The 72,089-nt window shown below is 34.2% G+C and overlaps 1 protein-coding gene across 1 annotated transcript; it reads left to right on the top strand.

Annotated features, from left to right (window-relative positions):
* Positions 1 to 11,504: 11,504 nt before the first annotated feature.
* Positions 11,505 to 59,858, top strand: LOC149550647 (uncharacterized). Its single transcript, XM_089794496.1, has 3 exons — positions 11,505 to 11,879; positions 12,333 to 12,770; positions 59,769 to 59,858. The coding sequence occupies exons 1-3, from the start codon at positions 11,505 to 11,507 to the stop codon at positions 59,856 to 59,858; spliced, it is 903 nt and encodes a 300-aa protein (XP_089650622.1).
* The last annotated feature ends 12,231 nt before the right edge of the window (positions 59,859 to 72,089 follow it).

Below are 72,089 nucleotides of genomic sequence, written 5' to 3' on the forward strand. Positions count from 1 at the left end.
AACCTTCTCATACCCCTCTTCTATCACTCAGAAGGGTAAGTCTTCATTCTTCAAGCTTTTCTCTCAAGAGCTCTTTCTTTGCTGATAGTCCCTAGTCGGGCATTGCCGAGCTCGCTTAAGGGTTGGTCAAAGAGTTCTTTAAACTCACTTTGAGGGCCCTTTCTTGCATAATATAATACATTAGTGTCTGTAGCCTTGAAATCTAGAAGAACATGGAAGTTCTATGGTGGAGACAAGACTTATAGCCCTTTTGTGATAAACAACTCCGAAACTAGTAGTAGATAGGTATCTTTGAAGGAATTTACAAAACCTTTCAAAACTTGGTCACAAACTATAACTAGTGCATGGTAAATATAGAGGCTCCAAGTATCTAATGTTTTTTAGCTATTACAAAGAAATTTCATATATCTATTTCTTGACCTCATTCAATCCATGTCTCCTGGCTTAAGGCTCTACTTTCATGGCATTAATATCCTTAAAAGGGTATTATGCCAGTGCTTTAAGATAATGGGATGCATATCCCATGTTCATCTATGACAAACTTAAAGTAGAGTGCACAACAATAGAAGCACAATACAAGTCCAATACCTAATCAACACATCAAAAATGTTTCAAGGTTTGAACTTATGGCTTTTTTTTCTTTATAAGTATCTACCCCTCCTAGGAATCACAGAAAAAGGTTTCAAATCTTACCACCCACAAGTAAGACACAAAGCAACTTGATCAAAAATTGAGCAATAAGGAAAAACTCCCTTAAATAGGGAAAAAAGGGGATTTTATGGTTCTAGACCTTACAACTTCCAATAAAGGCTTGGATCCACTTAGTTTCTACCCAATTAAGCCAAATCAACCACTGGTTGCACTCCCAACAACTGACAATCCAATTTGCAAGAATAGACCTAGAATCCTATTAGGTTTCCAAACACTAATTTTTGCCAATAAGTTTAAAACTCTCCAAAATACCTAGGGAAAAATTATAGTTTCAAGTACTCTTTTCCAAGTTCTCATAGACTTCAAAGTTGCAGAGACCAATTCTACTCTAGCATATCATTACCATAACCAAGTACACAGACCTAATTAGCTAGTTTAGGCTTGGTTTTCAAGGCAAGTGGTTAAGAATGGGTGAATAGGATCAAATATCCACTCCTAGGATGTTCTAATAGCTTAAACAAGGGCACTCTGTTTGATCATCAAGTCTTCAAACTCTCTCCATCAATTTCATTAGTCTAATTTCTTCAAAATTGGGTCAAATACATGAGGATATTTGAAATAGGGCTCACTCCAAAAAATCACAAACTTCAACTCCTACTTCAAAGCTGCAAAAATCCTGTAGTATAAACCCTTAAATTTCTCCATGCCTATGGAGAAGGAATTCCACTGGTGGATTAACAAGTTAGGGTCATTTAAGTGCCCAAACCCTGAAATCAAGGGTTTCTAAGACCAACAGACTAATAAATTCAATAACTTTTACAAGAGAATAGGTAAAGACTTCAAACCAAAGACAAAATATCCTAGATAGATAGTATCAACTTTTCAGTACATAAAGTTCATTTTGCAAGCCTTAAGTTCCATACTATACTTGCAAAATCAGGAAAATACATTGAAACACAACAGTTTTTATTGATTTGAAAGCAATATAAAAATTTGATCTTCTCCACTGATCCACCTTCAAATTTCTTGAGCCTATATATGCCATTTTCAACTACTTTGACCAACCACCTAATAATTTGGACCATTGGGTTGCTCAAACAAAAAGTTGCTTAGCAAAATTGCAAAAGTTGCTTAACAACTTTTTGCAATTTTTGTGCTATAGCAAGAAATATTGAAAAGTTTGCAAGAAATTGTTGTAAATTGGATTTTATTGATTCATACAACCTTATTAGGTTCCCAAATGTCTAGACACACCCTAAAAACATAAAATGAAAGAAAAATCACCCGTTAGGACCAAATGATGCCCAAGGTTTATAGTCATACCAAAGGGTCCTATGTCCTTTCCAAGATGGATGGGTCATAGGGAGATCATTAGATCTAACCCTAGACCTAATTACAAAATATAAATGAAAAATAATTAGGTGCTTTGCACCAAAACTACTTTCCTAAACTTTTTGTTCTTTAACTTCTTGAATTTGACGCTTTGTCTACTATACAAATCATCTTTCACATCACCAACAAGACAACCATGAACTTCATTGTTTTCATATATTTTGGAATCCCTTTGCTCATTTAGGCTATGAATTTTGGAGCAACTATTGTGATTTTATTTAACACTACTATTGCCATAATGTTATAACTGTCGCATTCTCCAAAGGGAAAACCTCACTATTTCAATGTCTTATCCTTAATGCTATGACAATTGCACAACTTTGGACCTCTAGATTTGTTAGGTCCTTATTCATTTGATCACCTTTCATCATAACAATATAATAATATATTGATATAGTGTAGCCTCAAAATTACCATATATCACTAGTGCACTGACATGTATGCAAAAATATTTGAAAGCCTTTGTTGAATTCTCAATTCATGCTAGGTGAAACTTGTAAATTTATTCTAATAGAGTTCAACATTGAAAAAATAGGAGTAGACAATAAGTTTCCTCAAACTACCAACCTACCACCACCTAAATGGCATTTGGAGCTCCTCTTCATAGCTTTAGAACTGTGGTTGTTCCTTTTTCATTATCCCTTTACGAATTAACTCACAACTTTACAACTCATTGTAGTATTTGATTGTGAGTCATCTTGCATGTACAGAACTAGGTGTTTTGTTAAAAGATCCTTGAAACATTTTAATTTATTACTCCTACTATAAATAGTACTAAATTTCTTCTATTCTATTACACATGATTACTAGATTTATTAAGATTTTTGTCTCTCTATGTCCATTATTTTTTTAATTCACTATCATATGATCCATTAAATTAGTTCTTAAATGCCTCTACCATAAAGGTTCTCCATGATTTTTACCATATGAATATAATCTATGTGATATAGTAGTAAACTAGCTTTTAAGAAGTTTTTCATCATACTTTAATCAATCATTGATCTCAATTGGACACCTCTATTCCATTTGCACATAACTACTACATAGGCTTCTCACATGTACTTTTTCACTTGTTTGGACCAAGCACTATTTTTGTGCTTAGTTGAAAGAAAAGTCAGAATGATTTTAAAGATTGTCATGATCACTTGACATTCTTTTACTTATTCCATCTACATAGGGAATGATTCCACTTTCTTTAACCCTACCACAAAGCCCTAGAAAAGAACATGAATATTAAGTTTAATATCATGTCATTGTTTTCATGGAAATTAGCATTTTGATAAAGATTTAAGAGTTTTTTTAGAGATATTGATAGTTATACTACTACAAAGGTTTAAAAAGTTGTTCATCATACTCACTATTATTGCCTTAAATATTTTCCTTTGATCTCATTCCTTCATAATGCATTTACCTTATGCATTGAGTATCATTAGCATTTTTTTGACAATTATAGTAGCCTTTTATATGAAACCCTTCATGAATATCATCTCCCTTAGTCTATGACGTACATCCCAACCAATCATTACTTGGAATGTAACACTTTCCATAATCTTTCTTAGGGACATTTTGGTTTGGCATGCTCGAGAATGTTCGAGTACTCAATAGGATGGGACAAGGTTGGGGATAGGGTTTACCTAGCCACCCAGAGCTAACATAATGGATAGTTTGATCCCATGATGAAAGGTGAGAGAGATTTCGCAGTTGGAAACTTTGTACTAGCCAACACTACAAGTTTCAACATCACTCGATATGGTATCGCAAAATCAAAATAGAGTAAGATCTCCAAAAATTGAGAGAGGTTATTGTAGGTCTCCACAAGATAGTCCTATAGGAACTAGAATCACATCCATACCTCAAATGAGCTCTGAGATATGCCCCATCAAAGATCATTACCCTATGACATTTAATGACCCTTAGGGACATTTCAATTCGGTGTGCCCGAGAACATTCAAGCACTCAATAAGATATGACAAGGTTGGGGATAGGGTTCACCCAACCACCTAAACCTAAAAGAATATATAGTTTGATCCCGCGATAAAAGGTGAGAGTGATTTGGCAGTTGGCAACTTTGTACTGACCAACACTACAAGTCCTAGCATCACCTGAGATTGCATCATAAAATTAAAATAGAGTAAGATCTCCAAAAAGTGAGAGAGTTTATTATAGGTCTTCACAACACAGTCCTATAGGAACTAGAATCACATCCATACCTCACACAAGCTTTGAGATATGCCCTGTCAAATATTGTTTCCCTATGGCATTTAGTGACCCTTAGGGACATTTTGGTTTGGCATGCCCGAGAATGTTTGAGTGCTCAAAAAAATGGGATGAGGTTGGGGATAGGGTTTACCCAGCCATCTGGAGCTAACAGAATAGACAGTTTGATCCCACGACGAAAGGTGAGAGAGATTTTGTAGTTGGCAACTTTGTACTGGCCAACACTACAAGTTTCAACATCACCCAAGATGGTGTTGCAAAATCAAAATGGAGTAAAATCTCCAAAAGATGAGAGAGGTTATTGTAGGTTTCTGTAACACGGTCCTATAAGAACTAGAATCACATCTATACCTCGCACGAGCTCTAAGATATGCCCTGTCAAAGATCATTGCACTATGGCATTTAGTGATCCTTAGGGATGTTTCGATTCGACATGCCTGAGAACATTTGAGCACTCAAAAGGATGGGATGAGATTGGAGATAGGGTTTACCTAGCCACCTGGAGCTAACAAAATAGATAGTTTGATCCCATGATGAAAGGTGAGTAGGATTTAGCAGTTGGAAACTTTATATTGGCCAACACTACAAGTTTTAACATCACCCAAGATGGCGTCGCAAAATAAAAATGGAGTAAGATCTCCAAAAAGTGAGAGAGGTTATTGTAGGTCTCTACAACATGGTCTTATAGGAACTAGAATCACATCCATACCTCACACAAGCTCTGAGATATGCCTTGTCAAAGATCACTACCCTAAAGCATTTAGTGACCCTTAAGGACATTTTGGTTTGGCATGCCCGAGAACATTTGAGCTTTCAACAAGATAGGATGAGGTTGGGGATTTTGTTTACCCTTCCACTTGGAGCTAATGGAATAGACTATTCAATCCCATGATGAAAAGTGAATGAGATTTTTCAGTTGGAAACTTTGTACTGGTCAACACTACAAGTTTTAGCATCCCCGAGATAGCGTTGCAAAATCAAAATGGAGTAAAATCTCCAAAAAGTGAGAGAGATTATTGTAGGTCTCCACAACATGGTCATATAGGAACTAGAATCACATTTGTACCTCACACGAGCTTTGAGATATGCCTCGTCAAAGATCCCTGCCCTATGACATTTAGTGACCCTTAGGGACGTTTTGGTTTGGTGTGACTGAGAATGTTTGAACACTCAATAGGATAGGACAAGGTTGGGGATAGGGTTTACCTGGCCACTTAGAGCTAATAGAATAGACATTTTGATCCCATGATGAAAGGTGAGAGAGATTTGGCAGTTAGGAACTTTGTACTGGCCAACACTACAAGTTTCAACATCACCCAAGATGGTGACACAAAATCAAAGAAAAGTAAGATCTCCAAAAAGTGAGAGAGGTTATTGTAGGTCTTTGCAACATAGTCCTATTGGAACTAGAACTCCATCCATACCTCACATGAGCTTTGGGATATGCTCCATCAAAGATCATTTACCCTTCCACTTGGAGTAGGAAACACATCATTGCCCTCAGGATGATGAGCAACCTGATTGTGTGAAGTCATATCTATACAACATTTGATGGATCTAATTTATATAAAATTTGTAAATTGTATAAAATACATACATATAACATATACACATGTCTCTCTAAGTCTAGTACACACAATTTTTTATTTAAATTAAAAGATATATGTAATCATGTACATCGCATGTCTAGATATTTTGTAACATACATATCAATAAAATTTATATGATCACATGCATGAGAGTTAGAGTTAGACTTAAAGCAAACTTGAGTTTTCAGAACTTTAGGAATTAAATATTAGTACCTAGGTTTGACTTAAAGGGTTTAGTTGAGTTAGATCTAGGGTAATGATTACAGTTTCATTTAGATTAAAGGGTTTTATTAGGGTTTGATTTCTATAGTTAAATAGTTAGTTTATGGTTCAATGAGTTAGATTAGGGTTTGATGAGGATTTCATTTAGATTAAAAAGGGTTTGAGTTTTTAGTTCTAGATTGCATTAGAGTTTGATTAAAGAAATTAGGGCTTGAGTTTTCAATTACCTGAAATCTTACATTAGAGTTTGAGTTAGATTAAAGGGTGTCATTTCTAGATCTAAGAGTTTGAGTTTTTAGTTAGGATTTTAACATTAGATCTAGTTTGAGAACTTAGATTAGGGTTTGAGTTTGAAGTTAGGATATAATAAATTAGGGTTTTAAAATGATTTAGATTAAGATTTGAGTTCTAGATCATTAAAAGGTTTGGTTAGGGTTAAGGTTATACAAATTAATTAAGGTTTGAGTTAGGGTTTGATTTAGATTAGGGTTTGAGTTAGATTACCTGGTTTGGTTAGGGTTTGATTTAGATCTAGGGAACTACAATTCTAGAAATTAGGGTTTGTTTAAAAGATTACCTGGTTCATGCTTGAACTTTATAAAAATTAGGTTTTGATTTTTCAGTTAGGAGGTCTCTAAAAGTTTTCTTTTCTTTTTTTAAATTCCTTTTTAGCTACTTTAGTTTTTTTCTCAGGTTTTCTCGTTATTGATCTTTAATATCTATTTGAAATACAAAATATGAAATTTGTAGGGCTATCCTAGGTTATTTATATAAAATACATGCAAGTAAGCATAGACTAGCCTACTTAAATGAAAAATAATTAGTGATTGATAATTTAGAAAAATGTACTTGCTACTTTGCAAATGAAAATTAAAGATGAATATACTTATATAAATTTGGAATGACACAAAATTCAAAATATATTAGAATAAAATAGACATGATGCCAAAATGTCATTTTCCTTAGATTGTATACAACTCTATCAAAGGATGCAATCAAAGGTCTAGGACACTATTTTGATAATAAACTAATTTTTAAAGTGTAGATTTAACCCCACACACATTGAAATAATACTCTCTTATTCACATATTGTGCCTTTATATTTTTATTTTACTATTTCCTTTGAATAAGGTAAAATAGGCTTTGAAGGGGGCTTAACACCCTATACAAATAGATTTTGATTATGCTAACTATAACATGATGAGGTAGTCTTGGTAGGCTTCACTGCCAAGGTGGTTACTCCTTAGAAATACAATAAGGCTCACAACTAAAAAAGTGTAGAACTAACATAAAGTAAAATTATAAAAAATATACAATTATAGTTTGTTGTTGTCTATACCTCCTCAAATATACTATTTGAATAAGTTGACACTTACATCACACATACATGTCTTACAAACATGGTACCATAATCATAAGCATAATATGCATCTATGAAATCATTCACCACTACTATACTTTGGGTATTGACCATTTGTTTCTTTTCTTGTGGATTCTCCTTTTGATTTCTATATTCTCTTTCCTTATGACTGGAATTATGATGATTAAAGGATTGAGTATTGAAAAGAAAATCATCTTGTATTTAGTTCTCTTGTGGCCAAAATTATTGCATATTTAACAAAAACATCTCAAAGTAAAATAAGAAAAATTAGTCTCATCAATATTTGGTGTGTTAGGTACCTTTCCCCAAAATGAATCACAAAAAAAAAAAAAAATCTTGCTTCAAGAATTGGTGGTCGTAGATGTGTTTGGTATGATCCTAAGATAGGCATTTTGAAAAAGTTATTTTTGAACAAGCCTACCAAAATGTAATTTACACCATGTGCATATTCCAACAAATTACATATTTGAAAACTAGACTCTGAGCACTACATTTTCTACTAGTGAAGTTTTTAAAGATTCAATCTTGATGTGATTCAATTTTGGACATGAAAGCTGGACTCCGAGCACTACATTTTCTACTACTAAAGTTTTTTAAAATTCAATCTTAATGCATATAGTTTTTTATAACCTCATTTTAGTTAAGTTATTGGTATTAAAAATAGAGTTTGTCTGCCATATTTTCTAAGATTGTACATATTAAAAGATCTCATACATATCATGGTTATGTGTCAATGCTAGCTTTCCTTTGTTAGTTTCTTGATAAAACTATATGATAAAATTTATTAGTATAGTATTAAATTCATTGACTATCTTCTAAAAGGAGTTGTACCTCAATTCAAAGTGAAACTAATTACTATTTTATCCAACTAATGGTTACTTAATTATTCTTTTAAAAGGATTGCAGAGTAAAATCCAGATATTATTGTTGATGAAAAGTTAATTAAAAAGAAAATAGAAATAACAAAAGTCGATTTACTATGGAAAATATTGCCTACTTATCAATTAAGAGCTTACGGGGATTTCTAGTAAATGGTTCATAACGAACAACACTTGCTTAATATTTTGCAAATAAGGTTGAAATATAGTGGTTTTAACCATGGAAAAAACTTTGTAGTTAAGAGATCTTATGTTGGAGTAGTACTAGGATGGGTGACCTCTTAGTGCTTCTCTTTTGTGAGCATCACCCAAATGCAATGAGTTATAAGTATTCATTCTCATGAGAGATGGGTTCATTTGAACCACTACTCATGAAATATGGCTCAATCTATTTGATACAAAAAAATAGACATATGAATCCTTATAGAAATATCACAATTTTACTTTCTCTCGAAAATATTTCCTACTTATCAATTAGTAAGCTTAAGGAGCTTTCTAATAAATGGTTTATAAGGTATGACACCCACTAAAAGTTTTATGAATGGAGTTACATCCAACGGGGGTTTAACCATAGAGGATTTTGTGTAGCTAAGCACACCCAAGTTGGAGTATTACTCTAGGATAGGTGAGTTTTAAAGAAGTCTTGTTCTACACCTCTTGGAGGATCACCTAGATGAAATGAGGGATAAGTTTTCCATCCATTCTCATGGGAGATGGATTCGTGTGAACCACAACCCATGAGATATGGTTCAATGAGTTTGACTATAAAAATACACAGTTGGATCTTATCAATATTTGACTTATTGTGGAAAATATACTCTACTTATGAATTGATAAGCTTAAGATAATTTCTAGTGACTGGTTCATAAGGAACATCACTTTCTAAAGATTTTGCATGTGGGGTTGCAAGTAGAGTAGGTTTAACCATGACATAAACTCCATAGTTAAGCACACTTAAGATGGAGTAGTATTAGGATGGGTGACCTCACGAGAAGTCTCAATGCTTAACCACTATGAGTGTCGACTAGATGCAATAAGTGCTAAGTGTCTTATCCCTTCTCATGAGAGATAGGTTCATCTAAACCACTACTCATGAAACATGGGTCAATGAGTTTGACTAAAAAAAAAAAACAATTGAACCTTGATAGCAATATCATAACCTTTAATGTTGATTTCCTTTTAAAATAATTTTATTTACCTTTAGATCAATTTAATTTAATCTTATACCTTCTTAGAATTAATAATCTTCATTGCAAACATATTCTTTTTTTCTTTCCATTGTCTTCTCATCATGCCTTATGACAAGAGACATTCCATTTATGTAGAAAGACAATTATCTAAGTGAAACATCCTTTGATAATTAATCACAATAAGCTTACCATCAACCTTTAACACATCTTTAAAATCAGCGACAATCTTCTAACAATCTCGTCCATACATCAGCAATAATATGCTTAGATAATAAAACCTTCTTGTCATAACTTTGCCATCAACAATATTTTTGTCATTTTTGTCTTTGTTTTTTTGACATCAATTACATCAATCTCCAGAGTATGTCTTCTTTAAGATGTTAGATTAGTCATTCTATGTATTTGTTGGGGAGAATATTTCTTGGAATTGAATAGACTCTTCAACATTTTCTTAATAGTAGTAGTCTTTACCAAGATCAATAGACATTAGAAGATCAAAAGCTTCATTTTGTAACATGTAGATCAAGTCTATAACTAGATATTTGAACTAAAACAATATAATATTGACTTGTAGATTCAAATGTACTTATTTGACTTGATCTCAAAATTTTAATATTATAATAAATTAATTTGTAGCATCTATAACATCATTTTCCCTTTTCTAAAATTGAATTGTCACATTTATTTTCCGTTTTTACAATTTACCCATTTATCCTAATCCAAAATAATTGTTTTTTGTAAAATTGAAATTGGCGCGAGTGCTTTATTTTCCACTAATATATTCGAAACTTTGTTTGGTTGATGTTCGAACTTGTTTAGATCTATTTTCCACCCATGACCGTTGAGCAAATTTGAGTCTATATTGCGCTACCGGCCACAATGTATTAATCACGGGGCCCCTAGAACTACAGCATTGAATTATCTGCGAGAGAGAGAAGAAACATTCTAGGCTTGTTGGATTACCACATAGTAATTGACATCGCTTACATTTTTGTGTTAAATCATGAAATTTTGACTTGAATTCGATGGTATATTATTGTAAAATCCGATGAAATAGAATGTGAATTGAATAAGTGTAGAGAAACATGAAGATAGAACAAGGGACGTGATTCCACCAAGGGAGGTTTCACGATCAAATCCCTCCGGGTACTGTCGGAGTTCCCCTTTGAAGTTTTAAATCCATACATCCGTCACATTCGGAGGCGACGCAAGAAGATAGCTGTATTCATCTGACAGATCTGCCCAGCGTTTGGCAACGGAAGGAGATGCATAATCACAGCATTCATCAAAAATAGAAAGATGGAGAGAATAATAATCATAGTGAGAATATAAGAATATGAAATATATAGTGTAGATGCAAAGCAGTCAATTAGAATCGAAAAACACTTGGCCGATACACTGCGCACCTCAGATTTGAATAATCATGCCGACAGAACTATTTTTAGGTGGGATTTCCATCGATTGGGCCACTAAATGTCCCATCTTAGATTAGCCAAATCTGTTTCTGCCTTGCTTTTATTTCTGCCAGAGAGATAATTGCTATCCAAATACATTGTAGTAGGTGGGAGTATTGATGTGAGTGTGGATACACAGCATGCATCCTATCAGATGTGGAGAAAGAAATATAATTTAAGCTGCCATTCGAGATCGTTTTTAACGTTTACTTATCTCAAAAGGGTATGTACCAGGTTGTCAAGTTACGATATACATCCAAGTTTTCTACCTAAAATCTTTATAACGTTTTTCAGGGATCTATTTCTCATCTTCCTGTTACTTGCTGGTTTTACAAAGATAAATCAAGAGCTTAAGCAATCGGTGCATTGCAGTCGACGTGAGGCGATCTCGATGTGCTTGAGCCAAAGTGGTTTAGTGGGCTACTAAAGAATGTCATTGTTTTTCTTCATGCTTTTTGTTTGATCCAAAGTTTTGCCTCTAGAGCTGTGTTTTGGATTTGAGGGCCGCTTTTCTAAAGAGGGTTTGACGTATGGATTGCCGGAACAAGGAGGAGATGGAGTTTGGGCTGAGGAGGAAAAGAAGAATATCACTGGATTTGTTCAGTGGTAGTTCATTCGAGACTGTTCTTCCTAGTAGCTGTAACAGTGATCCAGCGGGGGGATTGAAAGAAATGGACCTTATCAGGTGTCTAATGAAGAGTAGCGGCAGTTGTAAGGAGGACAATCATTTGGTGAGTTCAAGTTGCAGCAGTGGTGTGACTGTGGATTGCACGCTGTCTCTGGGGCTGCCCCGCACTGTGCCATCTCCAGATGAACAACACGCCATGGACGTTTTGAAGGAAAAGACCATGCAAGCCAGCTTCAACGTCATGCAAATAGTCAAGTCTAAGCTTCTTTCACACAAGGTAAAACCCATTTCATTTGACTCTTATTATTATTATGTTTGGTTCTCCTGAAATCAGGTACAAATGCTTCTAGGAAATATCAGACGTCACATATGCTTGGAATTAAATAACTTTCAACAAGGTTATCTAGACATTTTTTCATAACAGCTTTTCAGTTATAGATATTTTTAATATAAAATAACAGACCTGATACTTTTCAACACTTATAAAATCTTCAGAAATCATAGGTTCGATTAAGTTCAAACACTGTTACCATATTCTTTTAAAAAAATAAAAATTTAAATTGCTGCATCTTAAAATACAAAAACGAATAATAATAAAACTGCGCATGGCAGTGATGGTGAATTGCTTGGCGGGGAGGTTCATGCACCACTCTTTACAGATAGAGTAGATACCATAACCATTAAATAGTTTTGTCTGATCATTTTGATTGTTTTCATGTTTTTACAACAGATAACAAATTCTGAATTGGAAGCTTCATACAACATAATTGCTCCACTTAGTGGATTATACAATGTGTCATCATCAATGAACAACCATGTCTATAGATCCCAACCGTACAATGCTGCAACCACTTCTAATCCCACAACTTGTTTTCCTATAACTCATTCATGTTCGAAATTTGTGGATTCCAATGATATTCTGGCATTTAAAAACCATGCAACAAGTTTGGGATCTGAAATGCTACTGCCTGCAAGAGCCAATAAGACATCGTCTAATAGTAACCCTAGTACAAATAATAATAATAATAATAATAATAATGGCAGCTCTATAAGAATGGTACAGCAGAAGCAACGAAGAAATACTAGTTCAGTTGATGCAGCAAGAATGTGTTCTACATGTCATACGACTACTACACCTTTGTGGAGGAATGGTCCTAAGGGTGCCAAGGTAAATTTTATAATGCACATTTTTTTAGATGCAACCAATTCACATAGATATCAGCATTTCTGTTCTTTAAGTAGATTAAAACATGTTAAATAAGCATACATATCTATTCTTATATTTGGGGTTTTCTACATTTATTATGTTTAACAAAGTTGCAATGTTACCTTGGTGGGTCAATGAAAAGTCACTGTGCAATGCATGTGGCATCCGACACAAGAAAGAAGAGAGACGTGTTGCATCTTCCATGGCTGCGGCATCAGAGAATAGCAACCAATTTGTAAAGGCGTTGGGCTCCAACTCCATTGTAAATCATGATAGTAATAAGATCCTTGCAACTCCACAACTTAAGTCTTTAAAAAAACTGAAACTCCAACCCAATTATTCTACTCAGTATGGATAATTGCACACCAACCAATTATACATTTGTAAATTACTGTTTTATTGGTGTATAAAAGATAAGTGGAATGTCAATTAATTCTTTTTGGTATAATGGTGAAGTTAAATTGTTCTTAACAAGTCTATTCTGAATCATTATAGGGAATGCAAGACTCCAACATCATAAAAAACATGAGAGCTTTATTTTTAATGAACTTTGTAATTCTAACCATATAGAAGGTGTTTGAGAATTTAGTATTTCAAATTTACAATTTCATTAAAAAAAATATTTTTAATAATTATTTAACTTTTTTATAAGATATGTAATAATTAAATAATTGTGTTCCATCAAAATGTGGAGGGGGCAAATCAGTGGTATAACAATTTCAATGGGCTTTGATGAGACTTAAAATAACTATGAAGATGTCAGGACCTTTTGATCAAAATCAACCATAATTAATATGAATAAAAATACCATTTCAGAAATATTCATACATTATGTAGGCAAATCAATTAAACAACTATGAATATAGTAAACACTTTTTATCAAATAATGGAGGCATTGAAGACTTTTACGAAAGTACTGGTCATAATAGAGCATATTGTAAAATGAAATGACATAACATAGATATGTAAATCATGGAGAGAAAAATAACACATAAATTCATAAAATAATATTTCGTAAATGAAAACCCTCCTAGGATATAAAACCACTTGAAATTGCCTCATTGGCTATTTCTTTTTGTCACTAACAAAAATACCTTATTGGATTAATCAAAGTATTTTTTGACTTAAAATGACTCACTTTTATAATATTTGATTTTTATACACACTAAAGATATCTGACCAAGAATGGTAATCATAACCTAATACAATACATCATTAGGTACATGTGACACCTTGTACCAAACAATACATCATACTAAATAATATGACTACATCCTAATATATATATATATATATATATATATATAAAATTTTGAAACCAATGTGCATAATGAACTGAATAAAGAATGAGTGTTTCAATTGAATATTTTCTCTATATATCAATAATATTTTCACTATCATGTTTATATAACACTCTATTAGTATTAGGGGTTTCTATTGCAACAAAACGTTGACATAATAATGCTCAATACAACCAATAGACTTATAGAATCCTTAGAAGGTTGTTAGACCATGTCATGAATTCTATTAAGGACATTGACACACTACCAACAATCCCCCTACTAGAGTTACTTTTGTAACCTGCGTAGATTTGAACTTGTGACCAAGCTCTAATATGGCTTGTTAGAAGTAGTGATTATTATTTCACCAAAAGATCAACCTTTAATACTCGATACAACCACAAGACTGATAAACTATAAGAGGTGTCATGAATTATGAAAAAGATGTTGGTACACTGCCAAAAAATTCCTCACAGATAAACCACATTGGAACTACTTTTGAAACTAATTTGAAATTTATTAAGAACTATTTTTCATGATCCAATTAATCTATCTTCAAATATTCTAAGTAAAAAACTAAAGCGATTCTTAGTCACAGGATAGGAATATCATTTAAGCATGAACAAAAATGTATCACAAGTTGAGGCCTTCACTTACAAAGTATGTCTCTTAATCACCTAGGGTCACAAGTCTTACAATATCCTTAACAAAGTAATTGAATGTTACAAATTGAGAACCCCTTGACTATATTTTAGGTATTATTCATCAAAATGAGAAAATGTATAATGCAAGTATTGACTAGGGTTAGAGAGAACCCTTATTAGAGATATCAAATTTACACAATCCATCATAATTATTATCAAAGGTTTCTAGATTTGATTGTGCGTGTATTTTTAGCATCAACATTTTAGGTTACACTCTATGATCCATCATTGGGATAAATAGCAAGAGGTGTATAACAGAAAGTGTGTTACCCTTATTGTCAAACCAACAAAAGAATTCACAACACATGTTCTAATTACACTTTAACAAAGAAACCTTTAACCTCTAATAAGCACATTTGTTAATATAAAACATGATTTAAAACTAGGTCTTAAGAAAGAAGCCTTCAAAGATGAGAAATATGTTAACTAGGGCTAGAACTGTTAGCACAATTCTTAATTGGCCAATTTTTGAACTTTTTTAGCTTTACCAATTCCTCATTATCAAAATTCCCATAACAAAATTAATGCTCATATATAAAGTTGTATTGATGCATTTACCCATGGACTCGATGATATTTTATAAGATAGCGACATAAATAATTCATAGAAAAGTTTAGAGATTAGTATCTTTAAGAAACTTCAAAGTGAACTAGATTTTAAAAGTTCTTATTTTTATAACTCCCCAATATTTCACATTGTCACCCTTATTAGTTCACAAACTATAATATTGGAAAATTTTGAGTATGCTAAACTCAATAATCAAATCTTCCAAAAGAATTGGCCTACTAATAGGAATGATCAATTATGATTATCTTTTCCTACTCTTTAGGCATTTCAAAACTAAGGCAAGTAGGCCTATACTTTAAGAATTTCTCCTAGTAAAGGTATTTTTATAGAAGATCATCTTATATTTGTAAATTTGAACTTTTTTAATCCATCAAGATGGAAATGATTTCTTGAGAAAGATTGAAATGAATTCTTCACAATTATAACTTATCCTCTAATTATTGAACTTGTGTTAAGAATATTAAATTATTTATATGTTGATTGTTGTTTATGATTATGGTATTCTTTTAGACATAGAATTTAGTATATAATACTAGATCAAAGTTTTCTACCTATTGGGCAATAGAGTTAATTTCCTCCTTGATTCTATGTATAACTTTAGGAGACAACTTTTACTTCCACTACTTGAATGGATTTGTCAATTTCTCTAACCTCTATGTCTCTAATTTGTTGCCTTATTTTGTAATTAGTCTTACTAAATTTAATTTTATTGGAAAAATACCAATAAGACAATCAATATGACAACTATACTAATTCTATTATTCAAATATAATCAAAATAATATCCTACGAGATGATTTAGATAACTTTTACTTTTTCAAAAGTAGAAATCACAAAGAACTGGTCAATTCAGAAGAATAAATTCACACCTTTGACAAAAAGACAAAATATTGGCTTTGTATAATTAATATTGAAATTTCTACTTATGAAGATGATTTAAACTATAATATATTATGTTTATTCCTTACATTTTACATTTAAGAAGTAAAGTTCACACACAATTGAGGGGGGGGTGGGTAGGCAGGGGGGTGAATCAGTTGTGTCCAAATATAATTAAATTAAAACTTATACATATAATCTCTAATAATCAAAACAATGATGCACAACAACAAGAAATGATACATCATAACACAATGATTTGTTTACTAGAAAAATCATTGATTAGAGGGAATCCCCAAGTGGTGATGGAAGCCACAAGATAATGTGTATATATATATATAAGTTCCTTATGAAAGGATGTAACCCTAATAGGAGTAAAATACAATGCATTTAGTATAATAGTCCCTAATAGAGAAAAAATTCTTTTAAGGAGACCTTGACCCCTTGCTAGAAGGTTCCAATCCTATTAAAGTTTGATAGGAATGAAATAGAGCCACTACCTAAATGCTCCAATAAATATGAAAGACAATCTTTCAAGATAACATATCCATAAGTTGTTAGATAACTAAGAGAAAGGAGTTAGTGTGGTGGGGCAAGGGGGGAGGTAACCAGTTATCCTGCATGCCTTAAAAACACTTTAGTACCAACTTAAAATTTTTTAACTTTCAAATCAATTACTTGGTAACAACATCAAACATCATTATTCTGTCTGATTTCATATTTACATCAAAATTTCTAACTTACTATAATATTTCAAGTATCAAAGTAATCATCTAGCTTATACCGAGTTGTAGAAATAAATAGTTAACATGAAATAAATTTGTAGTATAATAAAAATTCACACATTGATACACGAATTTAATGTGGAAACCTTGTAAAGGTGTAAAGAGAGAAAACTACTTGGCAACTGACAAGCCAAATATTTTCACTTTTCTGAAGTGAACTCTGTTAGGAGCCAACCTTGTTAAAGGTTACATTCACATTTTAGTGTGACATTTTTAGAGGTTTTTCACCAAAGATCATCTAAACTTTATCATTCCTTGACATTTCTAAAGAGTGGATAAAGGACTTACAAAACATTTAAAAGTATGTTACCATATAGGAATTCAAAGACTTTTTAGGTCCACTTAGTTAAGATATTTTTCCACTAGAATAGTAAGAAAGTGACGGTGAAATGATCTATTAGGTTTTAGCACTACCTTGCTTGTTTAGATCTCTCCTTTTCTTTATCTCTTCCTTCTACACCCTTTCTGGCTAATTCTTACACTCATACTTCTACTTAGCACTTCCTCTACTTGATCTTCATAATATCATTCTTCTGTATTCATCTTTTGTCTTTCTTTTTCTTCAACAACAAAATATTCTTCAACAACAACAATATCAGCAAAATTGAACAAAAATTGTCATTCTAGAATCTTTCAAATTTTGTCACTTAATCATGATTGTCAATATTCATCAATTTTAGATTCAACAAATCTAGATGCTAAGGAAATATGACTCCATCTTGAGCTTTTTTCTTCAATTCAAACTACTAATTTTCCTTTATCGTATCTTCTTTGAATCTCTCTAGTCATTGGTCTCATAACTAACTTTTTCCTTATCCTTGAAGTTTCTTAAACATTCTTAATTTTTGTTAAATGTCGACCTCAGATTAAATCTTTTCTTAACTTTTTCTTCATGTTTATGCTTAGTGAACATTAAAACTTTCTTGATCAATACTTGACTCAATTAACAATAAACTTCAACACTTCTTTTATGGATGCTCAGTGACAACTGTAATACCTTAGTTAATATTGTATTCCTATATTCACCATGTTCAGTTGTACATGATTTCAATAGTACATGATTTGATTAATTGTAAAAAAATCAAACCACCATTATAATGTCATAATCTAACTCATTCAAGTGCCCATTGAATACCGTACACTTATCAATACTCTAACACCTCATACTTTCTTCAAATCCTCTTCATCTATCAAATGATATGACACTCTACTAAATTAGCATAATATCTAGCCAATTAAGGCTTGGCATCAATGAAAACATAACAACTAATACGATTGTTTCACATACATTAACAACATTATCAATTGGGGATTACAATCTTCCCCTTTGGCATTCACAGAAACACAAAAACATAAGATTTTACATTACATTTAAAATTACACCATAAGATAAGATCAATGTATGCATTCACAAAAACACAACTCTTTAGCTCTTTGACTTCATTAAGGTTCTCTACATCAAATTCTTCAACTCATCTCCACTTTGAAAAATTCTTCCCCTTTGGGTATAATTCACTTTCTATTCAACAACATCACTTTATATCATCTTGAAGAACTCCACCTTTGAATATACGTCATTTCAGCTTACTCATCTCCCTAATTGCTTCTGTTCTCCTTTGACAATAATGACAAAGGTAACTATAAGTTGCAATGTGAAACTTATGAAACCTTTTAGTTATATCTTGTACCTTGCATGTACTTATTACATAAGTTTCATTACAGTCACATTTACAACTTCTAGAAATAGTCCCTAAAGAGTGAATTCTTGCAACTCCAAAAAGGTATATCTAATTATCCATGAATTGATGCAACATGCATCCCTTTCTTAGTCAATCTTGGATAGGTGAAGGACCCCTAACTTACCTCTTACATATTCAAAATCATCCTTAGGCAATGGCTTTGTGAATATGTATGTAATTTTCTCCTTAGATTTCACATACTTTTGCCTTACTTGCTTATCTTGTACTTTCTCCTTCAAGTAGTGATCTAGTTGATAGATATATGCTTAGTTTTTTATGCATAACATGGTATGTGCAAGATCATGGTCAACCAAACTATGGCCTTAAGTGGCAGTGAAAAACTAGCAAGTCAGGGTTATGTTAACTTGATACATAATTTTAAAGTAGTTATGGGATTTATATCAAAACATTGTAAGAAAAGAATCCATAGAAAATTAAATGTAGTTTCTAAACTACTAGGCCTTATCTGAAGAAAAAAATATTTGATTTGACAAATTTATGGATTTTAATGCAGTACTAGAAGAATTTCAAGACAAAAATAAAAGATAGGTGTATGTGTGACCACCTTAATCAAAATCAAATGATAATATTTTTAAATATAATTATAGATATAAAAATTCGACTCATGTCTATATGTGATGCATATTTTTGGGTATTTTTATTCACAAAAATAATTAAATATGAATTTTCTACTATAACATTTTTAGAATTAAAAAACTCTTGTGTTTGACCACCTTAAGTAATTGTAAAATTTACAAAATTAATTTTTTCTTTTTGTTTTCTTATACTAGGTGATGCATAAAATGTGATGCAACTTTTGGATTTCAAAAATGTTATACCATTTGATAGTTATAGCTATTTTTCAATCAGTATGTTAATCAACAATTTACAGACATCTTCATTAAAAATTAACTAGTAAATACTTATTGAACTCAGAATTTGATAGTAATTATATCAATGGAATCTTGAGAGTGTTATCAAAATACCCTTTTCATTTCATTGAATTTGGATGAAAAAATATTTTCAGATGGCTACTCGAAGTTTGAATGTTATAGAAACATGTCTCAAACACATTTTCTGAGTTGACCAAAGAGGTTTGGTAAATTCCAAGCCTAATCAGGTACTTGAAATGTGATGGAAAACAAAAAAATTTAAAAAATTGAGAAGGTGGGAACTAGCTATACATATAAACAAAAAACTTACAAACATATTTAAATATGTTTTCACATTTTAGATATAATGATATACTTGAATATTATTATTATTATTATTATTTACTATACTATATAAAAAAATTATAATTAGATCATATTATATATGATATTAAATATGATTAGATAGTATATTAGGATCATACAAATATATATTATCTATAATATTATACATATTATCTAAATATTATTATTATGTTCAATATATATTATTACATATACAACTATAATATATATTATTACATAGTATTATATGGTTTATTAAATTAAACATGATCGATTACACTATATCCTTATGGGTCCTAGGACCCCCAAGGACACATGTTGCAATGCAATGGGTCAAATGGGGTTGTAGGCTAGCCATTGCATTGATTACCCTATGTCCCTAGGGGTCCTAGGACCCCTAGGGACACAAGTCATGATGCCATAGGTTGAATAGGGTCATAGGCTAGCCTACAACCACATTAAACCCACTTCATTGATTACCCTATGTCCCTAGGGGTCCTGGGACCCTTAGGGACACATGTTGCAATGCAATGGGTCAAATGGGGTCATAGGCTAACCTACCACCCCATTCAACCCATTGCACCTATGACCCCATTCGACCCATTGCATCATGACATGTGTCCCTCGGGGTCCTAGGACCCCCAAGGACATAGGATAATCAATTCAATGGGTTAAATGGGGTCGTAGGCTAGCCTACAACCCCATTCAACCCATTGCATCAATACCTTATGTCCCTTGGGGTCCTAGGACACATGTCATAATGAAATGGGTTGAATAGGGTTGTAGGCTAGCCTACGACCCCATTCAACCCATTGCATCGATTACTTTTCCTCTAGGGGTCCTGGGACCCCCAAGCACACATATCATGTTGTAGTGCATCGAATGGGGCATAAGCTAGCCTATGACTCTATTCGACCTATTGGCGCTCAAAATTGCATGATCAATTTTGAGCACCATTGAGCAAATTGAGCCCTTTAAACGCTTTTAAATGCATGTGTACCCGATTGTACTTGAGAGCCCCATGAGGTGTTTAATATTTCTAACACCATCCATTCAGCCTATCCATGTGTTCCATGAAGTTAAATTGAGATTTTGGGTCATTTTAGGAAGTCTTGTTTTGAGCAATTGTCAAATCTGCATTTTTCACCCGTGTCAAATAGCGACAGGAGGCTGTGTTTGTCATTGAATATCTCGCACCCAGAAATGCTTCATGACTCGCCACTTTGGGAGTGTTTATTGTCCATACCCAAGAATCTATGTTTCAAATTTTGATTCGTTTCAAATCCATTTGTCTAGGTTTTGAACCCCTCAAAATTGGACAGTTCCTGATTTCCTGCTTATGCACTTTGCACATAATTCTGGGAAGCCCTATTTGACGTGCTATAATTTTGACCCAGTTGACCCATATGTTAAAATTCCTATTGCACTATATTGTAAATGTTAGATACTTGTTATGTTTCAAGTTTCAACTTATGACGAATCCATTTGATCAGTTTTCAAATGCGATTCCAAATGGAATTTTTATCTTTTACTAGTGTCATAAAGTGCAGGCTGTTTGGTACCCCTATTCATGACATTTTATCTCCTAATCCGTGATAGGTCAAGTCAAATGGATTGTACCCCTGTATTGTCCTCAAAAGATACTCCAAGTGTGTCAGTTTGTAAGTAATGAGGAATCCATTTGCACACTTTTCTGGGTCCATTCCATTTGCAAAAATTGCTTTTTAGTTATTGTTCCCACTTTGCAAAATCCAAGTAGCCCACTTTGACTGATTTCCAAATGTGTTATGTTATTCGTTATGAGCCCAAATTGTAGATCCATAATTTCGTCATGACAGAGAACAAATGCCCCATTTTTTGTTCTCCCATGTGCCCATTTGTCCAGTTCTCAAAGCCAAATCCAAACCCCATTTATTATTTTCTAACATGTTTACTTGCAGATAATTCTGATAAGGTAAATTTGATGGTCAATATCTTTTGACTGGGAATTAGTCATGAGATGAGATTCAACAGGATAGAAGTGTGCAGAGTAAAGATTCAGTGTGTCAATTTTTAGATCTTGATTAGGTGTTTGGGTCAATTTTTAAGGTCAATCAAGGGACCTCCTAGCGCAAAAGTGATAATTGAATTTCAATAGTTTGAATGAGTTTGAATTGATGATTCAATGATTAAACTTGGCTCAAATCAGTTTGAGGTGATTAACAAATAAGTTTGATGGTTTAGTTGTCCAGAAATGAAAAAAAATTTAGCCAGACCCACTGGGGGCCCAACTAAATTACATCAGATTGACACGAACACTGAGGTTTTTACAATGGATTAGGGAGAAGGCTTTTTGGACTAGTCTTGTTTCAATTTTTCTTCCAAGCTCTAGAAGTATCAAGAATCAAAGTATCATGATATGTTGCATTATAGTTTCTATGGAAATTATGCATGTGATGCTAAAATTCATTGAATACAGGATGATTGTTTCATTCCTAGGCATAGTGCAATCAATTTTGATATGGCTATTTTCACCTTGAGGAGAGAAAGCAAGGAAAGTCCAAACATATCAAGTCAAAGTATAAAAAGAAGCATACACTCATTGGTAGGGAACCCAACTGCATTTTTAAAGGAGCACCTCTAAGCAGGAAGACATCCAAAGAGCATGATTTAAAAGATCCAAGCCACATCAAAACAAAGGGAGCCTATAGGTTTTAAAAGGGGAAGCTTCAAAAGTTGTGAAGAATACACTCCCTGCTAAAGCAAATCCACACCTTCACAAGAAGTTCACAAAGACCAATCAACAGAGTAGCCGACTAAATTACAGAACAAAGACCATCCACATCATTTTAAAAGGAAACTCATGTTCTAAAAAGAGTAGTCGGCATGATTAAAAAGGAACCGTTGACTAGTAATAAGCAAGTACTCGCTACCAGAAGTTTTAATGGGCATCCACATAATTCAGAGAGTCAATTAAAATTTTTCTTAAGGTGCTCCATGTTATGAGCCAAAGGAATGATCACCTGGCCACTTCCATTACCTTAGGTTTTGCTCAAGATTTTTGCACTCCCATAAACGACGTTCATGCACCTGAAAGAGTGTAAACAAATTTTAAAATGCTTCCGAGGATACACTCATGCCCATAAATGCGTAAAGGGAAAGGTTTGAGTGTATGAGCGGGAGAATGAAAATGGAAGGTTTCCAATTGCAAAAGTTTACGCCCCTATAAGAAAGAAGTAAAACATATGATCGTAAAGGGTAAGATAGAAGGGTCCCGGGGCTATGAGATTCATTATACATGAGACCGTAGGGAAATTTTCATATGCTCACAATCTCATAGGAAATAGGATGACATGCAATTAAAGGGAATTAATTAATATCAAAAAGGTCATAGCCAATGAAATTGCGACATATGGCATTTTCAAATTGGAAGGATAAGGAGAAGTGGAAATAAAGTGAAAATTTAGAGAAAAGAAGACCAACACACAGATTGAAAAAATTTAAACTTTTAAAAAGTTTTATATAGTCTTGACTATATAATTTTTAAAATTTTTCATTTTTAATGCAAGGATACAATCCAGAACTAAGTTTTTCAAATGGCCATAATAGGTGCAATTTTTGTCCTAAATATGCCCTATCATATACTGTCGAAACTAGGAGAACCTGAATTTTTCATAATTCAAGTCAGTTTTTACATAGCAATTCACCGATTGAATCTATAAGCAGTTTTGTGATCCGGGGCATTCTTAGTACAATGGGCTTAATTCATCATGAAGTATCAGAGTTTGTTACAGGGCAGTTTTGAAGGCTTGGTAAAGTCTGGATGTGAAGAAAATCAGTTCTAGAGTGTTTCCTTGGCTTTTAGAAGTCATTTTTAAAACTAATTTTCATTTTTTCATGAGTAAAAATCAGGAATCAAATCAGTTGTTGGTTCAATCATACATTTCAGATATTTGATGCTTTTGGAGCCATAACTGATTGAAGATTTGATTCAACAGTTGAGGGAAAATTTTAGAAAGATGTTTTAACCTATTGAGAAGGTTTTCCAAGTGGATAGATGTCATGTTCAGATTAGATCTGGGAATGAACTCTTCTCCTATATCTTCTTTTCTTTTCCTCTATTGTAGGGGTTCCAGTTTTTTCACTGTGAGACCATTGTTGGTAGGAAATTTTCAGTCATTCTGTGAGACCATTTCTTTGGATCTAGAACTGTGATTCCACCTTCATTCTTTAGCAAATTCTTCTTGTATGAATAGTAGTAGGAAGGAATATATAGATAGTTTAGATCTATTAAGTTGTTTCATGTTTTTCATTTTCATGTATATGACTGTATTAATTTCAAGGAAATAAATGAAAAGAGCAATAGATGATTGAGTTTTAGTTGAATCTTGTCCCCACTCTCAATGAGTTGTAATGTTTTATGACCTTTGAAGAAAGAGTCTAGGTCATAGTTGTAGTCCCTTAAGGTTTTATGTTGTTTCATCATTGCTAATAATTCAAGGAATTATGTAAATGCTTCATAGAAGTCAATAGGGTTGCAAATTTATTGAGGAGGATATCAAGTAAGAATGAGATTTAAACTGAACATAGATGTCTATTTACAAGTTGAAGTGATAGATCAGATATCTGAAGATACACATATGTCTTAGATATTCATATGTATGTTTGTGATTCATGGATTTTCCCAGTGGTTAAGGCACTGATCAATTACAGGATCATTAAGTCTTACTGCTGCATATTTGAGGGTTTGTTGAAATCAACATTATTAATCAAAAGTGTTTTCACCTTTCATGTTGAAGGACCTAAATGTTTAACCCTCACTTAGCTTATGAGATTCATAGCTTTGCATTTAGCTACTGTAGTTCTATGTCATGTCATAAGTCTTTAGGAGAAATAAGGGTAAAATCTTCTTAATAGATTCAAGGATATGTTTTTTGCACTAGTACGGTATCAATTGAATCTCAAGTTTACCCGCCTAAGTTTAGCAGAGCCTGAAGAAGAAGAAGGGTCATGCCTTATAGTTGGCCCGGTGTCTAAAATGATATGTTGATAATGGGAGTTAGCTGCCCCTAGATGTGTCATATTCTCATGGGGATAATTGAAAACCCTCCAGCATTTTCAAACACCAACATAACCCATTGCATTGATTAGCCTATGTCCCTTGGGGTCATGGGACCTTGAATGACACATGTTATGATGCAATGGGTCGAATAAGGCCATAGGATAGCCTACGACCCTATTAGGCCCATTGCATCAATTACCCTATGTCCTTGGGGGTCCTAGGACCCTAAGGGACACATGTCATGATACAATGGGTTGAATGGCATCTACACTAGCCTATGATCCCATTCAACCCATTGTATTGATTATCCTATGTCTCTGGGGTCCTAGCACCCTAAGGGACACATGTCATGATGTAATGGTTGAATGGGGTCTAGGCTAGCCTACAACCCCCTTCAACCCATTACATCATTTATCCTATGTCCCTTGGTGTCCTAGGATAACATGGGACACATATGGCAATGCATTGGGTTGAATGGGTCTTAGGCTAGCCTACAACCCCATTCGACCCATTGCATTACCCTATGTACCTAAGGGTCTTGGGACCCCCAAGGACACATGTCACATGATGTTATGGGTTGAAAGGGTTCATAGCTAGCCTATGACCCAATTTGACCCATTACATCAATCACCCTATGTCCCTAGGGTATCAAGACCCCAAGGAACACATGTCACAATGCAATGGGTTGAATGGGGTCATAGCTAACCTATAACCCCATTTGACCCATTGTATTATGACATGTGTCCCTTAGGTTCCTAAGACATTGGGTAATCAATGCAATGGGTTAAATGGGGTCGTAGGCTACCCTACATCCCCATTTGAATTGCATCGATTACCCTATTTCCCTAGGAGTCCTAGGATCCCTAGGAACACATATCATGATTCAATGGGTCAAATGGGGTCATAGGAGATTGGATTGATTACCCTATTTCCCTAGGAGTCCTAGGATCCCCAGGGACACATGTTATGATACAATGGGTTGATTGTGGTTGTAGGCTAGCCTACAACCCCATTCAACCCATTGCATTGATTAGCCTATGACCCTTGTGGTCCTATGATCCTTAGGGACACATGTCATGATGAAATGTGTCGAATGAGGTCATAGGCTAGCTAACAACCCCATTCGACCCATATGATTGATTACCCTATGTCCTTAGGGGTCCCTAGGATGACTCCCAAGGACACATGTCATGATGTAATGGGTTGAATGGGGTCATAGGCTAGCCTAAAACCCCATTCAACCTATTGCATTAATCACCAAATGTCCCTAGGGGTCCTCAAACCCCCAAGGACACATGTCATGATGCCATGGGTCGAATGGGGTTGTAATGCAATTGGTCGAATGGGGTTGTAGGTTTGAAAATATGTCTATTTTTAGAAAGAAAAAAATATTAAATCATATCAAAAAATATATAAAAATTATATGATATTTTAGAGGAGAGTGTCCTCTTGTAGAATGTATAATTTTTCTCTTGGTCAGAATAGATTTGTTTTGAAAAATGTGGTAGGAGATGAAAACTATCGATTTAAAGTGAATTGAAATATGAATCATTATAAAAGAGAAAATATAGGTCTAAAGCTGATTTTTATTTTTGATTGTTCTAGCTATAGATTTTGTCTATAACATAGTCAAAGATCAAAAGGTAATAAATTTATTTCCTTATAGTTTTTGATGGGAACTAGACCCCCAATTTTCAACATTTTTCAGTAGCTAAAAAATTGTCTGTAAAAATTAGGAAAATATATCTACTCTTATTCCAAATAATTATTAAAATTTATAATCCTAAACTTCATCCATTTCTACACATTTCATTATTTTACTTCATTTTCAAATTCAAATCAATAATGCCAATTTTATGTCATTGAAGGTGAATAGTTATACTTTTATTAGCCTTTTCCTTTACAAAAGGGTGATACAGGTTTATGTTTTCACCCCTCCAGGAACACATGTCAGGATGCAATGCTAGCCTACAAGCCCATTCGACCCATTGCATCGATTACCCTATGTCCCTAGGAGTCTTGTGATGCCCATGGACACATGTCATGATTAAATGGGTTGAATAGGATCATAGGATAGCCTACGACCCCATTCAACCCATTGCATTGATTACCCTATGTCCCTAGGAGTCCTGGGATGCCAAGGGACTCATGTTACAATGTAATGGGCCGAATGGGGTCATTGGCCACTCGATCCATTACATTGATTAACCTATGTCCCTTGGGTTCTTAAGACCCCTAGGGACACATGTCAGGATACAATGGGTCAAATCGGTTTGTATGCCCCACTCGACCCCTTGCATTGATTACCCTATGTCCATAGGGTTCCTGGGAACCCCAGGGGCACATGTCGCGATGCAATGGGCTGAATGGGTTTGTAGGCTAACCTACTACACCATTTGCCCCATTGCATTGATAACCCTATGTCCCTTGGGTTCTTGGGACCACCAAGGATACATTTCAGGATGAAAAGGGTCAAATGGGGTCATAGGCTAGCCTACAACCCCATTTGACCCAGTGCATTGATTCCCCTATGTCTGTAGGACCCCCAGGGACATATGTCATAATGCAATGGGTCAAATGGGGTTGTAGGCTAGCCTACTACCCCATTATACATGTTGCATCAACTACCCATTGTCCCTTGGGATCTTGGGATCCTGAGGGACACATTTCATGATGCAAATTATGGTTGAATGGGGTCCTATGCTAATCTTGGGACCTTGAGGGACACATGTTGTGATGCAAATTATGGATGAATGGGGTTGTGGGCTAGCCTATGACCCCATTTGACTCATTGCATCAATTATCCTATGTCCGTAGGGGTCTTGGGAATCCTATGGACACATGTCACAATGCAATCAGTCAAATGGGGTTATAGGCTAGCCTACAAACCCATTCGATGTTGTGATATGGATCCTAATCCGACTCAGACATTTATTCATCATGATTTTCTCCCCATATTATTTCTACGAGATTTTGGGGGCAACACCCCAAAACCAAAAATGCCCTTATATTGTAAAAGGCGTCAGGTACTATTTTTCAATTATTCTTGCCCTAATTTTTCAAATAGCAAAAGCTTGTATAAAAAGGCTTAGTGATGGGGATTTCATAATGTAATGGTGATATTATAGCTTTTTGCAATGGTATTAAGTTGTAAGGGATTGTGGATTGTAATCACTAGATAATAATAATATTGGACTTGTTGTTGGTGGAAGTAGCCTAGGGACTAAGTGAACCACGTTAAATCTTGTTGTCTTGTGTTCTGTTTTATGCGATCTACTATTTTTTGTTATTGGTTATATTTGTGTGTAACTGTTATTTCTGTCTAAATTTAATCCTAACAAGTGGTATCAAAGCCATACGATTGTCATTTTATTTTTATTTATTTTTCTAGATTGTCGTCATATTTTTTTTTTTAGCAATCCTCTGCAGGAAGGTCTCACGGTTGAGTGGGAGTCTCATGCTTTAGTGGGAGAAATGGTAGATGAGAGTATGCTGAGGGTTGACAAGTTTAATGGGAAGAAATTTTAGTTATGGAAGATGCAAATGGAAGACTATCTTTATTAGAAGGATTTATGGAAGCCATTGGTAGGGAAAACTAAGAATCAGGGATCTATGACAAATGACGACTGGTATCTTTTAGATAGAAAAGCACTTGGAAACATTCAATTATGCCTAACATTGTCAATGGCATTTAATATTACAAAAGAAAAGATGAGAAAAGAGTTTATGGAAACCCTGGCAAAACTATATGAAAAGCCCTCAACTTTAAATAAGGTATTTCTCATTAAGCATTTATTTAATATGAAGATGACAAAAGGTGGATCTATTGTAGATCATTTAAATGAGTTTAATATTGTTAATAGTCAGTTATCTTCTATGGGTATTAATTTTGATGAAGAAATTAGGGCTCTCTTGATTTTGTGTTCTTTGCCTGAAAGATGGAATGGTTGTGAATAATTTTGTTTCTAGATCTAATACACTAAAATATGATGATGTGATCGATGTTATTTTGAGTGAGGAAACTCGTAGGAAATCCTTAGGTGGATCTACATTAGGAAGTTCTTTGATGCACAAACTAGAGGTAGAACAACTAAGAGAGGGAATAACTCTAAAAATTGTGGGAAATTAAGAGGAAATTCAAAGGGGAAGAGGCCTCAATCTAGAGGGCTAAGACATTGTTGGTACTGTGGTAAAATAGGGTAGAAGAAGAAAGATTTTTGGACTCAAAAGAATAATTAAGGAGATAAACTAGAAGGGAACAAGGAGGAAAATGTGGTAAGTAACAAATCTAAAGAGGATGTTTTGCTTCTGTCTTTAGAAAGTGTTGATGATTCATGGGTTTTAGATTTGGGTGCTTCATTTTATGCATAGAGGTCATTTCATTGATTAGGTCCAAGGGGATTTTGGGCTTGTTTATTTGAGGATAATGAACCCTATCAGATTTTTGGAAAGGGAAAAGTTAAGATTAAGTTGAAGAATGGAAATCATTGGCATGACAAGTTGGAATTTAATTTCAGCATGACAGCTCAGTGATGAGGGTTGTGTAGTTACTTTTAATGATAAAAATTTCAAAAGGTTCCCCAATAGTAGCAAAAGGTGTGAAAGTAGGCACCTTATATCTTTGTATAGGTCATATTATTCCTTCCACTTTAATTTTTTAAAACAAAAATGAATATTCAGGAACAATTGTTGTAGTTGAGGAGTGAGAACAAATAGCTACTGTAGATTCTAATATAGCATTGTGGCACAACAAACTTGGGCACATGAATGAGAAAGATATGAAAGTAATTTAGTCAAAGAAAGTTGTACCAAGTCTAAAATGTGTTAATATGGATTTCTATTAAATTTTTGTGTATGGAAAATGAAAGAGAGTGAGTTTTGTGAAGACTAGGAAGGAAAAGAAAAGTGAGAGATTAGAGCTTGTGCATACAGATGTATAGGGACCAGCTCAGGTATCTTCCCTTGGTGAATCTCATTATGATGTTACATTTATTGATGATGTAACTAAAAATTGTGGTTTTATTTCCTTAGATAGAAATCTGATGTATTTCAATCTTTTAAGAAATTGATATGCTTTGTTTGAAAATGAGACTAGTAAGAAACCAAAATGTCTCAAATCTAATAATGGTGGTGAGTATTACAGTCATGAATTTAAATATTATTTCTCCCTAATGGTATTTGTAGATGGAAAATTGTTCCAAGGACACCACAGGAAAATGGAATGGCTGAATGCATGAACAAGACTATACTGGAGTGTGTAAGGAGCATGAGGTTGTATGTTTGGTTGTCCTTAAACATGTGAGGGAAGGCTATCAATATTGTTGTATATTTGATTAATAGAGATCCCTCTAATCCTTTGGGTTTTTGTATTCTAGAGGAAGCATGGACTAGTAAGAAGGTGAGTTATTCTTTTCTTAGAACCTTTGGTTATGAAGCATTTGCACATGTTGATTCTAAAAATAGAACCAAGCTAGAAACTAAGTCAAACAAATGTATATTTGTTGGATATGGTGTTGATGAATTTGGTTATAGGCTTTGGGATTTTGAAAATCATAAAATTGCAAAAAAGAAGGGATGTCATATTCAATGAGAAAGTGTTGTACAAAGATCTCTTGTAGCAACATGAGAAGAAATAAAATGATTATGTAGTGTTGGATGATGCTCCAAAAGCTGATGTTCTAGAAATTCCTCATGATCTATAACAACCGCAACAAAAAATACCACACACCTCAGTGAAAGTTAGATGGTCAACAAGGATAAGTAGACCTCCAGAAATATTTTCTCCCTCTTTGTATTCTATTTTACTTGCTAATGCTAGTGAACTTGAATGTTATGATAAAGTTGCACAAGTGGATACAAAGACTCAGTGGGAGTCTACAATGAAAGATGAAATGGACTATTTTTCTAAAAAATAAGACATGGGATTTATGCAAGTTTCTTGTAGGTAAAAAGGATTTATAAAATAAATGGGTTTACAAGTTGAAAGAGGAGGATGGAGGTAAGAAAATATTTAAAGCTAGGTTAGTGGTAAAAGGATTTGCACAGAAAAGGATTAATTTTGATGAGATATTTTCTCATGTTGTTAAAATGACTTCTATTTGCTCTATTTTAAGTATTATGGCTACTGAAGATTTGCATTTGGAGTAGCTTGATGCTAAAACAACCTTTCTTCATGGTGATCAAGATGAAGAGATATATATGGTACAACCATATGGATATGAGGTCAAATGTAAGGAGAACTTAATGTACAGATTGAAGAAAAGTTAATATGGCTTGAAGCAAGCACCTTGGCAATGGTATCTAAAATTCGATAAGTTTATTCATGAGTATGGATATAGAAAGTGTCACTTAGATCATTGTGTTTAATTTAAGAGGTTAGATGATGATAGCTACATTATTTTATGTTTATATGTTAATGATATGATTGTAGCTGGGTCTAATTAGATCACATTAACAGGATGAAACACTAGTTAGCACATCACTAGTACATTTGCACTTGTTTATCTACCAAAATTTTTGAACAAAGCTATGATTCCTCCCTTTTTTTATTTTCATTCCCACATTGGTCAAAATTAAAAATTCTATGCCTGGTTTGGTCAAAATTTTGACCAACCTATGTTTTCCCAAGTTGAATTTTGACCAACTCAATGTTAGAAAAAAAGAAAATGTTTCATTAATTTGTGGGTAAAATAGGAAAAAATTCATTCATTTTCTGGTATGAGTGTGGCAGCAACAAAATTGGTATTCATTCACCTCGAGAGGGCTTTTCTCATTTTGGTGGCTTTGTGTAGATTTGGCTCCATACTCTTGGGCTCCCTCCATGCAAGCCTAGGGCAAAGAATAGTAGGGGTAGAAAAGAATTGGTCTAATGTAGCTGAATATACCCCCCACACCCCTAACTATAAAACTCAATTTGTAACCTATCGCTCCCTCTGCATTCACACATTGAAAACTGTGGAATAAGAGTTCCATTGAAATCTGTAAGAGAATCTCCAAAGAGCAACCTCTAATTTGAAAAATGCTATCTAAAGGTATGCTTATTTGGTTCTTTCTAATTTTTTTCCCCAAAATGTTCTTATGAGGGTTGATTGATCCTCATAATTTAGATATTCAGTATAGTTATTCCTCAAACTCTAACATTAAGCTCCATTATTGCGATGCATTATAATCTATTATCCCAATGTGATCTTAGATCAATTGATATGCATCCTCGTTTTCTTCTTTTCTTTTTGTACATAGATGCATGCATCTAAAAGATGTAATACAAGGTCAGGGAATTGGATCATCAAAAGAATTATTTCACCCTTTAAATTGACAAATTACTCTTATGAATCATTTGAAGAGGACACTAAATTTCTTATGATCATCTAAGGTCTAAAATTGAATCATCCAAATTATTTTTTCTAACTAAATCCTAGACTGCATATTGTTATTAAATTTTCATAATGTCATGCATCTAGGTTTGAACCTTAGTGATTTTGATGATTAGTGTGTCAAATTACAATTTACCATTAAACTAAACCATAGCCTATGGGATCATGTCAATGGACAAGGGAATTGTTTCAATTACAATTTGATGCCTATTATTAGTTAGAGAATACAGTGTAACAAAGTAGCGCGGATGTTGGTTATGTTTCTTTTTTTTGGAAATAAGAAGAAAGTAGAAATAACTCTTTGTTCTATGTAAGTCAGGAATGCTCTTTTCAAAATAGTCAAAGTTTTCTTTTTCATTCTTTTTGGGTTGGTAAGGTGCAGTCCTTAAATACCTCCTACCCAAATTAGGATGCATTTAGCATGAAGGATTTTTAGATTAGCACCATCTAGATTATAAAATTATTTCAATTGCACCTTGTTGCCTACCATCAGCTAGAAGACACTTTTAAAGTGCAGCTATCTATGCTATGCAATTAGTTTTCCACTATGGTTTTGGATGGATTGTACATCTTCTCAAATCAATATTTGGGATACATATCTAAATATATCCCAAAGATCATCCAAGGACCCAAAGGAAGTCATCCAAAGTTTTTCCCCCTTTGATCAATGGATTCCTTTAATTTATTACTCGGTGATAGTAGTGAACTGCATATTGCATGTAAATTGTCAAATGGAGCATGAGGTGACTAGATTGTGAATGTGATTATGTAAGTCATTTCTGCCACAAAACTATAGCCCATTGGATTTGTGTCATCCAAAGATTAGGGAATTGTACTTCTCTAGAGATTTTCTTGTAGATTGCACACAAATTTTTTGAGATGCTATCAAAATAAATTATTACCTCTGCTTGGATGATGTAATAAAAACTAGAGAAATTTCTCTAAAATATTTTATGGCTTCCAACCACCTCCATTATCCACAACTATGAGGTCATTCTTCTGGCATTGACACCTATAGTTTAGGATGAGCAATATCCCTTCTGGTATGTTCAACATTATTTTACTCAATGGAGACTATTTTTCCATTTTCCTTATGTCTATAGGTTTTCATTGTCTCTTCAATTAGAAGAAAAATGATTTAGATTAATTTGATCATTTCTTTGATTCATCTCTTACTAATAATTTTTGTGGGGGTTTCAAATAGATAGATCTGTGTCTAATGTGAATCGTGGATTTAGCCAAAGTGTTTAATTTAAATTATGGATTTTATTATACCAATTTCCTCTCTGTTAAAGTCATGGGATACTTGCAAGAAGTTGGCTGTAATATTCCATTTTATGGTAATATCAAGAGATTTATTTGTAATATTTCATTTTATGGTAATATCTTTCAATGGTGTCTCTTGAGACTGACACATATTGGTGTTCTCTTTTTGGCTTGTGGGGATTTAATATTTTTTCAATTAAGAGTACATATCATTAGCTCACAAATATATACCCAAATCTATCATGAATCACATTCCAGCTATTTTGCATTAGCATATTTTGTAGTTGAAAGTTCTTTGCAGATATCAACATAGAATTTGGTATCTATTTCAAAAGAAAATATATGTGTGGTAGAAAAGTTGCACAAAAAGATGTATAGAGAGGGGAATGCAGAGAACTAATTAGGGGTAGAGAACGAATGATGATGAGTTGGTAATGAATTATTTTTAAATGTGTGAAGTTTAAGCACTATAAAATCTCAAATAATGTCCAATTATGGTTGTTATACTTAACAGTTGGTGTAAATAAGTATTTACTTATTACACTTTACTTAAGTTTACTTAGGTCAATGCATTATTTTATTATTTCTTAGGTGAGACATGAGTTTGTGTACTCTTATGAGTTGTCATGATTGACAACAGTGGAGTAAGCAACTCTAATTCAACACATGGTGTTTACAACACTAGAGTTTGCATAATTAATTAAGTTGTCATGTAGACAACACAATTATTCACACTCCTAATTTAGCACATGGTGTCTACAACATAATTTTGCATGCTACACCTTTGTAGGCTTATCCTCTCATCATCATACTTACTCCTATTCTTAATGGAGGATAACCCACACCTAGTGGACATGTGCTTGGTTGTATGACTTATCATGTTGTTAATTTCTAGACATTCTAGAAGCATTCCAAAGGCTTTTATATATAGGCACTCCTAGTGTACTTTCATATTGAATTGAATATCATATCATTATTCTAATCATGCTCTTTTGGTCTACTATTGTGCTTGTGCTTGAGTTTCTTGGTCTTGGGTGATTTTTTCCTAAGGAAAATTCTTACATGGTATCAGAGCTATACCAAATTCTTACATGGTATCACAGCTAAGGAAGAATCTCTTCACATAGCCATTCGAGACCAATCTTGCTTCACCTCTTTGAGGACACCTCGCCCTAGATCCAGAGTATCCACAAATGTTGCGAGTGTCTAGAGCCAAAACAGACCTTGCCATTGCATCCAAAATGTCAATTTAGTGAAAATCGACTATAAATTTGCCTATATTGGGCTAAAGTCAATTTTGAGGCAATTTTTTTTTGCAAACTAGCACCCAAAGGCCCGATCTGCAATTTTGGTATGGTCATTTGTTAGATCTATTGATTTATGTTTCAGATCTAAATTTTATTCTTCTTTGCAATTATTTTTTAATCTCTGAAGTTTTGAAAAAAATTTAGCCATTTGAGGCTGCACACTTTTTTTTCTGCAGGAATCAAGTAGTGACACCCCAACCTTGCACGAAATATTCCATATTAGATAGTGGCATATTCCATTTTATTAATCATGGGCTTCATCAATTATTCTAGGGAAAATATTCTTTGGCCAAATTTTGCACATAAACTCAGTGACCACATTGAAGAATCCATCCACAACAACCAAATTATACTCAACAATACTAGCTGATAACTCAATCATACACTGGAAGCTTTGTTATTTTGAGTGGATGGTGTTTTGGTTTTATACAACTGGTGGGGTATTTACCCACTTAATGTGGGATTAAACTTCCCAAATTTTGACACCTGAAACTCTTTCCTGGCATCTGTAAACATAACTTTGGCAGATCGCAAAAACTTTGGCACCACTGCAACACAAATTTCTAACACACACATCATCTACCACACAACAAGAAAGTCCCCCTCCATGTGGTGATCTCTACCCTCATCATGCTATAGAATTCTCCCACCAACTCAACAAACAACCTTGCCAATAGTGCAAATACATCAACAGGTGGCACATTATATAGAGAACACATGGAAACAAGTCCATAGGATCTAAACCCCTCCACATGGACATAGTCCATGTCACCACTAAGACAAGTGGCTACCTCTACCCTACTCCCCATCATCTCACCATGTAGGCATATAGTCATTGATCTAAACAATCTATACCATGTTGACATCATTCGAAAATCACCCCAGGGTTGAGCTTTTGCTAATGTCATCATTTTCATGAGCCTAAATTTGATGGCCACATGACCATCATTTCTAGGAAATTTTGAACTTCTGTGACCTTGTCTTTTGTTGATCAGACTCCTCTCCAGATTCATTTTTTATTTGACAATCTGACTTTGGGAGGCCATAACTCAGTCATCTAGACTCTAAATCAGGTGCAATTTTTTCATTTTGGCTAGAATTTCCTAAAATGATTAGTGGTGCAAATATTTTGTAGTTTTGATGCACAAATTTGTCATAAATTATGTCTTTTGGAAACTGCACCTGTCTAATCCTACATTTTGCAACTTCAATTGCTCCATATGGGCTCATCTGGACTTGAAATCAATTTCCATTTTTTTTGAAAGTGTGTTATTTTTTGTCTACTTTCCAGATCTACAATTAGATTATAAGGTTGTGTGGCCAAAACTATCACTTTTAGAATTAGGTCTTTTTCTACATTGTAATTCTTTGATATAACTTCAGAATTGTTGTATATCTTAGATACATTGTAATATTCTAGTTTTGAACTCCATAAGAATGTTGTAAATAGAAAAATCAGAAGTCCACTAAGGCCAAAATTGGCAAGTGGCTATTGTAAATGCACTAAGTATAAAGTTCCAAAAGCATCCTTTTTTTTTTTTGGGGGGGGGGGGGAGGGGGGGGGGCATGGGCGGGTTGGCTTCTTGATTGAGTGAAAGTGGGGATGTTTCTTGGTGGTGTGTTCCTCTTTTCTTGATATTATCTTTCATTTCTTGGATCATGGGAAATTTTAAGTTTCCAAAATTAACATCACATAACTATGCTACATGGTTTATTAAAATGTGGTGTCAATTAATCCATAATGAAGTTTATCAGTATGTAGATGGTACCCTTCCTAAACCAACAGTTGATCAAGTATCTAAAAGTGATATTAATGCTTGGGAATTTATGAATAGGAAAGCCCTAGGTGATATTATGTTGGTGGTTGAAGATGAAATCCTCTATCAGATTGACAAGTACAAGACATCCAAGGATGCTTGGGATGCCCTCAAAAACCTGTATGGTAAAGTGCCTAAGGAGGATGTTTACAAAATTAAAGATGAGTTTGTCTCCGTAGATTTTAAGACATATGATTTTCTAGAGGAGAAGTTTGATAAAGGGAAGTCTTCAAGAGCACCAATTGTTCTTCAGTTGATTCACATGTTACTAGCAGGTTCTTTTATAGTGACATCAATCAGTCAAGGTTGCTAAATCCTCTCTTTTATTTATGAATTTTCAAGCTACACGTGGGTCTAATTTCTTCATCACAAGAATGAAGTGTTGGATAAGTTTCTAGCCTTCAAGAGTCATGTTGAATAACAATCACAGAAAGCCATCAAAGTTCTTCAAATGGACAATAAAAGTAGATATGTGAACATGAGACTTAAAGACTTGCAAAATTGAGGGTATTGATCTTTATAATCCACCAGTATTCAGTCCACACAAGACAAATGTTGCAGCACTAAGGTTATGAATTCTTAAGTCTATGGCAAGTTGCATGATACAAGCTAAGTCTCTAGATCCTACTTGAATCAAAGCTATAAGTAGTGCCAATCACATACTTAATAGGTTTCCTCATTATTCCTTAGATGATAAGACTCCTTTTGAGACATGGTGCAGCAAAAAACTAGTTGTGAAACACTTTAGAGTCTTTGGTTGTCCAGCATGGGCAAACATATCTTCTAGGGTATGCAAGGCACCACCACCTAGGCCTTGTACTTTCATTGGATATGAAGATAGTGTTAAGGAATATAGACTTATGGATCCTAAGACACATGAGATTTTCATGGAGAGGAATGTTCACTTTGAGGAAAGTTCCCCCAACTTATCCTCTAATCCTCTCCGCACTTCATACATTGTGGAAACAAATAGCGACACTAGTAATAGTGATTCAACAAACTCAGATATGTGGGATCCTATTGATAGATATAGGGAGAGGTCACATCATTAGCACATTCCACATGCATATATAGCCATAGTGATAGGTCCAACATAGTAGGGTACAACTTGTCTTCTAGCTCCAACATCAGTGGATGACTTCTTGATAGATAATTTAGGTTTGTTTGTGGAGCCATACATAGCAAATTTGGGAGACATCATTGATGATATACATTTTATCTTTGATGAAGAAGATCCTTCTTTAGTTGTTGTGAGGGCTCACTCTAACCCTCTTGTCCTTTCTCTACATGATTGGTCTTCATAGGTTGATATGATTATGGATCCTTATGTACAACAGTTGCAAGAGGTCTCATTATCATTTGAGGAGACAGTTGGTTCTTTGGGACAGGTTCTACATGCATCCTTGCTAGATTTTTACTCATTCTTTTTAGTAGCATTGGAAGGGGCAACAATGGTATCGAGACAAGGATAGTTGAGAAAGTTTTAGAGGCATCACTGATCATTGAGATTCTTTCTACATATAGGGGAACCATCACATATGTACCTATGATATTGTTTCTTCCAAAGGGGAGGAACATTATTTAGCAGTCATGGATTAGCTTCTACATTGGAACAACTATCATTGATCAACACTCTACATTAGGGAGAGAGGACTATGTTGTCTCCTTTCTTCATCTTTCTCTTATGGAGGGGACCCTTTCCTCCTTTGGGATTGTGTTCTTCTCATATTTCTCTATTGTATATACTTGATGTACATTATAATGGTGGGGGGGGGGGGGGGGGGGGGGGTGGTCTTGATTACTCCATCCATCCATGCATCTTATTTTTTAATGTCTCTTTTTGGGAGAGGGTTTTTCCCATGAGATTTTCTCTCTTTCTCCACTTTATGAGAGATTGCATTGCATTTTGTTCATGGGTAGTTAACATGGCCTAGTAGCTAGGACCCATCTTCCATTTCATCCTAGCTTTCGTAAACTTAAGTGCATTCCCCTAAGTTCCACTTAAGGGGGGCTGTTGGTGTAAATAAGTATTTAATTATTACACTTTACTTAAGTTTACTTAGGTCAATGCATTATTTTATTATTTCTTAGGTGAGACACTTAGGATTTTGCATACTCTTATGAGTTGTCATGAGTGACAACACTCACATAAGAAACTCTAATTGAGCACATGGTGTCTACAACATAATTTTGCATGCTACACCTTTGTAGGCTTATGCTCTCATCATCGCACTTACTCTTGTGCTCAATGGAGGATAACCCACATCTGATGGACCTGTGTCTAATTGTATAAATTATCATGTTACTGATTTCTAAGCATTCTAGAAGCATTCCAAAGGCCTTTATATATAGGTACTCCTAGTGCACTATCATATTGAATTGAATATCATATTGTTATTCTAATCATACTCTTTTGGTCTACTATTATGCTTGTGCTTGAGTTCCTTGGTCTTGGTTGATTTTTCCCTAAGGCAAATTCTTACATGGTATCAAAGCTATACCAAATTCTTACATTAACATATAACAAATTCTAAAATGAATTGAAATTTCCTTACCTAAAAAGGAAAGAAAGTTATAATCAGATGAAATTTGGAAGAGTCAACCCTAATGTCATTAAATGTAGATGTAGAAATACAAAAAAATTAAGGTGGTAGTAGTGGATAAGACAAAAATATTGACAAAGCCAACATATAGTCTTGAAGATAGAAGAGATCATTCTTAAAACCAAAAGATGAACATAATATAAGGTTGTTGGTGTAAATACATATTTACTATTTACACTTACTTAAGTTTACTTAGGTTAATGCATTATTTTATTATATTGCATTATTTTATTATTTTATTTTGTGAGACACTTAGAAGTTTGTGCACCTTTTTGAGTTGTCATGTTGACAACACAAAAGTATGCAACTCTAATTCAGCACATGGTGTCTACAACACTAGAGTTTGTATCATTCATTGAGTTGTCATGTAGAAAACATAGTTATTCGCACTCCCTTTTTAGCACATGTTGTCTACAACAAAAGTTTGTATGTTACACCCTTATAGGCTTATCCTCTCATCATCACACTTACTTTTGTACTTAATGGAGGATAACCCATATCTAGTGGACATGTGCCTGGTTGTATGACTTATCATGATGTTGATTTCTAGGAATTATAGATGCATCTCAGATGCCTTTATATATAGGCACTCCTAGTGTACTTTCATGCATATTGAATTAAATACATTGATATTCTGATCATACTCTTTCTAGTCTATAGTTGTGCCTGTGTTTCAGTTTTTAGTGCTTGGGTGAATTTTTCCCTATGAAAAATTCTTACATGGTATCAGAACTTGGAGATTTATCTTCACATAGTAGTTGCTAGAACAGACCTATCCATTGCATTTGAAATGTTGATTCAATGCAAAATAGGCTATAAATTCAGCTACCCTTGGCAAAAGTCGATCGTGAGGCAATTTTTTTTTGCAAATTGACACCCAAAGGCCCTGATTTGTAAGTTCAGGTATGATCTTTTAGAACAATAGTTTAATTCAATTTGGATCTGTAATTTTTTCTCTGCCATTTTTTACTATATTTTTTTGAATTTTTTTTGCCCTTCGAGCAGCAAAGTAATTTTTTTTGCACAAGTACTAGGCTGTCACATCTTGACCCTACGCAAGGAATATTCCTTAGAGAATATTTTGCACTGATTGTTGGCATGAACCTTCCATATCCCAACCAATGGTACTATATATATTCCATTAAATATTCTATTACACTGACCGAGCAACCTGAAAATCTGACAAGGGCACCTCTCACTAGTAGTCACCCCTTTTCTTATACAATCTATGGGTCTTGTGTTTTAAAGAGTGGTGAAACTCCTATTCCCATCAATGTGGGATATTTAACAATCCCATCACAGGAAAATATCCCATCTCTGGCCATGACAAAGGAAATTTGGCATTGTCTACCATTACCAGCCCGTGTTTTTGGTTCCCAGTACCGCATGTTCTCCCACCAGCATTGAAGGGTTTTTTGGCCAACAACACATTCAACCACCTGCATTGAGAGGTTTTTTAGTGCCACTTGAAATTCTAGCTACTATCGATAGCAAGAGACTACACGACACATGGCTTTCACACAACCACATTAGCGAGGCCCATGCCAAGTGATTGCGATCGTATATAGTCTACATCAATTTGGAAGAACACCTCACACACTATTTCTTACACATGGTATTGCCACATTTTCTCCCACCACATGATAAGACAACTCATTGGTCCACCTCTGGACACTGTACTTGCTTACATAGACTGACATGCATACTAGTCATACCACCTTTGAGGATGTTTGTACATTTGTACAGTCTGCTACATCAGTGTACGACCCCACCACATCATTAGGGGGACAATTTTTCACTGATGTCACCTAGACACAAGGTTAAATGACAATCATTTGACTGTCATTTTTAGGGATTTTCTAACTGATGTCACGGCTATTTGACTGTCAAATTTAGGCATGCAATTTTCCTTCCAAACCCCTCTTCCGATTTCTTTTTGATTTGGTAGCTCAACTTTGCAAGGCCATAACTCAATCATATGGACTCCAAATTAGGTGTAATTTTCTAGTTTTGGTGGAAGGATTTTTATGAAATTGTGTCTTTTGGTGATTGTACCTATTCAATCCTTCATATTGCAACTTAAAATGCTTTGTACGAGCTCATCTGGACAATAAAATAGGTTCCATTTTTTTTGAAAATGCATTATTTTTTGTCTACTTTACAAATCTGTAGTTAGATTCTAGGAATATGTGGACAAAAAATTCACTTTTAGAATTAGGGCTTTTTTACATTGTACTACTTTCATTTCTTTTTAGAATTGTTGTACATCTCAGCTATAGTGCTTAGTGTCAGATTTGGGCTTCAAAAGGTAGTTGTAAAAGGAAAAATCAGAAGTCCACTTTGTACATTTTGACAAGTGGTCTAGCATTACATATAAAGTGCTAAAAACATCTTTTTTGGGGGGTCTTTTGATTGAGTGAAAAGGTGGGGGGGGGCTGTACTATGTTTTGTGTCTCTCTTGTGTGCTCTTTTCATTTTCTTCATCATGGGTTCACCTAAATGTCCACTTCTAACTTCACACAATTATTCTACATGGAAAGATATTGTATGGAGTAGATTAATAGCAAAAGGTTTAAATCTTTATGTTGATGGTACAATTCCAAAACCCACTGATGGTAAAGAACTCATTGATTGAAAAATTATAGAAAATTGGGCTTTAGAAATTATTAGGAGTTGTGTACATAGAGATCTCTTCTTCCACATTGCCATTTTCATGGAATCCAAACCTGCATGGGACAAACTTGAATCATTGTATGGTAAGGTGGATGACGAAAAGGGATTTCAGATTGAGGACAATCTACTTCTCTTGGATCTAAAGAACTTTGACACAATTTAGGATTACATCAACAAAGCCAATATAGGGCACTACTTTAAGATTGTAGAAATCCCATAAAGGATGACAAGTTGATTAATCATATCCTAAAGAGGCTACTTTCAAAGTATGCTTCCTTTATTTCTAGTTATAATACTCAGGTTGACCATGGGAAGTTCTTTCTAGAAGCCTACATTTGATACATTTGTAGAGCTATTGATTGTTGAAAAACCTCACTTGATAGATTTGGGACGTCTCATGACATCAAAGACCAAAGAATTGGTGGCAAGTGATGAGCACCAATCAAGTCAAGGAGGGAAAAGTTATAGCAACAACAAGAAGAAGCAGTGGAAGTAGAAATCACAGTCCAAGACACAACAATCTCCTCACAACAAGGCAATTCTTCTTCCAACAAGAAGGGAAGTATTGAAAAGAAGGACAAATGTTTTTTTGCATAGTGCAAAAAGCCAAATCATGATGAGCATCATTGTAAGACTAACAGAATTGATGAGTTGGAAAACCTACTCAAGAAGAACAAAATTAAAGTGCTAGGTACTTCCAAGGATTCAAATCCAACCTCTTTAAAGGGAAAAGGGCAAGCACTTATGGCAAATACAACTTCTTCATTAGAATGGATTCTCGACTCAGGTGCCTCCTATCATGTGGGTTCCTCAAAGGGAGACTTGTCTTCATTGAAGCAGTCACAGGCACCACACATCTTTGTGGGAGATAATACCAAAATGGAAGTTGAAGGGAAAGGACATGTGGAAATGGAAAATTTGGAATTTAAATATATTCTCTATGTTCCAAATATTAGCTCTAATCTCCTATCAATTTACCGAATCACTCACCTTGGAGATGGTCACAAAGTTGAGTTCCTTCCAGATTCAGTGATGGTGTGTAGTGTCAAAGATGATTCATTGTTTGCAATGGGGAAAGTCAATCATGACAAGAGGCTTTTTTCCTTCTCAAACTTTGTGCCTAAGTCTCATTCTCAAGCCTTGTTGACTCACTCATATTCACAAATCAAACTATGGATTGAGTAGTTTGGTCATCTCGCCTTCTACTATATTTAGCAATTTTGCTCAAAATAGATGGTCAAAGCTCTACCTAACATTAACTTTTGTAAGGGTGAGTGCTCATCATGTTTAGTACATATGCATCTCGAGAAGAAGTATGATAAAGGGAAGTCTTCAAGAGCTCTAGTGGTTCTTCATTTGGTTCACATGGTTTTAGCAGGCCCTTTTGTAGTGACTTCTATTAGCCAAGACCTCTACAACCTTATTTTTGTTGATGACTTCTCACATTTTACATGGATCTACTTCCTTCATCATAAGAATGAAGTGATTGATAAGGTTCAAGCCTTCAAGAGTCATGTTGAACACAAATCAAGGAAAGCCATCAGGGTTTTTCGAATGGACAATGGGAATAGATATGTGGACTGAAGACTTAAGGACTTTTACAAACTTGAGGGAATTCATCTTTAGAATCCACTAGTATTCAGTCTGCACAAGATAGATGTTGCATCTATGAGGATTAGACTCTTAATTCCATGTAAAGTTGCATGATAAAAGCCAAGTCTCTTGATCCAACACTTGAATTTGAAGCCATTAGCAATGCCACTCACATACTTAACATGTCTCCTCATAATTCCCTTGATGGTAAGACTCCTTTTTAGGCATGGTGTGGTAGAAAAATAGTTGTGAGTCACTTTAGAGTCTTTAGTTGTCCAGCATGGGCAAACTTATCTTCCAGGGAATGAAAGGCACCAGCACTTAGGCCTTGTACTTTCATAGGATATGAAGAAAATATGAAGGCATATTGACTTATGGATCTAGACACTTGTGAGATCTTTGTGGAGAAGTATGTTCACTTTGAGGAAAGTTCACCTAGCTTATCGTCTAATCCTCTTTGCACTTCATACACTGTGGAAATTGATAGTGACACCAACGATAGTGCTTCAACAGATTCAGACATGTGGGGTTCTATCAAGAGTTACAACAAAAGGTCATGACATCAGTATAGTCCACATGCTTATACTGCCGCACAGAAAGGACCAACATAGTAGTATATACATTGTCTTCCATCTCCAGCTTCAGTTAATGACTACATGGAAGACATTAGAGGTTTGTTCGTGGAGTCACACACTATAGATTTAGGAGATACCCTTGATTATTTACATCTTCTCTTTGATAAAGATGATCTTTCTATAGTTTTTGTGAGGGCTCACTCTGACCCTCATATCCATTCTCTACATGATCAATCTTAACAGGTTGTCATGATTATAGATACTAATGAACAAAAATTGGAGGAGGTCTCTTTATCAGTTGGGGAGATAGTTCTAGAATAGGTTCTACCAACACTTGAGTAGGTTTCAAGGCCACCATACATATTTAGGATTGCACCTTTGCCTTTGTTTCTTCCAAAGGGGAGGAACATCATTCTACACTCATGGACTAGCTTCTTCCCTGGAGCAGCAATCACTGGTTGGCATTCTTCATCTTGGGGGGGGGGGGGGGGGGGACTATCATGCCTCTCTTCCTCTTATTTCTTATGGGGGGAACTTTTTCCACTTATGAGGTCTTGTTCTTCTCATTCTTCACTATTTTATATACTTGATGTATATCATAATGGGGAGGTCTTGATTACTCCATCCATCCATGTATCTTATTTTTCATCTCTCTTTTTGGGGGAGGGTTTTTCCAGTGAGGTTTTCTCTCTTTCTCCACTTTATGAGAGATTGCATTTCATTATGTACATGGGTACCTAACATGGCCTAGTAGTTGGCACCCATCATGCATTTCATTCTAGGTTTTGTAAGCTTAAGGGCATTCCCCTAAGTTGTACTTAAGGGGGGTATTGGTGTAAATATGCATTTACTATTTATGCTTACTTAGTTTACTTAGGCTAATGCATTATTTTATTATTTCATTTTGTGAGACACTTAGGATTTTGTGCACCTTTTTGAGTTGTTATGTTGACAACATAGAAGTATGCAACTCTAATTAAGAACATGGTGTCTACAACACTAGAGTTTGCATCATTTACTGAGTTGTCATGTAGACAACACAATTATTTGCACTCCCTTTTTATCACATGTTGTCTACAACATAATTTTTTGTGTTACACCCTTATAGGCTTATCCTCTCATCATTCAACTTACTTCTGTGCTGAATGGAGGATAACCCATATTTGGTGGACATGTGCCTAGTTGTATGACTTATCATGATGTTGATTCCTAGGCATTCTAGATGCGTCTCAGAGGCCTTTTTATACATGCACTCCTAATGTACTTTCATGCATATTAAATTGAATACATTGATATTTTGATCATACTCTTTCTATTCTACAATTGTGTTTGTGTTTGAGTTCTTAGTTCTTGGGTGAATTTTGCCCTAAGGAAAATTCTTACAAAGGTAAAGTATATGGTCAGTGACATGGAGGAAGTAGAGAAATAATTTATTACCAACACAGGGGTGATGATCACAAAGCATGGAAATGTCTAGTGGAAACTAAGGGCTAATAATAGGCAATATGAAGAGAAAACCAAGGATTTACAAGTTAATGAAAAATAGCTTCAAAGGTGAAAAAGTAGATGAGTATGAAAATGAGGTAGTGAAAAAAAGGTGATTAAGAAACTTGGAATTGTTGGAAGGATTTTATAAAAAGAATATGCCCTGTAATTAAGATTAAAACAAATAATTGGTATTGTTCAACTCAAATAGGTTGATGTAGGACAATTTTGGAAAGTGAAGATAATAATTATTTTGAAAAAGAACTTAGGAAAATAGTTTGAGAACTCATATTTCAAACTTGCAAATATCATGATTTAAGGTTTGAAGTTCTATTTGCAAAGAGTATTTTTATTTTAAGTGCAACTTTTAGATCAATGTTACGAAGCTCAAATTATATAAGTGGGGTAGACAAGAGAATGAGCTCAAACAACATATGTTTCATAATGAGCTATTTTTTATTGAGAAACTATTATCTCTGTGCAATTGATTTAGATAATGTGTCTTAACTGATAAGTAGAATATTATTCCATAGCAAGACAAATTATGATATTGCTATCAGGAATCAACTGTGTATTTTTTGATTCAAACACACTAATCCATGTTTCATAAAGAACCTATGAATGGAACAATTAGTACTCATTGTATCTATGTTATGCTCACAAAGGTTTGGGACTTCCTAGGAGGTCACCCATTCCAATACCACTCTAGCTTAAGTGTGCTTGAACATGGAGGTTCAAGCAATGTAGACTTAACCTTGGAGGAAACTTTGTTGTTATGTGTGCTTGAGCTGGTGTAGCACTAGGATAGGTGACTATGCTAGAAGTTCCAGTGCTTCAACTCTGTGAGCATCACCTAGATGTAATTAGTGTTAAAAATTTCATTCATTCTCATAAGAGATGGGTTCTTGCGAACCACTACTCAAGAATCATGTGTGTGAGTTTGACTCAAAAACTACATAGTCAAATCATGATATCAATATCACAATATGCTTTATGTTACATGGTTGATTGTGATCTTTAATTCATGGTCATTGTGTGCTTTTGCATCAAACACTATGCTCATAGACAAACCCATGGTCAAATGATGCATCCATTTTTTAGTACTACAAATTCTATAATTTTTAGAAAAATACATTTTAATCCTTAGACATTATTTAGAAGTTGGTCGAGTATTGACTTCTTTTTATAAATTAGAACTCCTCGATGGAATCTTTCAAATAGACGTGGAAAAATAGCTTGCATCTATTACTCAACACTACAAACATGTATACCACCAAATTTATGAGCCTTAGCCATAACATTCCCTATTTTTTTAATAGAACAAACATACCACATATACCAGAGCTCTGAGGTTCAACAATAATCTTGAGTAGTGTCATTATGGTGAAATTGAATTAAGGTTAATTTAATCAACATGAAAACAATTTAATCAAACTTCATACCTTCACTCATATGCCTGAATAGGCTTAAGGAACAATAAAAATAAAAAATGCTTAAAATTGTAGCAATGTCTAACAAGTATTCTTTGATGATCCATTAGGTTGCATTCTAGTTGTCAAAATGGGTGTGGATTTTGTTGAAACAAGGTTTGAGTACTCAAATCATTTTGAACGCTACTGAAATTCATTCATTTGAGATCAAAAAACTAAAATAACGTAATGCTAAGAGTGTGTTATCAATTTTCCCATCAAGCTAATAGTAAGGCATTGAAATTAAGTACATAATTAACTTTGGTATAGGCTTACAAAATTTACTACCATCCATTATTCAAGACAAAAAATAAATATAACCTAGAATTCTCAACCTTAATGTTGGCATTTTCTATTCAATAGAACAAACATGCCAAAACACCAAAGCTTTGAGAAACTCTTGTCATAATCTTGACCTTTGATTGAGCTTGTTTTATTTATAGCAACAATAATTTATAAACATAAAAAATCATAACTCAAAATGTTCTTAAATTTATTTTTAACTCCAACATCATATCTTCACTAATATGCTACAGGTGATACTGTGTCCCACATTTACTAAATTGACTTTGCTAAAAACACAAATAATAAACACCATGACTAGAGTAAGTCTTAAAAATACTTCATTACTTTAATGATTCATTAGGTTTAATTTAGCCAAAGTGTTTAATTTAAATTATGGATTTTATTGTACCAATTTCCTCTCTGTTAAAGTCATGGGATACTTGCAAGAAGTTGGCTGTAATATTCCATTTTATGGTAATATCAAGAGATTTATTTGTAATATTTCATTTTATGGTAATATCTTTCAATGGTGTCTCTTGAGATTGACACATATTTGTGTTTTCTATTTGGCTTGTGGGGATTTAATATTTTTTCAATTAAGAGTACATATCATTAGGTCACAAATATATACCTAAATCTAACATGAATCACATTCCAGCTATTTTGCATTAGCATATTTTGTAGTTGAAAGCTTTTTTCAGATATCAACATAGAATTTGGTATCTATTTCAAAAGAAAATATATATGTAGTGGAAAAGTTGAACAAAAAGATGTATGGAGAGGGGAATGCATAGAACTAATTAGGGGTAGAGAACGAATGATGATTATGAAATGATGAGTTCGTAATGAATTATTTTTAAATATGTGAAGCTTAAGCACTATAAAAATCTCAAACAATGTCCAATTATGGTTGTTATACTTAACAGTTGGTGTAAATAAGTATTTACTTGTTACACTTTACTTAAGTTTACTTAGGTCAATGCATTATTTTATTATTTCTTAGGTGAGACACTTAGGAGTTTGTGTACTCATATAGGTTGTCATGATTGACAACACTGGTGTAAGCAACTCTAATTCAACACATGGTGTCTACAACACTAGAGTTTGCATAATTAATTAAGTTGTCATGTAGACAACACAATTATTCACACTCCTAATTTAGCGCATGGTGTCTACAACATAATTTTACATGCTACACCTTTGTAGGCTTATCCTCTCATCATCACACTTACTCCTATTCTTAATGGAGGATAACCCACACCTAGTGGACATGTGCTTGGTTGTATGACTTATCATGTTGTTAATTTTTAGCCATTCTAGAAGCATTCCAAAGGCTTTTATATCAGAGCTTGGTTATTTAGAAGAAGCTTAACAGCTTGAATAAGATCCCTATGGATATGGAATAGTTGAAGAAGAATCTTGAAGAATCACTTGAACAGATTGATCTTCATACTGATGAAAGAGATGGCCTTAAAGATAGATACAAGGATGCAAAAGTCTACAATCGTGAATTAAAGGACAAAATAGATGACCTGAAGCAGAAAGCACCTAATAATTAAACCAGTGATGATGATATTGAAGATCTAAAGAAAGAAAATGAGATCCTAAAACATGAGTTAAAGATAGTTGAACTTAAGCTAAGTCTTTACACTAGTACATTTGGACCCAATTTTTTACCAAGGTTCGTCGCTATTTTTCTTGTCAAAATTTTGACCAAATTGCAAGTTGGTCAAAATTTTGACAAATACCAAACTAAAATTTATTCATAAAATTTTTGACCAACCTACAATTTGGTTAAACAAAAATAGTAACAAATGTTGGTTGAAATTTGACCAAAATTGATCAAAAATTGGGTCCAAATTTACTAGTGTTAGAAAAATAGAGGAAAGAATGACTCTAAAATTAAAGCTAAAAATGCAGATCTAAGATCTCAGTTAAGCAAGGTAACATCTCAATTGGAATCTATTAAGATAGAGTATGCAGAATTAGAAAATACAACACCATTGTTAAAGGTGAGCTGGTACACACCAAACAACAACTTGAGAAATTATATACCAATAGTGATAAGTGTTGGAATTCTTTCAAAATAACTTAGAGGGGGGCATGTATTAGTTACTCAAGGTCAAAATGTACAAATAAATTTTTTCACAATTCAGTAAACCCATAAAATTTTTTAAACCATGGATGCATTCATTGTGTGTTAACTAAAACTGATATGTTACTGTTAAAGCAAATTGCAAAAATGTAAAGCATCAAACACAACATATCCATCAGTACATTTGACACAATGATTTAACATGGAAACCCAATTTAGGAAAAACCACTAGTAACATGCTACTCATTTTTCACTCTTCTAAAGTGATGTCATGTTAAAGGCCAACCTTGTTAAAGGTTTATACACACTGTTAAATGTGACCCCATTAAGGAATTTCAATCACCTTGTTAAAAGTGAGCCTTGTTAGAGTACTTTAGTCCATTCACTTGGAATGCCACCCTATTAAAGGATTTTACAATAACTTTTAAGTCAACCTTACTCCAAAGAATTTACCCTAGGCTAATACAATTGTTAGAAAGTAACAATTTAGAGCTCTGATATGATAGAACTTACAACCTTTCTTACAGATTATAGATCACTATTTAGTCCTGATACATTATCAATTGTTGGTTTAGGAAGAGTACCATCTAAAAATTGTGAAACTCCATTATGCATTAAGTGATACAACATTTTGATTGACAAGGAAGCATAGTTATGAGGAATTAATTTAGGAAACTTAAAGTTGCTCATAATGCAGAAAATGAAAGAAAAGTGAAAAAAAGAGAGAACACAACACAAGTGTTGTCAATCATGACAACTCATAAGAGTACACAAACTCCTAAGTGTCTCACCTAAGAAATAATAAAATAATGCATTAACCTAAGTAAACTTAAGTAAAGTGTAATAAGTAAATACTTATTTACACCAACTGTTAAGTATAACAACCATAATTGGACACTATTTGAGATTTTTATAGTGCTTAAGCTTCACATATTTAAAAATAATTCATTACCAACTCATCATTTCATAATCATCATTCTTTCTCTACCCCTAATTAGTTATATGCATTCCCCTCTCCATACATCCTTTTGTGCAACTTTTCCACCACACATATTTTCTTTTGAAATAGATACCAAATTCTATGTTGATATTTGAAACGAACTTTCAACTACAAAATATGCTAATGCAAAATAGTTGGAATGTGATTCATGTTAGATTTGGGTATATATTTGTTAGCTAATGATATGTACTCTTAATTGAAAAAATATTAAATCCCCACAAGCCAAATAGAGAACACCAATATGTGTCAGTCTCAAGAGACACCATTGAAAATCATTACCATAAAATGAAATATTACAAATAAATCTCTTGATATTACCATACAATGGAATATTACAGCCAAATTCTTGCAAGTATCCCATGACTTTAAGAGAGAGGAAATTGGTACAATAAAATCCATAATTTAAATTAAACACTTTGGCTAAATTAAACCTAATGAATCATTAAAGTAATGAAGTATTTTTAAGACTTACTCTAGTCATGGTGTTTATTATTTGTGTTTTTAGCAAAGCCGATTTAGTAAATGTGGGACACAGTATCACCCATAGCATATTATTGAAGATATTATGTTGGAGTTAAAAATAAATTTAAGAACATTTTGAAGTTATGATTTTTTATGTTTATAAATTATTGTTGATATAAATAAAACAAGTTGAATCAGAGGTCAAGATTATGACAAGAGTTTCTCAGAGCTTTGGTGTTTTGGCATGTTTGTTCTATTGAATAGAAAATGCCAACATTAAGGTTGAGAATTCTAGGTTATATTTATTTTTTGTCTTGAATAATGGATGGTAGTAAATTTTGTAAGCCTATACCAAAGTTAATCATGTACTTAATTTCAGTGCTTTACTATTAGCTTGATGGGAAAATTGATAACACACTCTTAGCATTACGTTATTTTAGTTTTTTGATCTCAAATGAATGAATTTCAGTAGGGTTCAAAATTATTTGAGTACTCAAACATTTTTTCAACAAAATTCCCACCCATTTTGACAACTAGAATGCAACCTAATGGATCATCAAAGAATACTTGTTAGACATTGCTACAATTTTCAGCATTTTTGATTTTTATTGTTTCTTAAGCCTATTCAGGCATATGAGTGAAGGTATGAAGTTTGATTAAATTTTTTTCATGTTGATTAAATTAACCTTAATTCAATTTCACCATAATGACACTACTAAAGATTATTGTTGAATCTCAGAGCTCTGGTATATGTGGTATGTTTGTTCTATTAAAAAAATAGGGAATCTCGTGGCTGAGGCTCATAAATTTGGTGGTATTCATGTTTGTAGTGTTGAGTAATAGATGCAAGCTATTTTTCCAAGTCTATTTGAAAGATTCCATCAAGGAGTTCTGATTTATAAAAAGAAGTCAATACTTGACCAACTTCTAAATAATGTCTTAGGATTAAAATTTCTTTTTCTAAAAATTATAGAATTTGTAGTACTAAAAAATGGATGCATCATTTGACCATGGGTTTGTCTATGAGCATAGTGTTTGATGCAAAAGCATACAACGACAATGAATTAAAGGGCACAATCAAACATGTAACTTAAAGCATATTGTGATATTGATATCATGATTTGACTATGTAGTTTTTGACTCAAACTCACACACATGATTCTTGAGTAGTGGTTTGCAAGAACCCATCTCTTATGAGAATGAATGAAATTTTTAACACTAATTACATCTAGGTGATGCTCACAGAGGTGAAGCACTGGAACTTCTAGCACAATCACCTATCCTAGTGCTACACTAGCTCAAGCACACATAACCACAAAGTTTACTCCAAGGTTAAGTCCACATTGCTTGAACCTCCATGTTCAAGCACACTTAAGCTTGAGTGGTATTGGAATGGGTGACCTCCTAGGAAGTCCCAAACTTTTGTGAGCATCACCTAGATGCAATGAGTGTTAATTGTTCCATTCATAGGTTCTTTATGAAACATGGATTAGTGTGTTTGACTCAAAAACAACACACTTGATTCCTGATAGCAATATCATAATTTGACTTGCTATGGAAAAATATTCTACTTATCAGTTAAGACACATTATCTGAATCAATTGCACAGAGACAATAGTTTCTCAATAAAAAATAGCTCATTATGAAACATATGTTGTTTGAGCTCATTCTCTTGTCTACCCCACTTATATAATTTGAGCTTCATAACATTGATCTAAAAGTTGGACTTAAAATAAAAATACTCTTTGCAAATAGAACTTCCAACCTTAAATCATGATATTATCGAGTTTGAAATATGAATTCTCAAACTATTTTCCTAAGTTCTTTTTCAAACTAACTATTATCTTCACTTTCCAAAATTGTCCTACATCAAACTATTTGAGTTGAAAAATACCAATTATTTGTTTTAATCTTAATTACAGGGCATATTCTTTTTATAAAATCCTTCCAACAATTCCAAGTTTCTCAATCACCTTTTTTTCACTACCTCATTTTCATACTCATCTACCTTTTCACCTTTGCAGCTATTTTTCATTAACTTGCAGATCACTGGTTTTCTCTTCATATTGCCTATTATTAGCCCTTAGTTTCCACTAGACATTTCCATGCTTTTTGATCATCACCCTTGTGTTGGTAATAAATTATTTCTCTACTTCCTCCATGTCACTGACCATATACTTTACCTTTGTAAGAATTTTTCTTAGGGCAAAATTCACCCAAGAACTAAGAACTCAAACACAAGCACAATTGTAGAATAGAAAGAGTATGATCAAAATATCAATGTATTCAATTTAATATGCATGAAAGTACATTAGGAGTGCTTGTATATAAAGGCCTTTGAGATGCATCTAGAATGCCTAGGAATCAACATCATGATAAGTCATACAACTAGGCACATGTCCACCAAATATGAGTTATCCTCCATTCAGCACGGAAGTAAGTTGAATGATGAGAGGATAAGCCTATAAGGGTGTAACACAAAAAATTATGTTGTAGACAACATGTGATAAAAAGGGAGTGCGAATAATTGTGTTGTCTACATGACAACTCAGTAAATGATGCAAACTCCAGTGTTGTAGACACCATGTGTTGAATTAGAGTTACATACTTCTATGTTGTCAACATAACAACTCAAAAAGGTGCACAAAATACTAAGTGTCTCACAAAATGAAATAATAAAATAATGCATTAACCTAAGTAAACTTAAGTAAGCATAAATAGTAAATGTATATTTACACCAATACCCCCCTTAAGTACAACTTAGGGGGATTCCCTTAAGCTTACAAAATCTAGAATGAAATGCATGATGGGTGCCAACTACTAGGCCATGTTAGGTACCCATGTACATAATGAAATGAAATCTCTCATAAAGTGGAGAAAGAGAGAAAAACTCATGGGAAAAACCCTCCCCAAAAAAGAGAGATGAAAAACAAGATACATGGATGGATGGAGTAATCAAGACCTCCCCATTATGATATAGATCAAGTATATAAAATAGTGAAGAATGAGAAGAGAAAGACCTCATAAGAGGGAAAAGTTCCCCCAGTAAGAAAGAAGAGGAAGAGAGACATGATAGTCCCCCCCCCGCAAATGAAGAATGCCAACCAGTGATTGCTGCTCCAAGGAAGAAGCTAGTCCATGAGTGTAGAATGATGTTCCTCCCCTTTGGAAGAAACAAAGGCAAAGGTACAATCCTAAAGATGTATGGTGGCCTTGAAACCTACTCAAGTGTTAGTAGAACCTATTCTAGAACTGTCTCCCCAACTGATAAAGAGACCTACTCCAATTGTTGTTCATAAGTATCTATAATCACGCCAACCTGTTAAGATTGATTATGTAGAGAATGGATATGAGGATCAGAGTGAGCCCTCACAACAACTATAGAAGGATCATCTTCATTAAAGAGAAGATGTAAATCATCAAGGCTGTCTCCTAAATCTATAGTGTGTGACTCCACGAACAAACCTCTAATGTTTTCCATGTAGTCATTAACTGAAGCTGGAGATGGAAGACAACATATACACTACTATGTTGGACCTTTCACTGTGGCAATATAAGCATGTGGACTATACTGATGTCATGACCTTTTGTTGCAACTCTTGATAGAACTCCACGTGTCTGAATCTATTGAAGCACTATCGCTGGTGTCACTATCAATTTCCACAGTGTATGAAGTGCAAAGAGGATTAGAGGATAAGCTAGGGGAACTTTCCTCAAAGTGAACATACTTCTCCACAAAGATCTCACAAGTGTCTGGATCCATAAGTCAATATGCCTTCACATTTTCTTCATATCCTATGAAAGTACAAGGCCTAGGTGCTGGTGCCTTTCATCCCCTGGAAGATAAGTTTTCCCATACTGGACTACTGAAGACTCTAAAGTGACTCACAACTATTTTTCTACCATAGCATGCCTCAAAAGGAGTCTTACCATCAAGGGAATTACGAGGAGACCTGTTAAGTATGTGAGTGGCATTGGTCATGGCTTCAACTTCAAGTGTTGGATCAAGAGACTTGGCTTTTATCATGGAACTTTCCATGGACTTAAGAGTCTAATCCTCATAGATGCAAGCTCTATCTTATGCAGACTGAATGCTGGTGGATTCTAAAGATCAATTCCCTCAAGTTTGTAAAAGTCCTTAAGTCTTTAGTCCACATATCTATTCTCATTGGCCATCTGAAGAACCTTGATGGCTTTCCTTGATTTGTGTTGAACATGACTCTTGAAGGCTTGATCCTTATCAATCACTTCATTCTTATGATGAAGGAAGTAGATCCATGTAAAATGTGAGAAGTCATCAACAAAAATAAGGATGTAGAGGTCTTGGCTAATAGAAGTCACTGCAAAATGGCTTGCTAAAACCATGTGAACCAACTGAAGAACCACTAGAGCTCTTGAATACTTCCCTTTATCATACTTCTTCTCGAGATGCATATCCACTAAACATGATGAACACTCACCCTTAGAAAAGTTAATGTTAGGTAGACCTTTGACCATCTATTTTGAGAAATATTGCTAAAGATAGCAGAAGGCGAGATGACCAAACTACTAAATCCATAGTTTGATTTGTGAATGTGAGTGAGTCAACAAGGCTTGAGAAGGAGACTTAGGTACAAAGTGTGAGAAGGAATAAAGGCTCTTGTCATGATTGACTTTCCCCATTGCAAACAATGAATCCTCTTTGAGACTACACACCATTACTGAATCTAGAAGGAACTCAACTTTGTGACCATCTCTAAGGTGAGTGATTTGGTAAATTGATAGGAGATTAGAGCTAATATTTGGAACATAGAGAACATATTTAAATTCCCCATTTTCTATTTCCACATGTCCTTTCCCTTCAACTTCCATTTTGGTATTATCTCCCACAAAGATGTGTGGTACCTGTGACTACTTCAATGAAGAAAAGTCTCCCTTTGAGGAACCCACATGATAGGAAGCACCTGAGTCGAGAATCCATTCTAATGAAGAAGTTGTATTTTCCATAAGTGCTTGGCTTTTTCCCTTTAAAGAGGTTGGAGTTGAATCCTTGGAAGTACCTAGCACTTTAATTTTGTTCTTCTTGAGTAGGTTTTCCAACTCGTCGATTCTTTTAGTCTTACAATGATGCTCATCATGATTTGGCTTTTTGCAATATGCACAAATTTTTTTATCCTTCTTTTTAGTACTTCCCTTCTTGTTGGAAGAAGAATTTCCTTGCTGTGAGGAGATTGTTGTGTCTCAAACTGTGATTTCTACTTCCACTGCTTCTTCTTGTTGTTGCTAGAAATTTTCCCTCCTTGACTTGATTGGTGCTCATCACTTGCCACCAATTCTTTGTTCTTTGATGTCGTGAGAAGTCCCAAATCTATCAATTGAGGTTTTTCAACAATCAATAGCTCTACAAATGTATCAAATGTAGGCTTCTAGAAAGTACTTTCCATGGTCAACCTAAGTATTATAACTAAAAATAAAGGAAGCATACTTTGAAGGTAGCCTCTTTAGGATATGATGAATCAACTTGTCATCCTTTATGAGATTTCCACAATCTTAAAGTAGTGCCCTATACTCATTGGCTTTGTTGATGTAATTCTGAATTGTGTCAAAGTTCTTTAGATCCAAGAGAAGTAGATTGTCCTCAATCTGAAATCCCTTTTCGTCATCTAGCTTACCATACAATGATTCAAGTTTGTCCCATGTAGGTTTGGATTCCATGAAACTAGCAATGTGGAAGAAGAGATCTCTATGTACACAACTCCTAATAATTCCTAAAGCCCGATTTTCTATAATTTTTCAATCAATGAGTTCTTTACCATCAGTGGGTTTTGGAATTGTACCGTCAACATAAAGATTTAAACCTTTTGCCATTAATCTACTCCATACAATATCTTTCCATGTAGAATAATTGTGTGAAGTTAGAAGTGGACATTTAGGTGAACCCATGATGAAGAAAATGAAAAGAGCACACAAGAGAGACACAAAACATAGTACACCCCCCCCCCCCCCCCCCCCACCTTTTCACTCAATCAAAAGACCCCCCCAAAAAAGATGCTTTTAGCACTTTATATGTAGTGCTAGACCACTTGTCAAAATGTACAAAGTGGATTTCTAATTTTTCTTTTTACAACTACCTTTTGAGGCCCAAATCTGATACTAAGCACTATAGCTGAGATGTACAACAATTCTAAAAAGAAATGAAAGTAGTAAAGTGTAGAAAAAGCCCTAATTCTAAAAGTGGTATTTTTGTCCCCACAACCCTAGAATCTAACTACAGATTTGGAAAGTAGACAAAAAATAATGCACTTTAAAAAAAAATAGAACCTATTTTCATGACCAGATGAGCTCATACGAAGCAATTGAAGTTGCAAAATGCAGGATTGAATAGGTACAATCACCAAAAGACATAATTTTTGAAAAATCCTTGCACCAAAACTAGAAAATTGCACCTAATTTGGAGTCCATATGATTGAGTTATGGCCTTGCAAAGTCGAGCTACCAAATCAAAAAGCAATCTAAAGAGGGGTTTGGAAGGAAAATTGCATCCTTAAATTTGACGATCAAATAGCCATCACATCTGTTAGAAAATCCCTAAAAATGATAGTCAAATGATTGTCAAATTTAACGTTGTGTCTAGGTGACATTAGTGAAAAATTGTCCCCTTGGTGATGTGGTAGGGTCGTACACTGATGTGGCAGACTGTACAAATGTAGAAAAGTCCACAAAGGTGGTATGGCTAGTATGCATGTCAGTTTATGTAAGCAAGTACAGTGTGCAGAGGTCGACCAATGAGTTGTCTTATGATGTGGTGGCAAAAAATGTGGCAATACCATGTGTTAGAAACAGTGTGTGAGGTGTTCTTTCAAACTGATGTAGACCATATATGGTTGCAGTCACTTGGCATGGGCCTTGCTGATGTGGCTGTGTGACAACCATGTGTCGTGTAGTCTCCTGCTATCGACGGTGGCTAGAATTTCAAGTGGCACTAAAAAACCTCTCCATGTAGGTGGTTGAATGTGTTGTTGGCCAAAAAACCCTTCAATGCTGGTGGAACAACATGTAGTACTGGGAACCAAAAATGCGGGCTGGTAATGGTAGACAATGCCAAATTTCCTTCATCGTGGCTAGAGATGGGATATTTTCCTGTGATGGGATTGTTAAATATCCCACATTGATGGGGATAGGAGTTTTGCCACTCTTTAAAACACAAGACCCATAGATTGTATAAGAAAAGGGGTGACTACTGGTGAGAGGTGCCCTTGTCAGATTTTCAGGTTGCTCGATCAGTGTAATAGAATATTTAATGGAATATATATAGTACCGTTGGTTGGGATATGGAAGGTTGATGCCACCTGTTAGAAACATTAATCTTCCATTGGATGTATTTAATTGGAATATTCCAAGGATCTCTAAATGTAGTTTGTCCTATTGTACATATGTGGAGGACATGTCACTATTTGTCCTTTATTCCACATGTGAGGACAACTCATTTTTATAATTCCTTTATTAAGGAATTTAGTTTATCATCCTTAAGAGGATTGTGACACTTTGCACACACCTATTATGAATGTGGCATTCATAGAAATGAGAGTTACACATGCGAACACATGCAACTCCTTTCTCATCTCTTTAAAAGAGATGCTCTTCCTTCTTTCTTCTTTACACATCAATTTGATGTTATTGTATTGAGCTATTTTGCTCCAACATTCTCTCTCTCTCTTCTCTAGGCACTTGCTTTCATTCATAATACTCACAAGGGATTTTCTTTGCTTTCCCCTTATAAATCCTTGTCTCCATTGTTGAACCATCTTGGTGTATGCTCTTGGATTTTGCTTATCTCATGGTAACATTGTTTCACACTTAACTTCTTGGATTGTTTCTCGTTCCTTGCTCTATCTTATCGTTTCCTACATGGTATCAGAGCTAGGTTACTAATCCTCATTTTAAGTTTTGTGTTGAAGGTTGTCATTCATTGGAGCACATCTTATTTGGAGACATTATTGAGAGAAGACGTTTGAGTTGTGGTTGTTTGCTCATTCGAACATCTTTTGTGTGCAAGTTTTAGTGTATCTTTTTTTATCATTTTTTACTAACCCTCTTTGGAAGGCTTGTCGCCAAAAGATTTTTCGTTCAAAAAATTTCAATTTTTTTTGCTCTTGTTTTGGAAGGCGTGCCGCCAAAACAAGAAGCATTACTTCATAGCACTCATTTATTATAAATTGTGCAACTTTTTAAATTTTTTTAATATATATAGATATATATTTATTACTCTTATGATTTCTCCTTTATATTATTGAAGGAAATCATAATATAAGTGTGTTTGTTAAAAAAAACATAGATTAGTTTTATAAAAATTTGAATTTTAAAAACATTTCCTATATCTCTATTTTAAAATTTCTATTTCCAAATTTTTATTTCCTTATATATGAGATTTTAATTTCAAATATATATATATATATAATCTATAGAATCTGTACTTTCCATTCCTATTTTTTTTGAAATCTTATATATATATATATATGTTTTGAGATTATTCGCTTTTGCATCTGTGTCTCTCAAATTGGAATCTTACCCTATTTTTTAAGACTTGCTATTTCATGCAGCATCTCTTCAAGCGTCTGATCTTTCCTTTTCCAATCCGCTTTCCATTTATTAAAGAATTCCTCTTCCTTGCATTATTATTCATTTGTGTTCAATCTGCATCTTTCATTTTATTTTTCTTTCACTCGTTTCTGCCTCCGCATTTTCACCCTCATTCTTTGGCACCAGATCCCTGTGCTGAGAATACCCGATTTTGGATGCATTTTCATTCTGTTTGACGATCGCATCAAAGGCAATGTTCCCCTGAGCATCCACTGAGACGAGGAGAATCCTGGTATCCTTCTTTTCCTTATTCTATCCCATGTCAAGAGGGTACTGCGCGACCCCATAAACCCTCTCACATTGAAGCGTCGCCAGCACAAAGGTCGTGCGATCTGTCGATCTGTGTCCCACATCTGCTGCGTCCCACATCTGCTGCGTCCCACATCTGCATCTTCAAAGACCGCCGTTTATATTGGATCTTCAAAGACCGCCGTTTATATTGGATCTGCATTTTCATTCTGTTTGACGATCGCATCAAAGGCAATGTTCCCCTGAGCATCCACTGAGACGAGGAGAATCCTGGTATCCTTCTTTTCCTTATTCTATCCCATGTCAAGAGGGTACTGCGCGACCCCATAAACCCTCTCACATTGAAGCGTCGCCAGCACAAAGGTCGTGCGATCTGTCGATCTGTGTCCCACATCTGCTGCGTCCCACATCTGCTGCGTCCCACATCTGCATCTTCAAAGACAGATTATTCGCTTTTGCATCTGTGTCTCTCAAATTGGAATCTTACCCTATTTTTTAAGACTTGCTATTTCATGCAGCATCTCTTCAAGCGTCTGATCTTTCCTTTTCCAATCCGCTTTCCATTTATTAAAGAATTCCTCTTCCTTGCATTATTATTCATTTGTGTTCAATCTGCATCTTTCATTTTATTTTTCTTTCACTCGTTTCTGCCTCCGATGCATTTTCATTCTGTTTGACGATCGCATCAAAGGCAATGTTCCCCTGAGCATCCACTGAGACGAGGAGAATCCTGGTATCCTTCTTTTCCTTATTCTATCCCATGTCAAGAGGGTACTGCGCGACCCCATAAACCCTCTCACATTGAAGCGTCGCCAGCACAAAGGTCGTGCGATCTGTCGATCTGTTTCCCACATCTGCTGCGTCCCACATCTGCATCTTCAAAGACCGCCGTTTATATTGGATCTGCCTTTTTTTTTAACTTTTTTTTAAAAAAATGTTTGAAGCTTTCTTTATCTCGTTGCATATGGTTTACAATACCGGCATCCAACAGTGGCAGCACCTCCGGCTATTGTCATTTCCGATGACATTGAAAAACATCGTGGTTCATCCCGTAAGTTTTTTTACTCATGCAAATCCGTCATTATCACTTCTAGGTTCGTGAACAAATTACGACCCAATTGCCAAGCATTTTCAAATAATGACATACATTTTCTTTTGCATTTTTTTTCAGACTAGAGTTACGTTTTCAAAAAGTATCTTTTATTTATAATTAGTTATATGTATTTTAATTTATTTCTTCATTATCATTTCTTTGTTAAGGACTTTATTGACTTATGATTTAATATTAATTGATTACTTATAAGTTTTCTAAGTTGTGTTCCATCATTAAGTTAAATATTATAAGTTTATTTTTTTTAATCATTTCATATTATTAGGAATCCTAAGTATAGTGAATTGAATTCATTTGTCTGTCGTTCGTTCTAATCATTATCTCATTAGATTCTTTTTTAAGCAATCCTTTTTAATTATTATATAACACATCTATTTTTTGTTTCAGACTAATCATTTTTCTAACATTTTTTTTGCAGGGCTGTATTATTATTTTTCTTCAGAATCTTTAGTTTCTTCTGCAAGTTTTTTTAAGTTAATTTTTTTTAAAAGTCATATTTCTATTAGGGGGGACATTTTTTTTCCATAAAGATGTCAACCTTAATTCTCGAAATAAAACTTAATCATTCTAATTATCATTCCTAGAAAATTCATATTTCATTCATTTTTCGTTTTAAACACCTCTACGAGATAGCCACTGATCCTTCTCTTGAACCTGGTTCAGCGGCTACTCAAGATCAAAAAGATACTTGAAAACTTAAAAATGAAGAATCTTTAGGATTAATTGGTATTTCCATTATTCTATATTTATATGTGTTAATTGCTCACTGTTCTAAAGCTCATGATGCCTGGTCAATCTTGCAAACCAAGTATGACAGTGGAGATGAATACCGCAAAATACAGTTGTAGGATCAACTTGAAGATCTCAGGTATACAGATTTTAAGACTATGGATGAATTTCTGTTAAAATTTGATTCTATTAAAAGCCAAATTATTTCTTTAGGTGTTCAGTTAGATGACATTCGTTTAATTCATCTTATTCTTAAAAAGTGTCTTCCTAGATAGTTTCAACAGTTTATAACTAATGTTCATTGCACAGCTTGCTATTCCTACTTTAACTACTCAGTTAACTTATGTTATTTTTCAAACTTTATTAAGACAGGAAGAAGCTAAGTTAATTTAGTTTGGTACCCTTAAATCAACTGAACATGCATTTATGTCTCGAAATTCAAATAATAATCATAATAACAAACACTATACTAGTACTTCTAATAATTTCAATAATAAATCTCACACCAAATATAACAATAATAACAATAACTATAACAATAATCATAATAACAACCACAATAATAATAATCAAAGGAATCATTCAAATTCCAAACCTCATTGTTCTTATTGCAGCAAAGATGGACATGTTGTCAATAACTATTTTAAAAAGAAAAATGATAAAGAACCTATGAACAATAGTAACCATAATAAAAAATCAAATCATAAAAAAGGTAACTCTAATGGTTCCACTTCTTGTCATGCTTTTACTTGTAGCTTTAATGTTTGTAGACCTTTAGAGTGGATTGTTGACAGTGGTGCATCACAACATGTAACTTCTCATAAAGAAATTTTTGATTCTCTGTAACCTGATATTGCTAACATTCCTATTCAGTTAGCTAATAATCAGACTTGTAAAGTTGAAGGTTTAGGTGATGTAACTATTCCTAATGGTAAATTGCATGATGTATTGTATGTACCAAATCTAAAAACCAATTTGCTTTCTGTTTCACAGTTATGTCAGGACTATAAAGTTGAATTCTATAAAGATACATGTTATGTCATAGATCCTCAAACTAAACAAGTGATTGCTCATGCCAAAATGGATAATGACAATTTATTTAAATTCCATGGATTTGCTAGTTCACGATATTCTATTGATTTCAATAAATGGCATGAAAGACTTGGCCATTTAAATTCGGATTATATTACTTTAATGCAAAAAAGAAATATGGTTGATGGCTTGCCTCACATTATTCCTTCTAAGATTGTTTGTACTGGTTGTATAAGTGGTAAAATGCATAGGGAGCCCTTTCCAAGTGGTAAATCATGGTGGGTAACTCATAAGTTGCATCTTGTCCATAGTGACCTTTTAGGCCCCATGGAGAATAACTCCATCCAAGGTTTTCGGTATGCACTTACCTTCGTTGATGATTTTTCTAGATGAACTTGGATCTATTTTTTGCATAGCAAGGATCAAGTTCTTGATATATTTTTTGCATAGCAAGGAGCAAGGATCTATTTTTTGCAAGCAAGGATCAAGGATCTATTTTTTGCATAGCAAGGATCAAGTTCTTGATATGTGAATACTACCTTTCATTCTTATTTGAAATCATGTGGAATTAAAAATGAGCTTACTATTCCTTATACACCACAGCAAAATGGTGTGGCGGAAAGAAAGCATCAGACCATTGTTGAAATGGTTAGATGCATGTTGCATGCTAAAAATTTGCATTATAAATTTTGGGCAGAAGCCATGTTTTGTGCAACTTATATTCTTAATAGGACTCCTACCAAAGCTCTCAAGGATATTACACTAGAAGAGGCTTGGTTTGGTAAGAAACCTAATTTACATCATTTGTAGATTTTTGGATCTATTGCTTATGTTCATACTCCTAAACAGAAAAGGTATAAATTAGATGTTAAGTCTTCTACTTATATATATTTTGGTTATGATGAAAACACTAAGGGTTATGGTGTTTATGATTCCACTACTAACAAAGTTCAAGTTGCTAGAGATGTTTTTATTGCAGAAAATAGAGTCCATGACTATTCTACTACACATGATGCAGAATTTAGTGGCACTAAAATTGTGCTGGTGGAGGACCAACCTCCTTCTCTTAACCCTACTCCTCCTCTTAACCCTACAACTCAAGATCCACCTATTATTTTTGCTTCTACAAGTAATGATATTCAAGTAGCTACTAATGATGCTTTTATTGATAATGATTCTTCCTCTAGTGATGATTCCATTGCAACTAAACATAAACCTAAATGGGCGCAAAACTTAATCAATGAAAGTGATGACTACATTTCTAGATTTGGTGGAATTAAACATAGAAGGATTAATTATTGTAAGTATGCTTTGATGACTACTATTATGAATTCTAATGATCCTAAGTCTTTTGATCAAGCTAACTCTCAACCTCATTAGCAAAAGGCCATGCAAGAGGAATATGACTCTTTAATTGCTAATCAAACTCGGGACTTAATCAAGTTACCTTGGCAAGAATACAGTTTCATGTAAATGGTTATACAAAACAAAATTGAATGCTAATAATGAAATTAGTAAATTTAAGGCTAGATTAGTTGCTAGAGGTTTTTCACAAATTGAAGGATTAGATTATAATGAAACATTTGCTCCTATTGCTAAAATGCCTACTATTAAATTAGTTCTTGCTTTAGCATCCAAAATGAATTGGCCTATTCACCAAATGGATGTTAAAAGTACCTTCTTAAATGGTGATTTACATGAAGAAATCTATTTGGCTCAACCTCCTGGATTTGTTAAGAAAGGTAGTGAAAATCTGGTTTGCAAATTGAAAAAATCTATTTATGGTCTTAAACAATCACCTAGAGAATGGTATTCTAAAATTAATTCTTTCTTTATTTCTCAAGGTTTTTCTAGAAGTAAGAATGATCCTAGTTTGTATATTAAACATACTGAAGATCATATTATCATTGTTATTGTTTATGTTGATGATCTAATTCTCACTTCTAGTTCAGATGCTTTGATTTCTGATATTAAGTTTCAACTTAAACAAAAATTTCAAATGACTGATTTAGGTATTTTACATTACTTCTTAGGTATGCAAATTTGCCAAACTCCTAAGGGTATCTTTCTTTCTCAAAGCAAGTATGCTCATGATCTTTTAGACAAATTTAAGATGAATGATTCTAACCATGTTTCAATTCCATGTGAATTAGGAACTAAATCAATGGCTGATATGAATACTCCTTTTGTTCATGAAACTTTGTATAGGCAATTGGTAGGAAGTTTAAATTATTTAACTCTTACTAGACCTAATATTTCTTATAGTGTTGGTTTAGTTTCTCGATTTATGTCTAAACCTCAACAAACTCATTTTAAAGTTGCTAAACGAATCTTAAGGTACATTAAAGGAACTATTAATATGGGATTATTCTATGATGCCAATTTTGAATTTATTTTACATGGCTATACTGATTTCGATCTAGGTGGAGATCCCAATGATGGGAAATCCACTTGTGGCTATTGTTTCTTTGTTGGTTCAGGTGTAATTTCTTGGAAAAGTAAAAAAGAACACGCTATTTCCCTTTTCTCAACTAAAGCTAAATACAAAGGTTGTACCAATGCAGCTAAGGAAGCTTTATGGATTAGAAGACTTCTTGACAATTTGGGTCTACCTCAACAAACACCTACCCCTCTACATTGTGACAATCAAAGTGCTATTGCTTTGGAAAAGATCTAGTTTTTCATGCAAGGACCAAACATATTTCACTTCAACATCACTTCATTCGAGAACAAGTTGAAGACAAGCAAGTTACTCTTCTTTATTGTAAAGGTGAACACCAAGTGGCAGATATTTTGACAAAACCACTTTCTAAAGAGAGATTTCAATTTCATTGTAAAAATTTGGGTTTACAACCCTTTGATGTAAACTCCATAAGTAAAGATTAAGGGGGGATGTTAGAAGCATTAATATTCCCTTGGATGTATTTAATTGGGATATTCCAAGGATCCCTAAATGTAGTTTGTCTTATTGTACACATGTGGAGGACATGTCACTATTTGTCCTTTATTCCACATGTGAGGACAACTCATTTTTATAATTCCTTTATTAAGGACTTTAGTTTATTATCCTTAAGAGGATTGTGACACTTTGCACACACCTATTATGAATGTGGCATTCATAGAAATGGGAGTTACACATGCGAACACATGCAACTCCTTTCTCATCTCTTTAAAAGAGATGCTCTTCCTTCTTTCTTCTTTACACATCAATTTGATGTTATTGTATTGAGCTATTTTGCTCCAACATTCTCTCTCTCTCTTCTCTAGGCATTTTCTTTCATTCATAATACTCACAAGGGGTTTTCTTTGCTTTCCCCTTATAAATCCTTGTCTCCATTGTTGAACCATCTTGGTGTATGCTCTTGGATTTTTCTTATCTCATGGTAACATTGTTTCACACTTAACTTCTTGGATTGTTTCTCGTTCCTTGCTCTATCTTATCATTTCTTACACCACCAATCAGTGCAAAATATTCTCTAAGGAATATTCCTTGCGTAGGGTCAGGATGTGACTACCTGGTACTTGTACAAAACAAATTGCTTTGCTGCTCGAAGGGCAAAAAAAATTCAAAAAAATACAGTAAAAAATGGCAGAGAAAAAATTATAGATCCTAATTAAATTAAACTATAGATCTAAAAGATCATACTTGAACTTAAAAATCAGGGCCTTCAGGTGTTAATTTGCAAAAAAAAATTGCCTCACGATCGACTTTTGCCAAGGGTAGCTTAATTTATAGCCTATTTTGCATTGAATCAACATTCCAAATGCAATGGCTAGGTCTATTCTGGCAACTACTATGTAAAGATAAATCTCCAAGCTCTGATACCGTGTAAGAATTTTTCATAGGGAAAAATTCACCCAAGAACTAAAAACTCAAACACAGGCACAACTATAGACTAGAAAGAGTATGATCAGAATATTAATGTATTTAATTCAATATGCATGAAATTACACTAGGAGTGCCTATATATAAAAGCCTTTGAGATGCATCTATAATTCTTAGAAATCAACATCATAATAAGTCATACAACCAGGCACATGTCCACTAGATATGGGTTATCCTCCATTAAGTACAAAAGTAAGTGTGATGATGAGAGGATACGCCTATAGGGGTGTAACACACAAATTTTTGTTGTAGAAAACATGTGCTAAAAAGGGAGTGTGAATAACTATGTTGTCTACATGACAACTCAATGAATGATGCAAACTCTAGTGTTGTAGACACCATGTGCTGAATTAGAGTTGCATACTTCTGTGTTATCAACATGAAAACTCAAAAAGGTTCACAAACTCCTAAGTGTCTCACAAAATAAAATAATAAAATAATGCAATATAATAAAATAATGTATTAACCTAAGTAAACTTAAGTAAGTGTAAATAGTAAATATGTATTTACACCAACAACCTCATATTGTGTTCATGTTTTGGTTTTAAGAATGATCTCTTCTATCTTCAAGATTATATGTTGGCTTTGTCAATATTTTTGTCTTATCCACTACTACCACCTTAATTTTTTTGTATTTCTAAATCTACATTTAATGACATTAGGGTTGACACTTCCAAATTTCATTTGATTATAACTTTCTTTCCTTTTTAGGTAAGGAAGTTTCAATTCATTTTAGAATTTGTTATATGTTAATGTAAGAATTTGGTATAGCTTTGATACCATGTAAGAATTTGCCTTAGGGAAAAATCAACCAAGACCAAGGAACTCAAGCACAAGCACAATAGTAGACCAAAAGAGTATGATTAGAATAACAATATGATATTCAATTCAATATGATAGTGCACTAAGAGTACCTATATATAAAGGCCTTTGGAATGCTTCTAGAATGCTTAGAAATCACTAACATGATAAGTTATACCATTGGACACATGTCCACTAGATGTAGGTTATCCTCCATGAAGCACATGAGTAAGTGCAATGATGAGAGGATAAGCCTACAAAGGTGTAGCATGCAAAATTATGTTTTAGACAGCATGTGCTAAATTAGGACTACAAATAACTATGTTGTCTACATGACAACTTAGTTAATTATTCAAACTCCAATGTTGTAGACACCATGTGCTGAATTAGAGTTTCTTATTCGAGTGTTGTCAATCATGACAACTCATAAGAGTATGCAAAATCCTAAGTGTCTCACCTAAGAAATAATAAAATAATGCATTGACCTAAGTAAACTTAAGTAAAGTGTAATAAGTAAATACTTATTTACAACAATAGCCCCCCTTAAGTGGAACTTAGGGGAATGCACTTAGGTTTACGAAAGCTAGGATGAAATGGAAGATGTATCCTAGCTACTAGGCCATGTTAGGTACCCATGAACGAAATGCAATGAAATCTCTCATAAAGTGGAGAAAGAGAGAAAATCTCATGGGAAAAACCCTCTCCCAAAAAGAGAGATTAAAAAACAAGATGCATGGATGGATGGAGTAATCAAGACCACCCCACCCCCCCCCCCCCCCCCCCCCCCCCCCCCCACCAAATTACGATGTACATCAAGTATATACAATAGAGAAATATGAGAAGAACACAATCCCAAAGGAGGAAAGGGTCCCCTCCATAAGAGAAAGATGAAGAAAGGAGACAAGGTAGTCCTCCCTCCCTAATGTAGAGTGCTAATCAATGATAGTTGTTCCAATGTAGAAGCTAATCCATGACTGCAAAATAATGTTCCTCCCCTTTGGAAGAAACAATATCATAGGTACATATGTGATGCTTCCCTTATATGTAGAAAGAATCTCAATGATCAGTGATGCCTCTAAAACTTTCTCAACTATCCTTGTCTCGATACTAATTGTTGCCCCTTCCAATGCTACTAAAAAGAATGAGTATAGATCTAGCAAGGATGCATGTAGAACCTATCCCAAAGAACTAACTGTCTCCTCAAATGATAATGAGACCTCTTGCAACTGCTATACATAAGGATCCATAATCAAATCAACCCATGAAGACTAATCATGTAGAGAAAGGACAAGAGGGTTAGAGTGAGCCCTCACAACAACTGAAGAAGGATCTTCTTCATCAAAGAGAAAATGTATATCATCAATGATGTCTCCCAAATTTTCTATGTATGACTCCACAAACAAACCTGAAATATCTATCAAGAAGTCATCCGCTGATGTTGGAGCTAGAAGACAAGGTGTACCCTACTATGTTGGACCTATCACTATGGCTAAATATGCATGTGGAATGTGCTAATGATGTGACTTCTCCCTGTATCTATCAGTAGGATCCCACATATCTGAGTTTGTTGAATCACTATTGCTAGTGTCACTATTTGTTTCCACAACATATAAAGTGCAGAGAGGATTAGAGGATAAGTTTGCCCATGCTGGACAACCGAAGACTTTGAAGGGTTTCACAACTAGTTTTTTGCTGCACTATGCCTCTAAAGGAGTCTTATCATCTAAGGAATAATGAGGAGACCTATTAAGTATGTGATTGGCACTGCTTATAGCTTTGATTCAAGTAAGATCTAGAGACTTGGCTTGTATCATGCAACTTGCCATAGACTTAAGAATTCGTAACCTTAGTGCTGCAACATTTGTCTTGTGTGGACTGAATACTAGTGGATTCTAAAGATCAATACCCTCAATTTTGCAAGTCTTTAAGTCTTATGTTCACATATCTACTTTCATTGTCCATTTGAAGAACTTTGATGGCTTTCTTTGATTGTTATTCAACATGACTCTTGAAGGCTAGAAACTTATCCAATACTTCATTCTTGTGATGAAGAAATTAGACCCACATGTAGCTTGAAAATTCATCAATGAAAGAGAGGATATAGAAACCTTGACTGATTGATGTCACTATAAAAGAACCTGCTAGTACTATGTGAACCAACTGAAGAACAATTGGTGCTCTTGAAGACTTCCCTTTATCAAACTTGTCCTCTAGATGCATATCCACTAAACATGTTGAACATTCACCCTTAGAAAAGTTGATTGTCAGATGGACCTTTCACCATATTTTGTGAGAAAAGTTGATAAAGATAGCAGAAGGCAAGATGTCCATATTGCTCATGCCATAATTTGGTTTGTGAATTGGATTGAGTCAACAAGACATGTGAAGGATACTTAGGCACCAAGTGGGAGAAATAATACAACCTTGTGTCATGATTAAGTTTCCCCATTGCAACCAATGAATCATCTTTGAGAGTGTGCACCATTATTGAATCTAGAAGGAACTCAACTTTATTGTCATCTCCATAGTGAGTGATTTGGTAAATTGAGAGGAGATTAGAGCTAAGGTTAGGAACATAGAGAATGTCTTTGAATTCCCCATTTTCCATCTCCACATGTCCTTTCCCTTCAACTTCCATTTTTGCATTATCTCCTACAAAGATGTGTGGTACCTTAGACTACTTCAATGAAGAAAAGTCTCCTTTTGAAGAACCCATATGATATGAGGCACTTGAGTGAAGAATCCATTCCACTGAAGAACTTGAGTTTTCCATAAGTGCTTGCCCTTTACCCTTTGAATCTAAAGATGAAGATCCTTTCTCCTTGTAAGCATTAAGCAATGGAACATTGTGTTTCTTTATGATATTCATTAACTCGTCAATCTTTTTATGTTAACACTCATGTTCATCATGACCCAACTTCTTGCAATAAGAACACTTTTTCTTTTCCTTATTAGTGTCCCCCTTCTTGTTTGAATTTGAGGAAGACTTGCCTTGTTGATTTGATTGTGGTTTTGTCTTTTCTGTATCTTCTTGTGTGTTATTTTTCCACTTCTTCTTCTTGCCCTTTCCTTTATTTGAAGTTTGATGAACTAAATTTTGAGAACCCTCATTATTGGCCACCAATGCCTTATGCTTGGATGACGAGATAATCCCCATTGATTGCAACTTCTTTTCTTCATCATCCAGCAGTTGAACATAATGATCAAAAGTGACTTTCTGATAGGTAGCCCCTAATGTAGTTTTTGTGGTGTTATAAGAAGAAACAAATGTGGAGTACTCAGATGGAAACTTATTATGAATGAGATAGATTAACCTATCATCTTTAATACGACTACCACTATCATCAAGCTTCATTCTTAATTCATTCACCTTTATGATAAAATCTTGTATAGAATCATATGTCTTAAGATCTACAAAGACAAGCTCATCTTCAATTTTGTAAACATCCTCCTCAGACACTTTACCATATAGGTTTTTGAGGGCATCCCAAGCATCCTTGGATGTCTTGTACTTATCAATCTGATAGAGGATTTTATCTTCAACCCCCAACATAATATCACCTAGGGCTTTCCTATTCACATATTCCCAAGCATTAATATCACTTTTAGATACCTGATCACCTGTTGGTTTAGGAAGGGTACCATCCACATACTGAGAAACTTCATTATGGATTAATTGACACCACATTTTAATAAACCATGTAGCATAGTTATGTGGTGTTAATTTTGGAAACTTAAAATTTCCCGTGATCCAAGAAATGAAATATAATAGCAAGAAAAGAGGAACACACCACCAAGAAACATCCCCACTTTCACTCAATCAAGAAACCAACCACCCTCCCCCCCCCCCCCCCCCCCCCAAAAAAAAAAAGAGAGATGCTTTTGGCACTTTATACTTAGTGCATTTAGAATAGCCACTTGCCAATTTTGGCCTTAGTGGACTTTTGATTTTTCTATTTACAACATTCTTATGGAGTTCAAAACTAGAACATTACAATGTATCTAAGATATACAACAATTCTGAAGTTATATCAAAGCATTACAATGTAGAAAAAGACCTAATTCTGAAAGTGATAGTTTTGGCCACACAACCTTATAATCTAATTGTAGATCTGGAAAGTAGACAAAAAAAAACACATTTTCAAAAAAAATGAAAATTGATTTCAAGTCTAGATGAGCCCATATGGAGCAATTGAATTTTCAAAATGTAGGATTAGACAGGTGCAGTTTCCAAAAGACATAATTTATGACAAATTCGTGCATCAAAACTACAAAAGATTTGCACCACTAAGATTTTTAGGAAATTCTAGCCAAAATAAAAAAATTGCACCTGATTTAGAGTCTAGATGACTGAGTTATAGCCTCCCAAAGTTGGATTGTCAAATAAAAAATGAATCTGGAGAGGAGTCTGATCAACAAAAGACAAGGTCATAGAAGTTCAAAATTTCCTAGGAGTGATGGTCATATGGCCATCAAATTTAGGCTCATGAAAATGATGATATTAGCAAAAGCTCAGCCCTGGGGTGATTTTAGAATGATGTCAACATGGTATAGATTTTTTAGATCACTGACTATATGCCTATATGGTGAGCTGATGGGGAGTAGGGTAGAGGTAGCCACTTGTCTTAGTGGTGACATG

The sequence above is a fragment of the Cupressus sempervirens genome, chromosome 7 (assembly GCF_028749045.1).
Source record: "Cupressus sempervirens isolate cs-2001-9-10 chromosome 7, ASM2874904v1, whole genome shotgun sequence".
Lineage (NCBI taxonomy): Eukaryota > Viridiplantae > Streptophyta > Pinopsida > Cupressales > Cupressaceae > Cupressus > Cupressus sempervirens.

What these genes read in the sequence shown, in the direction of transcription:
- LOC149550647 (XM_089794496.1), top strand. Translation starts at nt 11,505, where the DNA reads ATGGATTGCCGGAACAAGGAGGAGATGGAGTTTGGGCTGAGGAGGAAA. An exon ending in CTAAGCTTCTTTCACACAAG is followed by an intron (nt 11,880 to 12,332) that starts GTAAAACCCATT and finishes TTTTTACAACAG; the next exon opens with ATAACAAATTCTGAATTGGA. An exon ending in ATGGTCCTAAGGGTGCCAAG is followed by an intron (nt 12,771 to 59,768) that starts GTAAATTTTATA and finishes CTTTGGCACCAG; the next exon opens with ATCCCTGTGCTGAGAATACC.